Here is a 60,948-nt window from a genome sequence, read left to right as displayed (position 1 = left end):
GTAGACAAGCAGAGGAGCCAGCTGAGATTAAGGTGAGAGGAATCTGGAATAAAGTAAGGGAGAAGACCAGTATCATTTATGGTTCTGAGACCAATAGCAGCAATGGGATTAGTTCATTCAACTAACATTCCTCTGGAAATTCCCCCAGAAAAAGAGATCAACCAGAGTCCCAGAGAAGCCGTTTCCAGGTGAGGTAAGCAGATCTGAGGGGCTCAAGGGGGTGGATTGCAGTGGATGTTAAACCCACAGATCCTTTCCAAGACGAAGACCTTCACTCTCTCGCCTCCCAGGAGTGTTGCATGCTACCAGCCCCAGGACAAATCCCACCCAGGAAATGCCTTTGGCCAAAGAGAGCAGCTTCACTACTCCTGAGAATTAGCCAGAATGCATGATTGGTCCACATGAGGTACAACAGGCTGGTTCTTGGCCTCCATTCAAAACTGGACATTCTGAAAGGGTATCCAAGCTCCCAAACTCCCCCTGGGGTCAGTCTCACTGTGTGACTGCAAGGCCATTCAATTACTCTCTGCCCAATCTCCTCCTCTCCTCCTCTTACAGGAGTTATTCCTGAGATCACTATCCAATAAACTTCCTGTATCCAGCTCTCTAGGAGTCTGTTTCCCAGAAAAACTGACCTAAATCAGCCAAAAACTGAGAAAGATCAAGTAGTAGTAACATGAATGTATTTTTCAGAGCTACAGCAACAAAAGTCAAAATTAATCGCCTAAAAGAAAAGAATGTTGCCTCTGGCAAGGCAGGAAAATTATGATAATGGGGGAGCAGAATGTCATGTTTTGTAACAAGCTCCATGGAACAATTTATCTTTACACTGTATACAATTATTTTAAGCATTAAAAAAAAACCTAGATTGAAACAAACAAAAAAGGATTATGGGTAAAAAGTGTAATTATGAATATTTAACAAGATAGGCAATGCACAACTGTCAATATAGTTACCTCTGGGAGATGGGTTGGAGATAGTGAGAAGAAAAATTTTAGCTTTTAATTTATAACCCTAAAAATAGTACCTTTTCAAGGGAGAAACCTGGCAGAGATCTCCTTAACCACTTGGTCAAAGTTAACATCACAAACACTGGAACTGAGTTTAAGTACTTCCTTATATGATGCGCTAACAAGGAAACAATGTTCTTCTGCGGGATTCCTGCCAAAACACACAATCTAAATCAAATCATGAGGAAGTACCAGGCAAAGACAAACTGAGACACAATCTGAGAAACAACTGGCCTGTTTCTTCAAAGATGTCAAGATCAAGAAAGACAATAAAAGACTTCCCTGGTGGGACAGCGGATAAGAATCTACGTGCCAATGCAGGAAACATGGGTTCGATCCCTGGTCCGGGAAGACTCCACATGCCGTAGACCAGCTAAGCCTGTGCACCACAACTACTGAAGCCGGAGCCCTAAAGCCTGTACCCTGCAACAAGAGAAGCCACTGCAGATGAGAAGCCCTTGCGCCAAAATGAAGAGCAGCCCCTGCTTGCAGCAACTAGAGCATGCCTGCACGCAGCAATGAAGACTTAGCGCAAACAAAAATAAATAAATAAATCTTAAAAAACAAACAATAAATAATTGGGAACTGTTCCAAGTAAAACGACTTGCCCGCTAAATGCAATGTATGAACCTTTGTCAGGGAAGAAAAATTGTTAAAATTAGTATAAAGAACAATATTGGGATAAGGGATATTTGAATATGAACTGAAGGTTAGTTAACAGTGCTGTACTGATGTTAAATTTCCTGATTTTGATAGCTGTACTATGATTATATAAGTCTGTCTGTCTGACCTCTTTCGTGTGGATTAGGTCAATATATAGGTATGAATTCTCAGGACAAGCCCCAGGTTATCAAATAAGATAAGGCTTCTCTGGGTGGCTCAGATGATAAAGAATCTGCCTGCAATGCAGACCTTGGTTTGATTCCTGGAGAAGCAAATGGCAACCCACTCCCATATTCTTACCTGGAAAATCCCATAGACAGAGGAGCCTTGTGGGCTATAGTCCACGGGGTCGCAAAGAATCGAACAGGACTGAGCGACTACCACTGTCACTGTTTGCCCTTGGAGAACTGCCTACCCTGCAAGGAAGGAGCAGCCACAGCTGTGAGCACACACAGATCCCAGAGTCACACAGCCCTCATTCAAACCACAGCCCCGCCACCTGTGAGCTTCGTGACATCCACAAGTTATCTGACCTCACTGTGCGCTAGTTTTGTCACCTGACTTTGGGATAATAATAGTACTTATCTCAAAGGATTGCCAATAGGATTAAATACATGTAAAGCCATTAGTGCCTGGCATAGACTAAGCAAGATTTAAACTTTGCTAAGTAAAACTATGTCAAAACAATGCAGTAAATGCTAGCATAGAGGATTCCATGGAAGCCCAGAGGTCATGCAAACTCAGAAGGGGCTGTGAAAGGTGAGTGGGAATTAGCCAGATTACACTGGAAAGGTCCTTTTAGGCAAAGGAACTGCTTACACAGAAACACAAGAGATTTGAGAATTCCCTGGTGGTCCAGTGGTTAAGATTCCACACTTTCACTGCCAAGGGCAGTGGTTAAATCCCTGATCAGGGAACTGAGATCCTACGAGCTGTACAGTGTGGCCAAATTATAAACAACAACAACAACCCACATACAAGAGATTTGTAGGTAACTACAGACTTGTTTCCTAGAATATAAAATGGGGCTACAATGCGTAGAGATAAGCAGAGTCAGAACATGGAGCGTCCTTCTGTGCCTCTGATGGAGCCCAGACTCAATCCTCTAGAAGAGGGAGTCCTCAGAATGCTTGTGGAGAGCAATTATCCTCAGACCCATGCTTTAGAAAGCCCTACCTGGCTACTCAGATCAGGAGGAAGCAAGCCTGTGACAGAGAGACCAGTTAGGAAGCTACTAGCATTAATCACAGGACAGAAGATGGGGGCGAAACCAAGACAGTAGCAACAAACAGTAGGAACAAACAAGGAAGGAAAGATTCAGAGAAACTTAAAATAAGAAGAATATGGCAATGTATCCAGTATGAATTATAATAACTGAAACTTCTGGTTTGACCAGAAGACGGCAAAATTAGCTAAAATCTGGCACAGGGGAGTCCAGAGTGAAGGAAAGAGGAGGTGTACTTTGTTTATTTATCAGGACTGTGAAATATTCAGGCAGAAGCATGTGAAACTCGAGAGAGAGGTCAGGGCGAGGACTAGAGATAAAGAAATCACGAGAACACTGAGTGTTTGCAATAATCTCAGACAAGGAAGAAAAGCAGCGAAATACACAAGGACAGTGTGGAGAGAGGAGGTGAGGAAGGGAACTCAGAGCGACAGCACCGTGCAAAGCGTGGATACAGGAGGAGGTACCCCTGAATTATTCTGAGCAATCAGGGTCAGGATGTATGTTGAGAAGCAGAGGAAAGCGCTGAGGCAGGGGCAGCCCTGGACCTGGGGACAGGATCTTCCTGAAGTCAGGGCAGGAGTAGGAAGACAGGGAGCCTGGTGCCAAAGTGCTCAGTGAGGGAGAAGGGAAGATCGGGGTGACAGGTGCAGGTGGGTCCTTCCTCTTCTAGGACACCTCCTTGTTCAGCAGCCATCACAGACTGACCCCCAAGCCCACCTTAGGTACTTCTCACCCAGTGCCCTACAAGGACAAGACACCCACTTGTTCGATTCACCCAACACCACCCACATCAGAAGTGCCCTGGGTACAGAGCTCTCCAGGAACACAATCTCCCCTCCTGGGTTTCCAATTTGGGAGGCTCTGACCCTTCTATGTCTTTACTCTCTTAAGAGTCCATCCTAGAAAATGTTTTCAACCAGTCATCATCTGACCAAACTGAACAGAAAGAATCAAACATATGTTAAGAAACTCAAGCTATCAGCCAACTGCCCATTAGCCAGGCCCAGTTCATTGCTGCTTCGGTCAACACCACGTGGACTCACTATGTGGACCCACTGTGTCACTCTCACAGGGCACAGAGAAGGTGGTACCGCTTAGGAGCTCCTCAGGGTGATGAAAACTGTCACTGGGAAATGTCAGGCCTTCAAGTCCAGCTCTTAGCAGAGATGGGTGAGAATCAGGAGGAAGCCCCAGCCCCTGTCAAGGCTGGAAGGACACAGTCTATGTCCCGAAGCAAGACCTTCAAAGGAATGAGGCCTCGAGCTTTGCTGAGAATCTCAAACTCTTTATTTCCATGCAGGTACTGCATTCTCTTCTCTAATATGCACCGCTCTCTACTCAAGTAAATGTTACCACCACAGCAGAAGTAAGACAGGGATAAAAATGCAAAAGAGGCCACAGTTCAGGACATGACGGAGAATCTGTGGTTGCCCCAACATACCTGGTATGGAAGAGCCTTCCTTAACTCTCTCTGGTTTGGCCAATGTGACACGGATTGTCTGCCCAAAGAGTTCAGATTCATTCTGAAAAAAGTGCATTACAACTCAGCTGCTTAAACCTTGTTAGGTTGAAAGAAGAAGACCTGGCAGCCTTCCATTAACTTCTAAGTAGACCAAGACTCGCTTATCTTAAGTTAGGAGCCCATAACCCCCAGCGGCAAGCTAAGCACAGAGCTCGCCGCAGAAAGCCCCCGAGATATCATGCACCTCCTTTCTTTCACTACCACCAACAGAAAGGTCTGTGCTGGCATAATCTTTGGATCTGAGCTCAGGACTCTGAAATTAAAAGGGTAAGTGCAGTTTCCAAGTACCTGAGTCTGCCTTAAAAAGATAAGATCAGTACTGAACTGGAAAAAAACAGCCCTCCTGACTGTTGAGGGGCATGTTTGATTAAAGAATGACAGAGAACATAGAATGATGTTTAGGAATATTTCATTATCCAAGAATAACTGATACCAGGAAAAGGTAAGCAAATAGCTTTTTCAAAAAGGTTTATTTTGGGCCTTTTCATGAAAACTGAAAAAAAAAAAAAAGGAAAACAGGATCCCTTAATTTAATAAGAGACGGAGGGTAGGCTGCAGTCCATGGGGCGACTTCACTTTTCACTTTCATGTATTGGAGAAGGAAATGGCAACCCACTCCAGTGTTCTTGCCTGGAGAATCCCAGGGATGGAGGAACCTGCTGGGCTGCCGTCTATGGGGTTGCACAGAGTCGGACATGACTGAAGCGACTTAGCAGCAGCAGCAGCATACGATATTTATCCTTCTCTTTCTGACTTACTTCACTCTGTATAATAGGCTCTAGGTTCATCCACCTCATTAGAACTGACTCAAATGCATTCCTTTTCATGGCTAATATTCCATTGTGTATATGTACCACAACTTCTTTATCCATTCATCTGTCAATGGACATCTACATTGCTTCCATGTTCTAGCTATCATAAATAGTGCTACAATGAAAACTGGGATACATGTACCTTTTTCAATTTTGGTTTTCTCAAGGTATAGTTAGCACTCAAATAAAATCTCAATACCACAAGCACTGGAAAGAAAGATGCTCCTTTCCTTCCTACTTCTTAGATTGTATGTATTTAACAAAGAGCATGTACTAACTGTTTGTTAGAGCTGGTGGTATAAAGACATGTGCTTGGGTTATGGAGACAAGAATATGCATAGGAACTATGTAGAAGCTCGGGGCTCTGCAGGACCTTGTCTTTCACTTTCTGACTACACGAGGGGAAATTTGAGCCAGGCCTGGTGGGCTTTCCTTCAACCAGAACTTCCTGGCTCCTTGCAACTGTCATCACCAAGACACTGTAGGGGGTTGGATAGGTCCCCCAAAATTTCAGGTCTATCCAAACCTCAGGATGTAATCCTATTTAGAAACAGAGCCTTTGTAAATGTAATTAGTTGAGATCATACTGAATTAGGGTGGATCCTAATTCCAATAACTAGAGTCCTTACAAGAAGAGAAGATGCAGAGAGATGCATGCAGTGGAAAGGGCCATGCGGAGACAGGGGCAGAGACTGAAGTGATGCAGCTATAAGCCAAAAACTGCCAAGAACTCCTAAGAAGAGTCAAGGGAAAGATTATTCAGAAGGACATGGCCCTGCTAATACCTTGATTTCAGACTTCTAGCCTCCAAGCTATGAGAATAAATTTCTGGTTTTTAAGCCACAAAGTTTGTAGTAATTTGTATGGCAGGCCCAGAAAATGGAGAGAGGCACCTTTTGTAACCAATGACGACAGCAACACTAGTCAAATACTAATCAGGGAAAATTGCTTACCTCTGCCAACTCAGATTCAGCAAAAGCAAATCCTTGGTGCTTTTCTATAATAGCAAAACTGGGTGGTTAACCTGTGGGTAATGGGAAGAAACATGCCATTTCCAAATGCCATTCAAAAAGTGAAAATCTAATTTTTACATTTTTCTTGGTTTATTCAACAATGCTTCCAGAAATATTGAAGTCATTTTGTTTTAAATAAACATACTAAATAGTGAACTAAGTTTTTAAACTTTGCGCTATTCAATTTCACCACTAAAGAATTGAAGCCATAAGTAACTTCAAGTATTTGGTAATCTTTGTATATAAGACTTACGGAACATAGAAAAGTTGTTGATCTGTCAGTTATTCATTCTAACTGAGCATCAACTATGTACAGAGCTCCGACTTCACTACTGGGTTAGGTGACTATTAAGGCACAGTGCTGTCCTCAGGAAAAGTTATTTTAGTTGAGGAAGAGTAAGAACAATAGGACTTACTAATTTATAGAACTCAGAGGGAGGAGGACCAAAGAGTCGATCTTATCCTTTCATTTAAGCATTGAAGCAATGAAGGCTCAGAGCATATATGTGTCACACAAAGTTAGTGGCAGGGCTGGGTCTGAAACTCCTATCTTAGAAAATAACAGCCAAGGGTCAAATAGAAATGTGCATGTAACTGTGACACCGCCTGAAGGGAAACTCACCCAGGTGAGCAGAGGCCCAGGCGCTACCGTCAAGGCTTAGCCTGCCCACTGCCCTCTGCTATTTAAAGGCAAAGCTGGACTTCCCGGGTGGTCCAGTGGTTAAGAATCCACCTGCCAATGCAGGGGACACAGGTTCGATCCCTGATCCAAGAAGATTCCACATGCTGCAGAGCAACTAAGCCCAGGAACCACAATTAGAGAGCCCGTGCTCTAGCCTGCCAGCCACAACTTTACTGAGTGCAGGCACCCGAGAGCCTGTGGTCTGCAACAGGAGATGCCAGCACAGTGAGAAGCCCACATGCCACAACTTTAGACAGTAGCCCCCAGGCAGCAACAGAGAGCCAGCACAGCCAAAAATACATAAATACGATAACAACATAGCTGCTAAGAAGGGAGGTTTGGTCAACAGGTGTGGGGGGTGAAGCAACACCCAGACCTTCTAAGATTTTTCTAAGACTATCTTCCTACTGGTTCTTACTATACAGTTTATATATTAACAGATCAGAAATCAAAACCCCCAAATGATTCCAATGTAAAGAAAGCCTTTCCTCAAATCCAACAAACTGTCAACCTCTGGAAATTTCAGCCCATAACCACACCACCATTCTGCCCTTGATGTCCTCAGAACATTCCTTTTCATCATCCAAAATCACAGTCATCCTGCCCTAGAGAAATATCCTCCCGAACTTCAATGCATACCAACCATACACAGAATGTACACAACTTAAAGTTTTTTTCAATTTCTTTTCCTGGTATTAGGCAGCTGAACATGAGAGACACCAAAAAGACACACCTGTTTCATAATCCAGTGGAATCTGAATACCTGTGATATCTCCAAAAGGAATAAAAGCAGCATGAAGAAGTTTGTCATCCATCTCCTCTCCCAGCCCACCTACAGAGACACCAAGTGCCTTCTGGACCGATGTCCTCCACACTCGTGGTATGGCTTCTGCAACACCCTGCCAGCAAGACAGCCACAGGAGGGAAAGGCAGGGTCCCTACAGTCTTGTGGGTATACAAATGACTTTTGAGGGATGCCCCTCTCGCCATCCCTCTTCAAACCTACATCTATCCCCTGGTTATTTTGACAGCTTCCCAAATGGGCTGATTGCTTCCAGTTTCTCTCCTCTACACAGCCACTAGAATGATTCCAAGAAAGGGCAAGTCTAATTACATCACTGCCCTGCCAAATGTTCTCCAAAAGTTCACCACTGGCCACAGGACAGAGTCCAAACTCTTAGCATACCATGTAAGACCTAAACTTGAGCCCTGCCCACCTCTGTAGCCTCTTCTCTCCTTGCTTCCCCAACACAGACTACTTGCCCCCAAGTGCCAGACAACTTCACTGCTTTTGCTCTTGCGGCTCTCCATTTAAGAACAGCCTCTCCCATCTTAGCTACCCGCTTAACTCCTGACTTTTTTAAACCAGCTCTAGCCTCTGTGTCTCAGGAAGCTTGATCTCACCTCTTTAGACAGGTCATTTCTCAAAACCCTCAGCCCACTTCTTGTCACCACTGTCTGCCATACAGTAGCATCAAAGAGCTCACTAACCCCTGTAGCTCAGTTCAGCTGCTCAGTCATGTCTGACTTTTTGTGACCCCATGGACTGCAGCATGCCAGGCTTCCCTGTCCATCACCAATGCCCGGAGCTTGCTCAAACTCATGTCAATCCAGTCAGTGATGCCATCCAACCATCTCATCCACTGCCATCAACCTTTCACAGCATGAAGGTCTTTTCCAGTGAGTCAGTTCTTTGCATCAGGAAGCCAAAGTATTGGAACTTCAGCATCTGTCCTTCTCACAAATATTCAGGACTGATCTCCTTTAGGATGGACTGGTTGGATCGCCTTGCAGTCCAAGGGACTCTCAAGAGTCTTCTCCAACACCACAGTTCAAAAGCATCAGTTCTTCCACACTCAGCTTTCTTTGGAGAAGGCAATTGCAACCCATTCCAGTACTCTTGCCTGGGAAATCCCATGGACGGAGGAGCCTGGTAGGCTACAGTCCATGGGGTCCCAAAGAGTTGGACACGACTGAGCGACTTCACTTTCACTTTTCACTTTCATGCACTGGAGAAGGAAATGGCAGCCCACTCCAGTGTTCTTGCCTGGAGAATCCCAGGGAAGGGAGCCTGGTGGGCTGCTGTCTATCAGGTCCCACAGAGTCGGACACGACTGACGTGACTTAGCAGCAGCAGCAGCTTTCTTTATAGTCCAACTCTCACGTTCATACATTACTAGAAAAACCGTAACTTTGACTCTTTGGCTAGATGGAACTTTGTCAGCAAAGTAATGTCTCTGCTTTTTAATATGCTGTCTAGGTTTGTCATGCATTGGCAGCCAGGTTCTTTACGATTCCACTGCCTGGGAAGAGCTAGGAGCCAACAAAGTCATTAGCTCACAGGCACTGTTAACAAGTTAAAGGGGTAAAGCCCCACAAGAGACCCCGACCCAGGCCACCACATGCCGTGTGGGGCCCCGGGTCTGCACCCAGTCCACGCGTCCCCAAGCTGGACTCAGTCCGAGCAACTCCTTGCCCTTACTCCAGCTCACCCAAGTAGAGAAACATCCTGGAGGCAGCCATCTTGCTCCCCAACTCTTCCGCGGGAAACCAGCCCTCAAGCCCCGCCCATGGCCCCACCCCCTCATCAGTTTCACTTGGAGGCTCCCACACGGCTCGGGTACCAGGGAGGTAGGTTTGATGGGACAGTCTGATGTTAAATAGATGCAACACACTGTGGACATCATGAAAGAGGAAAACCTACTTTAGTTGGGCCTTTACATCAGTTATTAAAGGTGAAACCATACCTTGAGGAAAAGGGGGAATTTGCCAAGAGGCATGAACCAGAGAACAATCCAGGGAAAAGCGACTGCCTGAGTACACCTGGGTGTACAGCCTGCCAAATCTCAAGAAAGAGGGGGAAAAGTGTTGCTGGTGGGCAGGAGGGCAAGTAGAGTAGGTGACCTTGACCAGGTTAAGGTCATTCTGAGGACTGAAGGAACCACACACTTCAGCCACTCAGATCTCTGGAATATTTTCCCACTGTTAATGTAAATCTCAGCTGCAGAATCTGGACAAGTGGACCAGCTTGCAGGATAAACTGACAGTAGGCAATAAGGGGAGGGGACTTGCAAACCTCAAGCAACACAGTCCAATAAGGGAGAGGATAGGTAGGTGCTACATCTCTACATCATGTGTCCTTGGAAAGCATGTCATCACCACTCTGTACCCGATTTTCCCATGCCAGGTCCAAGGTCTGCTCTGATCATACTAGACTTGTTTCAGTTCAATTCAGTCGCTCAGTCATATCTCTTAGCTACCCCATGGACTGCAGCATGCCAGGCCTCCCTGTCCATCACCAACTCCCAGAGTCCACCCAAACTCATGTCCACTGAGTTGGTGATGCCATCCAACCATCTCATCCTCTGTCATCCCCTTCTCCCACCTTCAGTCTTTCCCAGCATCAGGGTCTTTTCAAATGAGTCAGTTCTTCACATCAGGTGGCCAAAGTATTGGAGTTTCAGTTTCAACATCAGTCCTTCCAATGAATACTCAGGACTGATTTCCTTTAGGATGGACTGGTTGGATCTTCTTGCAGTTCAAGGGACTCTCAAGAGTCTTCTCCAACACCACAGTTCAAAAACATCAATTCTTCAGCACTCAGCTTTCCTTATAGTCCAACTCTCACATTCATACATGACCACTGGAAAAACCATAGCCTTGACCAGACGGACCTTTGTTAGCAAAGTAATGTCTCTGCTTTTTACTATGCTGTGTAGGTTGGTCATAACTTTTCTTCCAAGGAGTGTCTTTTAATTTCATGGCTGCAGTCACCATCTGCAGTGATTTTGGAGCCCCCCAAAATAGTCAGCCACTGTTTCCCCATCTATTTGTCATGAAGTGATGGGACCGGATGCCATGATCTTAGTTTTCTGAATGTTGAGCTTTAAGTCAACTTTTTCACTCTCCTCTTTCACTTTCATCAAGAGGCTCTTTAGTTCTTCTTCACTTTCTGCCATAAGGGTGGTATTATCTCCATATCTGAGGTTATTGATATTTCTCCCGGCACTCTTGATTCCAGCTTGTGCTTCATCCAGTTCAGCGTTTCTCATGATGTACTCTGCACAGAAGTTAAATAAGCAGGGTGACAATATACAGCCTTGATGTACTCCTTTCCCTATTTGGAACCAGTCTGTTGTTCCATGTCCAGTTCTAACTGTTGCTTCCTGACCTGCATACAGATGTCTCAAGAGGCAGGTCAGGTGGCCTGGTATTCCCATCTCTTTCAGAATTTTCCAGTTTGTGGTGATCCACACAGTCAAAGGCTTTGGCATTGTCAATAAAGCAGAAATAGATGTTTTTCTGGAAATCTCTTGCTTTTTCGATGATCCAGTGGAGGTTGGCAATTTGATCTCTGGCTCCTCTGCCTCTTCTAAAACCAGCTTGAACATCTGGAAGTTGACGGTTCACGTACTGTTGAAGCCTGGCTTGGAGAATTTTGAGCATTACTTTACTACCATGAGATGAGTGCAATTGTGTGGTAGTTTGAGCATTCTTTGGCATTGCCTTTCTTTGGGAGCAGCTGTGAGGAGATACCCCACGTCCAATGTCAGGAGCGGGGGCTGCGCTTAGCTGGAGCGGCTGTAAGCAGATACACCACATCCAAGGTCAGGAGCTGCACTGGAGCAGTCATAAGGAGAAACCCCAGCAAGATGGTAGGAAGGGTGAATTCGTGTTTAGAACCAAACCTCTTTCCTGCTAGCGGTGCTCAGGGTGCTCAAACAAACCTCGTGCACACCAGGACCCAGGGACCCCCGAGACTGAGCAGAATTGTGTTTGGGCATCTCCTGTGGACGTACAGGTTAGCAGTGGACTGCCACAGGGACGGAGGCTCTGGGTGCAGCACACTTGGTTATGGCATAAGCCCTCTTGGAGGAGGTTGCCATTAACTGCACCACAGAGCTGCCCGAACTGCAACAGGACTGGGAAAGACTCATGGAGGGCACAAACAGAACCTTGTGTGCACCAGGACCCAGGAGAGAGGAGCAGTGACCCCAGAAGAGGCTGACCCCAACTTGCCTGCGAGTGTCCAAGAGTCTCTAGAGGCAGTGTGGGTCGGTGGTGGCCTGCTGCAGGGTTGGGGGCAGTGAGAGTATAGCAGTACATGCATGGGAGCTTCTGAAGGTCACCATTATCTTCATTACCTCTACCATAGTTTGGCCCCAGGTTAAGTAGCAGGGAGGGAACACAACTCTACCCATCAACAGAAAATTGGATTAAAGATTTACTGAGCATGGCCCCGCCCATCAGAACAAGATCCAGTTTCCCCCTCAGTCAGTCTCTCTCTCCCATCAGGAAGCTTCCATAAGCCTCTTATCCTTCTCCATCAGAGGGCAGAATGAAAACCACAATCACAGTAAACTAACCAATCTGATCACAAGAACCACATCTTTGTTTAACTCAATGAAACTATGAGCCATGCCGGGTAGGGCCACGCAAGACAGATGGGTCATGGTGGAGAGTTCTGACAAAATGTGGTCCACTGCAGTAGGGAATGGCAAACCACTTAAGTATTCTTGCCTTGAGAACACCATGAACAGTATGAAAAGGCAAAAGATAGGACACTGAAAGATGAACTCCCCAGTTCAGTAGGTACCCAAGATGCTACTGGAGATCAGTGAAGTAACTCCAGAAAGAATGACAAGATGGAGCCAAAGCAAATACAACACCCAGTTGTGGATGTGACTGGTGACAGAAGCAAGGTCTGATGCTGTAGAGTAATATTGCATAGGAACCTGGAAGGTTAGGTTTATGTTGAGTTCAGTTCAGTTCAGTCACTCAGTCGTGTCCGACTCTTTGTGACCCCATGAATCCCAGCACGCCAGGCCTCCTTGTCCATCACCAACTCCCAGAGTTTACTCAAACTCATGTCCATCCATAAATAAAGGCAAATTAGAAGTGGTCAAACAGGAGATGGCAAGAGTGAACATCAACATTTTAGGAATCCGTGAACTAAAATGCACTGGAATGGGTGAATTTAATACAGATTACCATTATATCTACTACTGTGGGCAAGAATCCCTTAGAAATGGAGCATCCGTCAGTCAACAAGAGTCCAAACAGCAGTATTTGGATGCAATCTTAAGAATGACAGAATGATCTGTTTCCAAGGGAAATCATTCAATATCATGGTAATCCAAGTCTATGCCCTGAGCAGCAATGCTGAAGAAGCTGAAGTTGAACCTATGAAGACCTACAAGACCTTCTAGAACTAACATCCAAAAAAGATGTCCTTTTCATTATAGGGGACTGGAATGCAAAAATGGAAGTCAAGAAACACCTGGAGGAACAGGCAAATTTGGCCTTGGAGTACAGAATGAAGCAGGGCACGGGCTAATTGAGTTTCTCCAAGAGAACACACTGGTTATAGCAAACACCCTCTTCCAACAACACAAAAGATCCTACACATGGATCCAGCTGGTCAATACCGAAAAGAGATAGATTATATTCTTTGCAGCCAAAGATGGAGAAGCTCTATACAGTCAGCAAAAACAAGATGGGGAGTTGACTGTGGCTCAGATCATGAACTCCTTATCGCCAAATTCAGACTTAAAAGTAGGGAAGAACCACTAGACCACTCAGGTATGACCTAAACCAAATCCCTTACAATTATACAGTAGAAGTGAGAAACAAGATTCAAGGGATTAGGTCTGATAGAGTGCCTGATGAACTATGGATGGAGGTTCGTGACATTGTTTAGGAGACAGGCATCAAGACCATCCTCAAGAAAAAGAAATGCAAAAAAGCAAAATGGCTGTCTGAGGCCTTACAAATAGCTGTGAAAAGAGAAGCGAAAAGCAAATGAGAAAAGAAAAGGTATACCCATTTGAATGCAGAGTTCCAAAGAACAGCAAGGAGAGATAAAAAAAAAGCCTTCCTCATTGATCAAAGAAATAGAGGAAAACAATAGAATGGGAAAGACTAGAGATCTCAAGAAAATTAGATATACCAAGGGAACATTTCATGCAAAGTTGGGCTCAATAAAGGACAGAAATGGTATGGACCTAACAGAAGCACAAGATATTAAGAGGGGGCAAGAATACACAGAACCACACAAAAAAGATTTTCATGACCCAGATAATCATGATGGTATGATCACTCACCTAGAGCCAGACATCATGGAATGTGAAGTCAAGTGGGCCTTAGGAAGCACCACTATGAACAAAGCTAGTGGAGGTGATGGAATTCCAGTTGAGCTATTCCAAATCCTAAAACATGCTGTCAAAATGTTGCACTCAATATGCCAGCAAATTTGGAGAACTCAGCAGTGACTAGAGGACTGGAAAAGGTCAGTTTTCATTCCAATCCCAAAGACTTCTGTTTACGTCCTCCCATGATAGAATGCAATGGGACAGTTCTACACACCTTGTTAACCCAAAACAATCTGCTTATAGAACTTCATTTATTGACCTTATTTACATCCAAAAGTTACTTTCAGCGGACACTCGAATTTACAGAAAACTGTGGTCAGAAAACCAGTCAGTTTTATGGAGATTTTTTTCTTTATTGAGAAACTTAAGACTTGGGTACATCAAATAAAACCAATTTCTGGGGGAAAAAAATCAAAACCCACAATAGAAAAAAAATGTTAACACTGTCTGGGCCATATCAGAGCCCAGAGAATATATTCTTTAAATTGAAAAATTCTAGGTGCTTCATAATTGACCTTTTGATACAAAATGACCTATTAAATTTGCAATTGCGGTTCTTGGTGTTGAGGTCCATAGGACAAGCTAGGAAGTCTTCAAACCTTGAGCTGAATTCCATGAGGGTTTATTTGGCTTTTGAATCCTGAAAAGAAAAGCACCAACACAATAAATACATAATCGAAAAACCTCAGAGACATCTCTTATAGAAGTACTGCAGAGCAGGGTTTCTTAGCCTTGGTGCCCACTGACATTCTGGCCCAGGTAATTCTGCTGGGGGTATTCCCGTGTATTTTAGGTTGTTCAGCAGCATCCCTGCCCTCTACTCAACTAGATACCAGCAACACATTCCCAGTTGTGACAACCAAAATGTCTCCAAATGTCCTCTGAGGAGGCACCCCTGGTTAAGAACCAGTGACTCTGCGGCTACTGCATGGTAAGCCCCACCCTCGACCTTTCCCGGGCATCCCTACTTCAACTCCAAATGACAGGGCTCAGGCCGTGAACACGGGGCTAGGTCAAGCCCTACCAACACTCCAGCCCTGGCCCTTACCATGTGCTCTCTTCCCCTGCCTCTGCCCACGTTTATCTTTCAGGGGGGTATTCAGGAGTTAAAATCACTGCAGAAAAGAAAAACAGCCAAACATACGGTTCGTCCTTGTCTAAGAGGTAGCAGCAGCGACAGCGCCCACCTTCTGAGCAGCTTCTTTCTTGGCATGATGAGCCTGAAGGACCGCCACAGCCTCATCCACCTGTGAGAAATGTCCAGGTGGTCAGCAACATCCGAGGAGAGCCCCTCCGCCCGTCCCTGGAGCCAGGCCCAGTGGGGCGTCTCCTGGTGCTGACCACCTTCCCAGATCCCCACAACCCAGCAGTCCTTAGGTCACAGGTGAGGCACAAGGAAGTGGTCATGGGGGTAGCAGACTCCTCTCTGCCACTCCTGGGTGTTCCAGGCCGCCCCTCGTCCTCCTGAACCCAGTGAGCAGAGGCCACAGGCTCTGAGAACCCGCCCACCTTGGAGCGGAGAGACTCGGGGGACTCCAGCATGTGCAGCAGCTCCGAGTTGTCAATCTCCAGCAGCATCCCAGTTATCTTCCCAGCCAGGTTCGAGTGCATCGTCTGGATGAGTGGGAACAGACGTTCACCTGTGGGAAGGTATTCCATGAAAAACCCAGTGGAATCCCAGTAGAGGATGGACGCTGGCGTCTAGGTCAGTAGTTCAGCGTCGACCCCCCCCCCCCGGCCGCCCCCCCCACTTCTGCAAGCACATGGCTCCCTCACCCAGCATCTGCTTCTGTTCCTGGGGGGGTGCTGCAGCCAGCATGGAGGCGGTCAGTGGCTCCTGCCCCTGCACGTGGACCGCAGGCTGGGGTGCCTGGGAACCAGGAGAGGCGGCAGGTTAACACATGGAAAGGACAGTGACAGTGGTCATGAGCCCCCCACTCAAGTCTACTGAGTCAAAGAGGAGATGGAAGCAGTTGTCCTTGCTGTCGGGGAACTGACTTCAGTCTTGGCGGACTGAGAGGGAGGTAGAGTGGTGTGAGGAAAAAAACCACAACCAATTGAAATGGCATGCTACTCGAAGGGAAGCGAAATGATTAAGAAAAACCTACAGTGCTAGGCAGTCATCTACCAAATGATTTTAATTGACTCAAGGCCAGTGATGGTAATTACCAAAAGCATCGAAGCCTTGATGATTAACAAGGTCCTGTGAACACTGGTATGTGCAGTTGTCTGCTGGAAGTTTTCCTTTAGGTGTGAGCTCCCAGTAGAAACTGGGGCAAAGGACAGAAATAGCAAAATGCTTATATTTGCATCCTGTATCCCCCTTACTGCACCACGTATTTATTACATCAAATGCTTGAGGACAGTCAACATGCAATGTCAATACCAGTCACAGTCATTTAAAAGAAGGGCCTTGTAGACAAAAAATATTTCACACAGGCCTTCTGGGAAATTTCCAACCTAGAGCATGGAGCAGGAGGGAACAAGTCCCAGCACCTCTCCCCCAGGCAAACTGCAGAGTTCCATTACAAGCTCCCTGTCTGTCCTGCCTGAGGGGCCCAGCTCTAGAGACAGCAGTTCTAGCTCAGAAAACCTGGGATCAGGGTCCAATTCCTCCAACCCAACCTAACCTAATACCTCTGAAGCCAAGCCTTTCATCTGTAAGATGTTCACCCCTATCTTGCAGAACAACTAAGGATCAACTCAGCCGCTGGATGTGAAAGTGAAATGGAAGCTCAGAGCTGCGAGAGCCCCTGCACATTGTGAGGAGGAGAGCAGGAAGCAGGCTTCTCCTCCCCGGGCCACTGCTGAGTCAACTCTCCTCAGGAAGAACACCTGCAAGCCCCTTCTCTCCCACTAGAGTCCCCCACTGGACACAGCCCCCTGACACAGAGCAGGCATTTAATACCTACGAAAGGAATCCAAGCAAGGCAGCTTTTATATCATGGGGAGACAGGGGAAACCCTTCTAGGGTTCTGCTTGGTGGACCTCACCTGCAGGGGCTGGATGGCAGGGTGAGGACTGCGGACGCTGGAGGCGTATTTGTAAGGTGCAACAGCCCGAGGAGCAGCGGCAGCAACAGCAGCCCGAGGCGCTAAGTTCTGCACAGCTGTGGGAACACCTTAGGAGAAGGACAAGTGAAATTAAAGCCCAACGGTCTGGGCAAAGACCCGTCAAATCCCATCTTTCCCCATTCTCTGTGCATCCAATACCACCTCCAGACTGGCAGCTGTCAGTCAGCCCTTGCTGGGCGGCACCAGCCCCACCAAAGTCCATAGCCAAGCGGTCCGGGCACTCAGACCCTACAACAGACCAGCAAATGCACATCAGTGTTGGCGGCAGACGTCCAACTGGCCACGTCCCACGGAAGGAGCAATTCCAAAGCATGTTCACACAGCACACAGCACACATGGGGCCACTAGCGCTACTTTCGAGGAAGAGCCAACAGATAACATACAACTCTTGCCACCTCCTGGTTGGAATATAGGACATAATCTGCAAAGAAGTGCCTGGAATCTCCCAACCCCACCCAAAGAACAGGCTGCCTCTGCAGCTGTCAGTCATTCAGCTAACACATTCCTACACTTAAACTTTTTCACACAGTCACCGATGAGGCAAAGAATCTTAAAAGGAACCAACACTCAGAACACAGGTTGTTTTCCTGCTGCTCAAGTACCTACCTAAGCACACAGCTAAGATTACAGAACCAGGACCGGACAACACGGTGAGCCCAACGAACGGACCAACCCTGGGCAGAGCCTAGTCGTCCTGACTCCCTCCTCCCCGGGCCACACTTCAAGGCCAGTTTGCTCACCGACTCTCTGAGCGGTAGTAGGGAGGCCGCGAGAGGCCGGAGCATTACCAGTTGGAGCCAGATGGCGAAGAGCTGGACGAGGCCCAGACTGGCGTATAGCACTTGGCATTCCTTGGAAGCCTGGTAAAGAGACAAAAATCGCACATCACTGGTGAACGACATGGACCAAACCTAGGCTGTACCCCAGAGCAGGCAGGGAGGGGAGGTGGGGGAGCCCAGGACAGGTACATCCTGGGGGATCAGATCACTGTTCCCCACCACCTACCTTGAGGTCTCCCACCTTGCTGCCAGCGTGGATTAGGCCTCATCTGTGCTAACTGGTTAGGTGTGTAATATGGAGGTCTTCCCTGAGCCTGGAAGAAAGAGCAACCAAGCCCTTTTATTTAAGGACCTGAAGCCACACTAGAGTAGTATCTCATCTCATCTCCGTATCAGGCTCTAGGCTGATTATTTGGGACAGAGGCCCTCTCTACTCAAGGGCGTGGGTGAGGAGGAGTCAGGTAACAGCAATTCTTCTACTCTACCCTTGCCACTGTGTGTGCATGCCCACGAGTAAGTCCTTCCTTGTTTTATTTGAAGGATCTTTACTCTGACATTCTAAAGCTCCAATATCCAAAAGTCCATCTCCCCCACCACTGTGGACGGTAGGAGCAGCTGTCAGCAGGCAGGTTCCAAAGAGGCACGAACGGACAGCAGACCCACCTGTGGAACTGCTGGCACGAAGTAGCCCCCAGCTGCAGGCTGGAACTGATTTAAGATGGCGTTGGCAGGCAGTGCCCTCATCCCGGCCACCCGCTGCATATACTGGTTGGTCAGGTGTGCCTTCCTCTCCTCCTTTCTCTGGGCCAGAGCGACATACAGTGGCTTGGAGCCCACGATGCGTCCATTCATCTCCGTGACTGCTTTGGTTGCCTCTTCAGGGGATGAGAAGCAGACAAAGCCAAATCCTTTGCTTCTCCCATCCTCTAGCATCACCTACAAAAACGAGACCAACCACTTAGGACAAAGGTGTCCATGTGTTGAAACCTGGGCTCCCCATGTGAGAGTTGCCAGGGCGAGTCAGGGCATCTCAGCCCAGTCCCATAATGGACCCCAGACCAACTGAGTCACCAGCTCTAAGGGAGAAACTAAGCGTTTTGCTCTTTTAGATCCCCAAGTGACTGAAGTTCCCAAATATTGTGAGATGCCTAAAGGCTGAAGCAGGAACCCAAAGATGTTTTCTGAAACCCAGAAGTATAGCTATCTCCAGGAACTCAGAGATCTGGACAGCAGCGTCAAGCAATTTATTTGCAGAACTCGTCTGCCCAACATCTTGGTGAACTGAACTTCAGGAGTTGTAGAATCAATGTGTGCCACCCTCAATTCAATGGGAATAAACACAGCAGAAGGACAACCAGCCAGGAGACAGGCAGCTGGATTCAAGCCCTGCTCTGTAATCTCTATGCTATACTGCTTAAAGAAGAAAGAAAAATAAAAAAGGCTTTTTCCTTGCCTGAGCAGCTCATTTCTTGCTTTTCCCAGCCTCTCCCCTCAGAAGCACTGGGAGCAATGTGACCATGTGGGCTTGGATCATTAGCTCACACCCTGGAGAATCTCCTAAAGAGAAGGCCTGGGGAGTAAAGACATGTAACCACCCAACAACTGCCTACCAACAAGGTGGACCAATAATGCATGTGAAAGTACTATGACATCTTCATCTTGGAAATGGCACCCAGGAAACTTCAAGATACGGTGCTTCTGCTCTCTTCTTGCAAATACCATCACGACTCCTGTGCTGGTCAGCTAGAAGAGACTATCTATCATTTGTTACACTGCTGGAGGCCCATCAAGAGGGTGATAAGAGGGAGGGGGCGAGGAACTGAGGAAATTCCTGAGGGTGGCCTCTGGCCAACACCCTGCTACCACTGATAATGCTCCTGGACTGCGAGTGACAAGCTAAGGGCCAGGGCAGGGTTGCCAAATCTTTACTGGCCCACTGGCCTCCCTTCTCGTCACCTGAAGGACTCTGTGATGTGGGCTGCACCTCTGTGAAGTGGCAACAGAGTCTGTAGGAGGCTCTGCCCCAAACTTTCAGACACCACCAGTTCCCACCACAAACCCAGAGCACTTAGGACATGTGGTGTGACATCTTCACCTAACCAGTATGCTCTTGCTCAAGGACTCAACTCCTTATTTTTATAAGGGGGTTTGCACTTACTGCCCCTGGCTAACTCAGTTGATGTAATTAACAAGGAAAATCAAGCAGATGCAAGACACAGAAAAACAAACTTTCCACTCTCCTCTCCTTATGAGACCCCATTCCAAAATCCTCAAAACACCTTCATTTGAAAAGTGTGGCAGAGTTGTAGAGACAGGCCCCAAGACAAATGGAAAACAGCCCGTCTGGATTTCCTCTGCTCATATTGTAGCACCATCTGTCCCCACACCAGCACGAAGCAGCAGAGAATGGGAAAGATTCAGGTGCTCTCGGGGGCAGGAAGAGAGGGACTGAGTCAGGTTCATCTCCACATCCCGGTGCCTGGCAGACAGTGCAACGTTAACCCAATGACTGCCCTTCTCCAGAGCATATACTCAGATGGTAAGTGAAGCCAGGAGAAATTCCTAGGCCAATGTGGTAGCTACTCTCAGAAATAAACAAAATTTAGATCCTATCCCCTCAATGAAATAAATGCAATAAACTTCTACAGGATTATAACTTGTTTTCAATCCCGGAATCTCACTATCGAATACCTTAGCACTGGTGATTGATCCAAAAGGAGAAAACTCTTTTCTTAACTTCTCGTCATCGATGGTGTCATCCAAGTTCTTAATGTAGAGATTCACCCCCTGAAGCAGAAAGATCTCTGTTACACATGCCCTAAAACCGTGGTTCTCAAAATTTGATCTCCAGACTCGTTAGAAATGCGCATTCTCAGGCAAGCACCTGCCACTAATGAGGCACAAGCTGTGCGCCCAGCTCTGTTTCCCCAAGCTCTGCAGGGGATTCTGATGCAGGATCAAAGCTGAGGAAGAACTGCCTGAAGACTGGACAGGACCATCAATGCAGTCCCAGCCTTCCTCGCAGCTGCTCAGGCTAACCACTGACCCCAGCAGGGCTCTCTCTGCCACCATTCCAGACAAATGGCTATCATTTAAGTAAACAGAACCTCAAGACTAAGAACAGACTGAGGATTCCAGAACAGAGTCCCTAAATAAATAATTTAAATCTTTGTCCCTGTACTGGAATTGCCACTGTATCTGGTAGGTATATCCTTTTAAACTTGATCTTGGGAGAAATCAGAAGAGCAAACGCATGGTCCCCAAAGAGAAAGCCTGCCAGTTAAAGGGTGCTTATCCCTGCTGGTAGGCTGGGCAGAGCCCACCTCTCACCTGATAGCGACTGATCCTCTCCTGCTTCAGCTGTTCAAACTTCCGCTTTAACTCAGCCTGCCGCTCCACTTTCTTCTGTGCACGGCCAACGAAAATGACCTTCCCGGTGATTTCTTTTCCATTCATCTCTTCCACAGCCTGAAGAGGAAATACATGACTTTAAACCAAGATGCAGAGGCAGGGGCCTTGCTCCGGAGGTCTGTTAAGTCCCACCAAATATTCTGAGAAAAAGAAATCTTCCCTATAGGGCTAAAAACTAATTTCCCTCTAAGTCACCTAGGCCAATCCAAACCTTCTCATCAGTAAAGTAGGGTTAATGTTTAAATGGGTCATTGGTCGAGATAATAGTGAAAAAATCGCACAGCTGCATAAATACAAACACAGCAGACATGAGCCTAGGCTGATAAAGTGGCTGTCACTCCATCTCTCAGGTTCTCTCGAGGATACTGAGTGTTGAGGGCCGAGCACAATGCTTTCCCCAGAAGTGGCTATTGCTCCCAGATTGGCAACTCTGGGCTCTTGGTTCCCTCACCTATAAGTGGGAACAAATCCCTGCCTTGTACTTTCAACCTACAGGCCTGCAGAGCTGAGATGATGGGCACATGCCAAATGCTTTGAAAAGTTATGTGAAATGCCTCAGGAAGGTAACTCCAGAGCACAGAGACTGCACATAACTACTAGATTCTCAGGGAATGCCAGCTCCACCCTATGTGATGGTAAGACCCTGCCCACACGCTGGGGCCACTCCCTACAAATTTTCCCCAACCCTCATGTCACTCTCACCTTATTGGCATCCTCGTGTTTTTCGTAACTCACAAAGCCAAAGCCTTTGGATTTCCCACTGGGATCTCTCATCACCTTGACACTTAGGGTCTTACCTATTGCCAAAGGACAGAACTATTAGTAACAGCATCTCTACCACAGCTCAAAGAGAGGCTTCTTTGGGAGCTCACTTGAAGCTCCTGCTGAGGCCAGACGGAGTGAAGAGGCACCATTCCTGGCCTTCTAATTCTGACCAAGCTGCTGAGATGGTCTTGGGAATGGGACAAAATAGGATGAAGCCAAGAGCTGAGGCCTGGGGTCTATTCCTATCTACCCTGTGGCCTTTGCCATATAAGGCATTTTACTTCTGGGTCTAGATGCCCACATCTCTTAAATAAGTAAAAAGATGAATTCCAGGTCTGGTGGGACACAGCGGGGCAAGGGACCCTGACTTACCAAACTGGCTAAATAGCTCTTTCAGATTTTCATCATCAACCTCTTCCCCAAAGTTTTTGATGTAAACATTGGTGAATTCCTTGGCTTTGGCTCCAAGTTCAGCTTCCCGCTCTTTTCGAGACTTGAATCTGCCCACAAACCTAAAAAGAAACCATGAAAAATACTGATTACTCAGAGGAACAAAACATGATTTCCAGGGGCCCAAAGGAATGCAGATTAAAGGCTGACAGGAGAGGTTAAAACATGAGTCCCCCTCCAACCACCAAGAGAGCAAGCTCAGAGATGCCCCAATTCCCCAGCAGAAAGAGAAAGAGGCGGGACTATCCTTCAAGGATCAGCCCCAGGGCTCCTGGCTCAGGCCAAGGCCCCTCCTACCACATCACACTGCCTTCGTGAAGAAACCTGATGACCATGTTTTTAAAACGTTCATTTCTGTACATCTATGTAAATGCATAGAAAAGGTCTGGAAGGATACAAACCAAACTGTTAACAGTGGTTAATCCTAGGAGTGAGATTGTTGGAGTGAACCAAAAGGCAGCCTTTGTTTTTCACTGTATTCATTTTGGTGCTGCTAACGCTTAACCGGAAAAGGTACCCTCACATTAAAAATCTTTTAGATTTCTTTCTAGTGATACCCTTAGAAGATTTGACCACTGGGCACAAACACATCATCAATGCAACCCATTCCCTAGTCTGTTCAGTAACACAAAGGACAGAAAAGACTTTTGCTTGTCATAACGAAGATTTACTGTATGGTCCCTTCTCTCTGTATGACTTAACTAAGAGCCCCATCTCTCCATTATAAGGTAACCACACCAAAGCAACATGGTCTATTATGAACATTCTTCTGCACTGGGATGAGATTTTTCACTGTAAAAGTACTACTGTGGAGCCAGCCTAGTATTTTGAAGGCCACTGAGTTATAAGTTAGCCAAGTGGAGGGGACAATTTGGCATCAACTCCTAGCGAGTGACCCCGTGGACAGACCTGAGTCATGGAAAGTCAAGGTCACGTGGCTAGTACACAGCTTCTGGTCAGTCCAGGGCCCTCTCCACTCTGCCGCTGGCCAAGACCCCTGCTCAGAGTGGGCTCAAGAGCTGCCTTCCAGCCCCTGTTGCCAATGCTCACAAAACCCACAGATGGATGCTTCTAAGGGAGAGGCGGCAGGCCGGCCACGGCTTGGGCTGGAAGCCCACCTTGGCGAGTCAAAAGGGCTGCCACAGCTCAGGCAGGGAGACTCACCAGCCCTGGAGTGGAGAGGTAGGAGCAGGCCACACTTGGGCCGAGAGAACCAGTAGCCGCCTTGTGTGTGCCAGTTAATACCGAGGTGGGGCCACGGCTGGCTCATGCGATGGCTGTCGCTCCGGACTGGGACACTCACACTTTGCGGTCATTGAGGAGCATGCCGTTCATCTTCTCGATGGCCTTGTCGGCAGCCTCCTGGGTCTCGAAGTGGACAAAGGCATAACCCTTAGAGCCGTTCTCATCACACACCACCTGTCAAAGATAAGGCGGGCCACTTCAGCACCACTGCCCAGCTCCAAGGACTAGAGAGCCAGGTGGGCTCCTGAGTCTGAGAGGCCTCTAGCCCATCCAAGGTCAAAAGGAAGGAGATTACAGCAGGTACCTAGTATGTTCCACTTACAAATGGTAGCCACCATAAGGCTGTGTTCTATTCCAAAAGTTTTATTTCATTAAAAAAATATTTTGAGATCTGGGTACGAAACCACAAGGTTACAGAAAGACAAACCATTTTCCAAGCCCACAACAGAATTTCAGTCTGGTGGGGAGTCAGCTATGCAAACCACCACCACACAAGTTGCGCAAAATGCCCCCACAGAAACAGGTGCATGGAGAAGGAAGAGGGTGAATTCATGCTTCTAAAATGACTAAGTACAGCTTCCTGGAGACCAGGCATTGCTCGGGTACTTGCCACCCTCCCCCCCAAGAGAACCTTTTGATGCCTTCCAAAGTTAGGAAACAGGAAGGATATTTCAGGCAGAAGGAAGAATAAACAAAGACAAGAAAGCACCTGCTGGTTTATGCTGGGCTGTGGCACTGAGATTATCTACAGGGAACTTTTAGACTTCTGAGCCATTTCCAGCATTTTGAAAATTATCATACCCGGCCGCCCAATTCCAAGGCAATTCCCCACTTAATATTTGTTTTTATGATTCAGTTAATTATTCTGCTGGAAATCATTTAATCAGTGTTTACCTTGCAGGACAGAATGTTCCCAAAAGCAGAAAAAGTATCATAAAGTGCCTTGTTATCTATAGATTTGTCCAGATTCTTGATGAAGACGTTTCCCACACCAGATTTTCTCAGAGACGGATCCCTCTGAGACCACATGATCCGGATCGGCTTTCCCTTAATTACATCAAAGTTCATGGTGTCCAAGGCCCGCTCAGCTGCAAAACAGAAACACATTCTCGTCGAGGATATAAAACATTACCTTGTGTACTTAAATGATTGTCACCATCCTAGGAACAGATAGCTCCAAGACTTTTCAAGGTAAGCACTCTGATACAGGGAACTCTATTAAAATTAAACGACGTCCGTTTCCTCTAGCCTGCAACACTACTGAGGATAGAAGTTCTAGCAGATCGTCTTCCTTCATGGCAGAGGTCTCAGTCCCTCTAGGGTAAGGCAGTTAGGCAAGATAATCTAAATGCATCAAATGATAACACCTTACATTTGATTAAGCTTTATATCATCTAGAGAGACTTTGCAGCCTGTGCGGCCTACTACCCACAGGGAGGGAGGTGAAACAGGTGAAATGATCCATCTTATCAAATGGACAAACTCATGATCAGGATGGCTAAACAGTATAACTAACTGCCGTTTAAGAAACCAATGGCAGACTTTCTGATTATTTTTCAGTGACATATTGCATCAGCTTTATCAACTAGCTGTCACTTAGTTTACAACTCGTCTATTGGACGAATGACTAAAAAAAATCCTGTGAACAATCAACTGGGGAAAATGTGCTATCTCTGAATTCAGCCCAGTGTCCTGTATTTTCAATTTCTGGGGAAATTCAGACAAAAAACCTTAATTATCAGAATGATGGTCACACATGGAAATGTTCTTTCTATTATCAGAATGAGAAGGATGAAACTGCAACACCTCGCTGCCTAAGTTGCCAGCACAGGCAGGCCCTGCACCTAGGGGTTTCTAGGCTGTCTGAAGCCTCCGTCTGAGTTCCAAGGAATTCCAGATGTCCCAGTGCCCAATCAAGTTCTCAACCCAGTGCTTTGGGATGCTCCTTCACTTCTCAACCAAATCCAGGTATACACCATCTGGCAGCAGAACACTTCTCTTTACTGGCAGTAAACAATTCAGACCCACTTTTCCTGACTTACACACTGACACCACCCAGAACCTCCCCCTCCAGGAAGGGATTGGGGTAGGGGGTATTACCCCTGCCTCAAGGCACCATCTCACTTAGAACAGAGACAAGATCCCTAACTCTGCCCCTCCACAAGCTCATCTGTCCAGTCAGCCAGCAGAGTAGCTCCTTTTCAGCACTTCCAACCCCCTTTCCCACTGTTCTCAGCTAGATTCGTTCAGTATGAGGGAAGATGGTCAGGCAAAGAGGAGACGGACGACAGGTCCAAGTCAGCAAGTGTCCAGGAAAGAAGTGCTCGCTTGTGAGGACTCTGATCCACAGCCTGTGACCCCAAACTGTTTCATGAATTAGCAAGGAAGAAGCCCATTTCAACACGGCTCCTGTCTATTTCCAGACAGCACTGCACACGGCAAGCCGGCTTAGTCTGACAAATCTGGCTGCACTTATTTATAGCAGGAGAGGTCCTGCAGAGGTATGTGCTGGCAGACACACTAACCAATGGCTTGCGCTACCATCTCTAAGTGACAGGACTTTTGTTCACAAGAGTCAAGGAGGCTGACAAGAGCCAAAGGGCCCACTGCTCCCCTCTAAAAAGGCCACACTCAGCTACCTCCCTGGGCCCGGTGGCCAGGAAAAAACCCAGACCCCACTGAACTGACCGGAGCAGTGCTGTGTCTCTCAACAAGTCCACTTCTCTGGTCTCAGCTGCATCCTGGGCAAGTGACATTCTGTAGGTTTCACGGACAGTGGACCAAGTGGGGGCAAAAACAGGGACCTGGAGATCCTCTGCCACAGGATGGCTTATTTCTCCCAGGAATGGTCTGTCTCTCTACAGTTGTTCCCTTCTGTTCTGGAGTCACGTGCAGCCCCCGATTAGGTTTCTTCTGGCCCCACTCAGGCCAGGCCTGCAGCATACCTCAACATGCTCCAGCCCCAGTTAGGGCTGGCAGAGCACTGCACCCACAGTCCCAGCTTAGCCTCCAACCTTTCGCAGTTCCTTTTCCTCTTCGGAAGTCCTATCTCTTTCAGATGAGATGAAGTGAAAGGGTTTTTGACAAGCGTAAAGCACTGTCCACAGGTGAGGTGATAATCCCCCACAGCCTAGCGGATTTCCAAGCGGTGCGTCCCCGACTACCTGCGCAACCTGCTCCAAAGCCCAGGGAGCTGGCCTGGCACCACATACTCTGGTGGTGCTAACACAGGCACCTGCTCAAGTTCAGTCCACAGAATTGTTCCCCGGCCTCCTACCTGCCCTGAAAGATCCACCAGCACAAAACCAGAGACTCTGAAGCTTAGGGTCAAGTGAGGGGAGGGGAGAGCAGTTCTGCCATGTGAAATGTTGGAAGAAATTGTGTTCCGATCACCCTGCCTTTTCCTCAGGCCTGTGAGGGGCCGAAGCCCCTGGCCAATAAAGGTTCTCTTAACAGAGCAGCCCCTCAACACACACACACACACACACACACACACACACACACACACACACATGGAATGACAGCAACTTCCTTCTGGTCCTCCTTGGGCTCCAACACCCCCTCCTCCCACCACTGATTAGCCCAAGGTCACCCAGTTAGCAAGTGGGGGAAGCAAGACTGAAACTCTGGTCATCTGATGCCAGGATTCCGGGGGCTCAACCCCCGCATGCCGTCCGCCACTAAGGCTTCTGTGCGCTGTGGCGATGCCCCCTCCCCGGGGGTGGGGACCCGCCTGGAGGACTCCCAGGGTCTCCTGGGAGCCCACAGGTTTGTGGCCACAGCTTGTACTCACCGTCAGCCGGCTGCTGGAAGTTGACGTAGGCATAACCCAGGGAGCGGCGGGTGATCATATCGCGGCAGACCCGGATGGACAGCACAGGCCCCGCAGGACTGAACTTTTCGTACAGCATGGCCTCGGTGACGTCCGAGTGCAGGTCACCCACGTACAGGGAGGCCATGGGGTAGCTGCTGGCCGCAGCGTTCATCTCCCCAGCCCCCACCACCCCGAGCCCCGCCAGGAGGACTTCTTAAGAGGGACCGCACAGGACAAAGGGGGCTCCGCTCGGAGCCGTGGCCCACGCCGCGGCTCACAGGTGGCAGTGAAGCTCGGAGAAGCTGGGAGTCGGCTCCGAGGGCCGGAGAGGAGTTCGGGGACGGCTCGGACGAGACTGCCAAACCGCAGACAAAAGGCTCTCAAAAACAATATGGCCCTCCCTGGGAGTTTGTAATTTTTTCAGCTGTCCTGGTCTGAAGCTCCCAATTTCAAAAAAAGGGAAAAAAATTAAAACGGGGACTCCCCTCCGAATGACAAAAAAATTTCCAGAGGCAACCCAGCGGTGCCCACGGCAGCCTCCGGGACGCGCGTTTCTCTATAAATATAGGCCTCGGGCTCCCGGCGGTTTAAGATTACAGCAGCCCGGGGAAGAGGGAAACCAAATATTTGTCGGTGCCGACTCGGCAAGCCCCGGGCGGCCCGAGCGCGCAGCCGCCTCCCACGCCGGGCCGGCGAAGGGCAGCGCGGACACGTGGTGCGGGGAGGCCGGCGCGCGGGGGGCGAGGGCGGCGGGCGCGGGGCTGCCACGCGGCGCAACCGGGCGGCGGCGCGTGGACGCGGGCGCGCGGGCGGCTCACCACCGGACCGACGGACGGGGACCGACAGACGCCCAGGTGCGGCGGCGGCGGGCAGGCCGGAAGCGTGCGAAAGTGACTTCCCCGCGGGTTCTCCGAAGAGGATTCGTTTTTTTCTTTTTCTTTCTCTCTTTTTTTTTTTAATTTTAAAGCGTTTTCGGGTTTTTTTTTTATCTTTTTCTTTTTTTTTTTTTTTGCTTCAGGCTCCTAGGCCCGAAAGTGGTGGAGGCTGCGGCGACCCGGGGCGGAGAGAGGCGGCCGGGGGAGCCACCGCTCCATTTATACCCGCCCGCCCCGGGCGCTGCTGGTCGAAGGGCGCCTCGCGACCTGGGCGCAGTCGTGCCCGCCCACTCGGCCCGGGGGCCCGAGGCGGGGCGGCCACACGAGAGCGTCCCGGCGCGGCCCCTCGGAGCTACAGCGACCCCTGGCGCTCGGAGGACCACTCCGCTGGGGCCTCGGCCGGACCCAAGCGCAGTTTTCCCTACGGAAGGCTGGAGTGTGAACCACCCGCTCGTCTGCGAACGCAAGGATAATGTCACCCGCTAGCGCGCATCACGTTTGTAATCAATGTCTTGCCAAAGTGTAAAATGAAGATGACATAAAGTAAATTATAGTTACATAATAGGTGCTCCATGTAAATTATTGGGCCCAAATAAAGGAGAAGACATTCAGATTTCAGATTACTGGGACCTAAAGATAGACGCATCGGGAACACGACAGCTACTCCTGAAGTAGTACTCGTGGGTGATGAGATGCTCTGGAAAGATGAACAAATTTTGGAAAAGCTTCAATAAAACAAGATATAATCATCCCTCTATTTACAAGGTTGTGGTCTTCCTGGAAATTTAGTTGATATTTAAGGACACAGAATCTGTTCTGTTCCCATGTAAAAGGGAGTCATAGTCTAAGATCTGATCGTTATAAAGAGTTTTCCTCTGCATGAGGATTCAGCAGGTCCTTTGAAAGTCATGCAGTACATGGGACAAATCTACCCCATGTGGGACTGTCCCTGTGGGCATGGTGTTGTAAGATATAATCCCTTCTTCCATAAATTCTAAGAACCACCCTCACCATCACTGTGATCACCGAAAACTGGACATTACTAAAAGGCACACAGATGCTCCCATTGAAAACCATTGATTTGATTAAACGAATGAGGAGATAATAGTATTTATATATTTACTCAAAGAAATGGGCTCACTCTATGTCAACACCAGATAAAGGTGCTAGGGGATACCATGGCAGACAAGGCAGATGAGTTCCCTCTCTCCCTCTTGACATTTATACTCTAGGTAGTGTATTAAATCAAGAGACATTTATGGAGCACTCCATCTATAGATAGATCCCCTCTTGAGGGAAGCCTTCCTAGACCACCAAGTCATTTAAAGTAGTCATTTAAAGTAGTACATCTCAGCACTCCATTCTGTCTTCTTATCTTCAAGGCTCATTATCTGAAATCATGTCATTCACATATGTGTTTGCCTGTTTGGTTCCTTTCCCGCTATAAGAATGCTTCATGAGAGCAGAAACATGGACCAGTGCCTACATGGCACATACTAAATAATAAATATCTGTTAAACAAATGAATACCAGAAGCAAAGCTTGCATAGACCCTAACCTTGTGTAGCAGTCTAGTGGGGAACTTACTACCTGTGTGACCTTGAGCAAACTAGCTTACATCTCTGACTCAGATTTCCAGTCTGTTAGTAAACTAATGGGCTTCCATGGTGCCTCAGATGGTAAAGAATCTGCCTGTAATGCAGGAGACCTGTGTTCAATCCCTAGGTTGGGAAGATCCCCTGGAGAAGGGAATGGCAACCCATTCCAGTATTCGTGCCTGGAGAATTCCATAGACAGAGGAGCCTGGTGGACTACACTCCACAGTCGCAGAGTCAGCTATGACTGAGCAATTTAGGGTGGGAACACAGCCCCACCTATCAGCAGAAAATTGGATTAAATATTTACTGAGCATGGCCTTGCCCATCAGAACAAGACCCAGTTTTCTGCACAGCCAGTTCCTCCCACCAGGAAGCTTGCACAAGCTTCTTATCTTCATCCATCAGAGGACAGACAGAATAAAAACCACAATCCCAAAAAACTAACCAAAATGATCACATGGATCACAGCTCTGTGTAGCTTAGTAAAACTATGAGCCATGCCATGAAGGGCCACCCAAGATGGACCGGTCATGGTGGAGAGTTCTGACAAAACATTCCCTGGAGAAGGGAATGGCAAACCACTTCAGCATTCTTGCCTAGAGAACCCCATGAACAGTATGAAAAAGCAAAAAGATATGACACTGAAAGATGAACCCCCAGGTCAGTAGATGTCCAATATGCTATTGGAGAAGAGCAGAGAAATAGCTCCAGAAGGAATGAAGAGGCTGATTAAAGCAGAAATGATCCCCAGTTGTGGATGTGTCTGGTGGTGAAAGTAAAGTCTGATGATATAGGAACACAGAATGTTAGGTCCATGAATCAAAGTAAATTGGAAGTGGTGAAACGAGATAGCAAGAGTGAACATTGACATTTTAGGAATCAGTGAACTAAAATGGACAGATATGGGTGAATTTAATTCAGATGACCATTATATTTACTATTCTGGGAAAGAATCCTTTAGAAGAAATGGAGTAGCCCTCACAGTCAACAGAAGAATCTGAAATATAGTACTTGGGTGCAATCTCAAAAACGAAAAGGCAAACCATCCAACATCACAGCAATCCAAGGCTATGCTCCCACCACTAATGCCAAAGAAACTGAAGCTGAACAGTTCTGTGAAGATCTATAAGACCTTCTAGAGCTAAAACCAAAAAACAAAAAAAAAGTCCTTTTCATCATAGGGGACTGGAATGCAAAAGTAGGAAGTCAAGAGTTACCTGGAGTAACAGACAAATTTGGCCTTGGAGTGCAAAGTGGAGCAGGGCAAAGGCTAACAGAGTTTTGCCAAGAGAACACACTGGTCATAGCAAACACCCTCTTCCAACAACAGAAGAGATGACTCTACACATGGACATTACCAAAATCAGAGTAATTATATCCTTTGCAGCTGAAGAAGGAAATACAGAGCTAAACAGTCAGCAAAAACAAGACTGGGAGCTGACTGTGGCTCAGATCATGAACTCCTTGCAAAATTCAGACTTAAATTGAAGAAAGTAGGGAAAACCACTATACTATTCAGGTATGACCTAAATCAAATCCCTTATGATTATATAGTGGAAGTGAGAAATAGATTCAAGGGATTAGATCTGATAGACAGAGTGCCTGATGAACTATGGATGAAGGTTTATAACATGGTACAAGAAGTAGTGATCAAAATCATACCCAAGAAAAATAAATGCAAAAAGACAAAACAGTTGTCTGAGAAGGCCATACAAATAGCTGAGAAAAGAAGAGAAGTGAAAAGCAAAGAAGAAAAGGAAAGATATGCCCATCTGAATGCAGAGTTCCAAAAAATAGCAAAGAGACATAAAGCCTCCTTAAGTGACCAATGAAGAGAAATAGAGGAAAACAATAGAATGGGAAAGACTAGAGGTCTCTTAAAGAAAATTAGAGATACCAAAGGAATATTTCATGCAAAGATGGGCACAATAAAGGACAGAAACAGCAAGGACCTAACAGAAGAAAAAGATATTAAGAAGAGGTGGCAAGAATACACAGAAGAACTATACAAAAAAATGTCTTAATGATAACCACGATGGTGTGATCACTCACCTAGAGCCAGACATCCTGGAGTGTGAAGTCAAGTGGGCCTTAGGAACAAAGCTAGTGGATGTGATGGAATTCCAGCTGGGCTATTTCAAATCCTAAAACATGATGCCGTGAAAGTGCTGCACTCAATATTCCAGCAAATTTGGAAAACTCAACAGTGGCCACAGGACTGGAAAAGGTCAGTTTTCATTCCAATCCCAAAGAAGAGCAATGTCAAAAAATGTTCAAATGACCACACAATTGCACTCATTTCATGAGCTAGCAAAGTATTGTTCAAAATCCTTCAAGCTAGGCTTCAACAGTGTGTGGACTGAGAACTTCCAGATGTACAAGTTGGATTTAGAAAAGGCAGAGGACCCAGAGATAAAATTTCCAGCATCCATTGGATCATAGGAAAAGCAGGGGATTTCCAGAAAAACATCTACTCCTGCTTTGTTGACCACGAGAAAGCCTTTGACTGTGTGGATCATGACAAACTGTGGAAAATTCTTAGATCTAGGAATATCAGACCTTCTTACCTGTCTCCTGAGAAACCTGTATGCAAGTCAAGAAGCAACAGTTAGAATCGGATATAGAACACTGGACTGGTTCAAAATTGGGAAAGGAATATGTCAAGACTGTATATTGTCACCCTACTTATTTAACTTACATGCAGAGTACATCATGAGAAATGCCAGGCTGGATGAAGTTCAAACTGGAATCAGGATTGCTGGAAGAAATATCAATAACCTCAGATGTGCAGATGACACCACCCTAGTGGCAGAAAGCAAAGAAGAACTAAAGAGCCTCTTGATGAAGGTGAGAGAGGAGAGTGAAAAGTCTGGCTTAAAATTTAACATTCAAAAAACTAAGATCATGGCATCAGTCCCATCACTTCATGGCAAATAGATGGGGAAACAGTGACAGAATTTATTTTCTCGGGCTCCAGAATCACTGCGGATGGTGACTGCAGCCTTGAAATTAAAAGACACTTGCTTCTTGAAAGAGAAGTGATGACCAACCTAGACAGCACATTAAAAAGCAGAGACTTCACTTTGCTGACAAAGGTCTGTCTATGCTTTGTCTGTAGTCAAAGCTTTGGTTTTTTTCAGTGGTCATGTATGGATGTGAGAGTTGGACCATGAAGAAGTCTGAACACCAAAGAATTGATGCTTTTGAACTGTTGTGCTGGAGAAGACTCTTGAGACTCCCTTGGACAGCAAGGAGATCAAACCAGTCAATCCTAAAGGAAATCATTTTTGAATGTTCTTTGGAAGGACTGATGCTGAAGCTGAAGCTCCAATACTTTGGCAACCTGATGTGAAAAGACCCTGATGCTGGGAAAGATTGCAGGCAGGAGGAGAAGGGGATGAGAGAGGATGAGATGGTTGGATGGCATCAGTGACTCACTAGACATGAGTTTGAGCAAACTCCAGGAGATAGTGAAGAATAAGCATAACTGGTGTGCTGTAGTCCATGGGGTTGCAAAGATTTGGACACGACTTAGCGACTGAACAGCAAAGCACACACTAAAGGTGCTTAGTTAGTAGCGTTTTCATGACAATACACATAAATACACATGAATCGCTTGTGTAAATGATAATTATTATTATCAAGCTACATTTGTACTGAGAAGAGAGGAGAGTTACCTAACTGAAGACAGGAAGAACAGCTTGTACAAAGGCCCTGAGTGAGAGAGGGCTGGAGTGGAGTCTGAAGGACAGACTGATGCTGTGAAAGGGGGAAAAGACAGCCTGCTCTAGGAGACTTGAACCAATTTGAAATTTATCCTGAGATCAAAGGGCAGAGCCAAAGGATTTTAAGAGAAAGCTGCCTTGGCTCAAATTACATTTCTTAAAAAACCTTTTGGGAACTTCCCTGGTGGTCCTGTGGTGAAGAATCCACCTTGCAATGCAGGGGATGAAAGTTGGATCCCCGATGGTGGAACTACGATCCCACATGCCATGGAGCAAATAAGCCTATGTGCCACAATCACAGAGTCTGTGTGCCGATAAGCAGTATCTTGCATGGTGCAATGAAGATCCCAAGTCTGCAGCTAAGACCTGATGCAGCCAAATAAAATAAATTAAAAAATAAAACCTTTTGGGCTACAGAGTATAAAAGGATTGGAGGGTGATTGGAAGGAAGAGACTTGGGAGGTAAGGGCCACTAAGGTGGCGGCCATGGCGATGGAGAAAGTGACTTGCTTAAAAGAAAATTTAGCCAGTCTTATCTGTGACTAGTCAGATGTGATAACTGAGAGAATAAGAGTCAAAGAAAATAAAAAAAATTCTGGGAAAATAGAAAAAAAATTTAGATTCCCCACATGTCAACATAAGGATATCACTTAATAATAGGTCTTAGAGGGAAGCAAGGCCACCAAAGGAGACTTTTGGATTCCAGTCCTGCAAAATCCAAACAGGACTGGGTCAGGGTCTGGTAGAAAGGGTAGAGGCTGCATAAATGACCAGACCGGTGATCGGGAAGGAGGCCTGAACACATCAGTGCAAATCAGTGCAAATCTTTGCCGGAATGGGAAGGGGCGTGATTTTTTTTTTTCACTGGGGCAGAACCTACTCTCAGCGGGTCTATGCTTGATAGATGGTATGATGTGTCAAGAGAAAGAATGAGTCCAGGGTGGGAAGAGAAAGGAAAAATAAAAACTTCATGGTGACGACATGGCTGCCAGGGAGGTCTCTGTAACTGAAGATTCTGTAGTATAGCAGAATGTCAGAGCTTTGCTTTCTGGAGTCATTCATTTGTCATTTAATCAAGGTCATGTGGCATTTCTAAGAGCCAGGCTTGCTCTGTTCCTGGTGCTGGGGACGACCTGTGAGCTAAACATTCACGGAATGTCCTGCCCAAATGAAGGAGAGAGATAAAAAAGCAACCAAATATGTGTGTGTATGGAACTTGTGAAAAGTGCTTTGAATCTAGAAACTTTTTGAGGGTAAGAGCAGGGGAAACCCAGCCCCATCCTCCCAGTAGGAGGTCATTCCACCTACAAAAGCTCCATTTCCTATAAGCAACAATGGCTCTGCCTCTCAGGAAGGAAGACCCTTCCTCATCCACAGACAGGGTCTCTGAGATCATGGAGGTTTGGTTCAGGCAAAAGACGAACTGCACAACTTAGGACCATTGTCCCATCTGCGGGCCTCCTCCATCATGTGATGGGCTCAGTCGGCCCTTGAAGGAAAAGGGCCCCAGAATTTTCCTCTAAAGGGAGGATGTTCTTTCCTTTCTGTCCTCCCAAGGAAAACTTCCTGGAGGAGGTAACAGTGGAGCTGAACCTTTAACAGAAGATGGTGTTTTGTAAGGTAGAAATGGAATGGAGGCCAGGAAATCATTCTACAGATAAAAGTCCAGCCATGGATAAAACATTTACTTGCTTAGTAATGAAGTTTGGGCCTCAGTTTCCTCATTGATAGAATAGAAATGATATGAGATAATATACGTAAACTCTACACAGAACCAGGCATACAAAGAGCATTTGGTAGACAGTGGATAATACAATAGTTTATTATTACAACATGACATTTTCAAGGTTGCTATGAGTGGCCCAGTGAGGGTAGAACTTAAGTGTGTGTGTGTGTGTGTGTGTGTGTGTGTGTGTGTGTGTGTAGTAGGGAAGGGAACTGCAAAATAAAGTTGAAATCTTTCAGAGGTTTTTGAATGCCATTCTAGAGTGTAGCATTTCCCAGGAGTAACTGATGCAATGAAGACTATTATTTGGAAATAATGACACAAAAGCTAATGCCTCTTGGTATTTTCTACACTCTAGGCACTATTCTACACTCTGTAGAGTAGCTGGCCAAGATCAAAAAACTGACAAGAGTGGGTTGAGGCTTAAGCTTTTTCTTACTCTAAATCCCATGCTGTCTAAAATAATACAGGCAGATCTCATTTTACTGCATTTTGCTTTCACAGACACTGTTTTTTACAAACTGAAGGTTCGTGGCAATCCTACATAAACAAGCCTATCAGTGCCATTTTCCCAACAGCCTTTGCTGGCTTCGTCTTCTCTGTCACACTTTGGCCATTCTCACAATATTTCACATTTTTTCATCATTATTGTATTTGTTATAGTGGTCTGTGATCAATGATCTTTGATGTCATTATGGCCAAAAGATTATATGATGTGCTGATGGTTAGCAATTTTTTAGCAATAAAGTACTTTTTTTCTTAGCAATAACGTACTTTTTAATTAAAGGTATGTATATTGTTCTTTTCTTTCTTTTTTTAAATTTTTGGCCACACTGTGGGGCTTGGTGGATCTCAGTTCCCCAACCAGGTATTGAACCTGGACCATGGCAGTGAACACCTGGCATCCTAACCACTAGGCCATCAGGGAACTTCCTGCATTGTTCTTTTAGACATAATGCTATTGCACATTAGACTACAGTATAGTGTAAATATAAATATTTTGTATGTACTGAGAAACCAAGAAAATTCACGTGACTGGCTTTATCATGAGACTTGCTTTATTGCAGTGGTCTGGAAAAGAACCCACCATTATCTCCAAAAATCTGCCTATACTAATCATGATAACTAAAATGTATTGAGGCTTACACACATTATTTCATTTCATGTTCACAATAGTCATAGAAAGTCAGTGCTATCATTCATCAATTTGCAGATGAGGGAACTGAGGCTTGGGAGAATGAGTGCCTTGTCCGTGACCTGATCACTGGTAGCTGGTGGGACACTGGGAGCCATGGAAATGTGCCAGCCTAACTCCTTCCAGGGAGCCTACTGTGGGGGTACACTTGATTGACAGCTGCTGTCCCCTTGGCTCCACCATGGTGTTCATGCAGGGGCCATAGCCAATGGCAAACATGGTGGAGGTGAGTGCTGGCCCATTGCTGCCTGGTGTGAGACTCTTCTACTGGATATCCTTGGCTTGAGGACTTAACCATCTAACTAGGCAAGATTCTCTCAAATCTGTAGTGTGAAGCCCTTCCTACCCAGTCCTTCCTTCCTGCTCTCCCAGCAGGTATCAGATCAAATCCTGGTATGAAGGCGCTCCCTGCTTGCTTCCACACCCATCTCCTTTACCTTTCATTGACATTTTCCTGATAAATCTCTTGCATACTTAACCCCAGTTTAGTGTCTGCTTCTTGAAGGACTAACAGACAGAACACATGTTATAGATTCTCAATAATCCTGTCTCTTGTGGATGACCCCTGAGGTTGACAAAGCAGTTCACACACACTAATTATTTTGTGTTGACAAGAAACATGTCCAGCAATGGGTTTCTCTGGTGGCTCAGTGGTAAAGAATCCACCTGCAATGCCAGAGACATGAGTTTGATCCCTGGATAGGGAAGATTCCCTGGAGGAGGGCATGGTAACCCACTCCAGTATTCTCGCCTGGAGAACCCCACAGACAGAGGAGCCTGGGAGTACAGTCCATGGGGTTGCTAAGAGTCGGACGTGACTGAGCAACTAAGGACACACGTACACGCTGACTCCTCATTTGATATCTCTGATTTTGGAAGGAACTCACCCACGCCACCACCCACCCACAAAAAGAGGTGATCTTGGTGGCTAACAGGATTAAAGGCTTGTGGATGTCTTGTATGAGAAAGAGCCCAATTTCCCTGCCCAATGGGTAAAAATCCTCTGTATCTCTCAATAACACCTGAGAGCTTCCTAGTAATGTAGCATCTCAGGCCCCACTCCCTGCCTACTGAACTAGAATCTGCATTTTATCAAGATCACTAATAAAATTTGAGAAGCTATGTACTGCTGTGCCTACCCACCACCACTCTGCTCTGCCCAGGGCCCAGGCCCTTGGGATATCCATACAATTCAATATTATTCAGCTAATAATTAAAAAAATAGTAATAATGTACTGTTACATGCTACAATATGAAATAACCTTGAAAACATCATGCTAAGTGAGAGTCAGTCACAAAAGATAGCATATTGCAGGATTTCATCTACATGAAGTGTCCAGAAGAAGCAAATCCATAGAGATAGAAAGTACATTGGTAATACCTAGGGCTAGGAGAGGGAGTAGGTTGGGAGGAAATGGGGAGTGACTGCTAAGGGATAAGGGGTTTCATTTTGGGGTGAGGAGAAATATTCTAGACTTGATTGTGATGATGGTTGCACAACTCTATACTCAAAACAATTAAATTGCACACTTTAAATGGGTGAATTGCATGAGTTGTGAATTATAGCTCATTGAAGTTGGCATATATGTATAGGGTTTGGCCTCAAAGAATTGTTATGAGAACTCAATAACACACTCATGTGTGTAGAGCTTTGGTTCTGCAAGGATAGCTACTATGGAGGAGACACAGACCCTATCTCTGAGTAGCTCATAGTCTAGTGAAAGAAATGACAAAGGCATAAGAAATAAAAAATCCAGAAATGAATGGACAATGATCTATAAATTAGGTACAGATACCATGTTGGGCAGATCATAAGCGAGAGAAGTAACTTGTCTATTCATCCTTCCACCCATCCATCCATGCATCCATCCACCCAGTAATTGTTTGACACCTATTATATGCTGGATATGGGGAACAGAGATGAATAGTATCAGAAATAGGCACACAAACATATACTTTGCATCACAGTATGGTAAATGCTTGGAGAAGAAATAGTGTAATTCCAAGATGGGTGTAATTGACTAACTAAAAAGACAGAAAAGTTCTCTCCAAAAGGGGACAGCTGGGGCCTTTTTTTGTTTGTTTCTGATATAACCTACTTATCATTTCAAACTAAAGAACAATGCTTGCTTATTGAAATAAGCCAAACTCTAAGGAAGAGAATAAAGATGAAGACAAATTTCCCTCTCCCCAGTGGAATCATGGCTTTGTGAATTCCTTCTAGACTTTCTCTCTGTCATCACACAAATGTGTATCTACTTAGCTCTGTGTCACATGTGACCTGTCATACACTCAGATCAACCCAGGTAGATCCAAATTATTGCTTGTCAATAAGAGTGAACCATAATTCCTCAAACATTCTCTATCCACAAACACACATTGTTTCCAGGTTGGAGCCATGATAAAATATTGCATGAACATCTTGACCTTAATTAGCAGGGGTTTTAATTTGACTGAACGGAGTTTCAAAAGGATTACAAGGGTCAACGAATACACGTATTTTAAATTTTAAGAGGCATTACCAGGGTTTTCCAAAAGCTTTCTATAATTCAGTCTCCCAAGAGAAATGTATGAAAAGGCCCAGCTCTCTACATCTTTGCCAGTTCTGAAAGTTATCAATTTAAAATATTTTCCTCAATCTAATAAGCAAAATGGTATCTCTTTGTTGTGCTGTTGATGCTACTAGGGTTATTGCCTTTTCATATGGTTACTGACATTTCCATGTCTTTATTTGTGAGATGACTGAGCCTGGCTTTGAACTAAGTAAATGGCATTTAGAAAGCAAATGTGACACTTAGCAGAAGATATTCCATGCAGAGAGTCTGTGCAGAGCTCAGAGGAGGAAATCTTTTGAGAGAATTATGAGTGGTTTAGTGTTGAAAACTTTGCAGGGTGATGAGAATGGCAGGATATGGGGTGATGAGAATGGCAGGATATAAAATGATGAAATGGCAGGCATTCCCTGGCAGTCCAGTGGTTAACACTTTGAGTTTCCACTGCAGGGAATGTGGGTTCGATCCCTGGTCAAGGAACTAAGATCCCACAGGGTGAACGGTATGGACAAAAAAGAAGAAAAAATTTGAGAGGAAATGAAAATGGACATACCTTAAAAAAACTGGATAGGGCTTCCCAGGTGGCTCAGTGGTAAAGAATCTGCCTGCCAAACAAGAGACTCAAGTTCCATCCCTGGGTTGGGAAGATCCTCCGGAGTAGGAAACGGCAATCCACTCTAGTATTCTTGCCTGGGAAATCCCATGGACAGAGGAGTCTGGCAGGCTACAGTTCATAGGGTTGCGAAGAATTGGACATGACTTATTGGCAAGACAACAGCAACAATAACAATCAATTTGGGTTTCCCTAGTGGCTCAGTGGTGAAGAATCCACCTGCCAATGAAGGAGACACAGGTTCGATCTCTGGTCCAGGAAGATCCCACATGCCACGTAGCAATGAAGACCCAGCACAGCCATGAATAAGACAGACAAACAAACAAAAGCTGGATATATGGATAGAGAGCCAGATCTATTTTTTTTTTTTTGCTGTGTTGGTTGCAGTTGCAGTACACAGGATCTTTTGAACTCTCTCTGGCTATAGTGCCATGGCTTAATAGTTGCAGTGTGTGGGTTTAGTTGCTCTACAGCATGTAGGATCTTGGTTCTCTGACCAGGGATCGAACTATATTTCCTGCATTGCAAGGCAGATTCTTAACCACTGAACCATCCAGGAAGTCCTAGAGAGGGCCAGATCTTAAAGTGACTTCATGCCATACCCAGCATCAAGGTCTTTTCCAGTGAGTCAGTTCTTCGCTTCAGGTGGCCAAAATGTTAGAGCTTCAGTTTCAGCATCAGTCCTTCCAATGAATATTCAGGATTGATTTCCTTAAAGATTGACTGGTTTGATCTCCTTGCTGTCAAGGGACTCTCAAGAGTCTTCTCCAGTACCACAATTCAAAAGCAACCATTCTTCTGTGCTCAGCCTTCTTTATAGTCCAACTCTCACATCCATACATGACTACTGGAAAAATCATAGCTTTGACCATACAGATCTTTGTTGGAAAGTGATATCTCTGCTTTTTAATACACTGTCTAGGTTTGTCATGGCTTTCCTTCCAAGGAGCAAACGTCTTTTAATTTCACCTTCCATTATAGTTTCAACCTTTTTGAAATCTTCAGCTCAGAACTTACTCCCTTCCCTTCTTCCTGTGGCTATACTGGAAAGGTCTCCTCCCCCACCGCCCAGGAACGCCAGGTTATCAGTCTTTCTGGTTTTTGGCAGAAGGTGTTATGGAGCATCCTCCTTCCCTGTGTATTACGCTCAGTTGTTCCAGTTGTGTACAACCCGTGTGACTCTCGGATGACCCCATGGACTGTGGCCTGCCAGGCTTCTCTGTCCACGGAATTTTTCAGGTAAGAATACTGGAGCGGGTTGTCATTTTCTACTCCAGGGGATCTTCCTGACTCGGGGATTGAACCTGAGTCTGCTGCATCTCCTGTGTTGCAGGTAGATGCTTTACCCACTGAGCCATTGGAGAAGCTCCTCCCTTCCCAATTAAATAGGTAACGAACTGGAGGCATGGAGGGCAATTTTGTTTTAAAGGAGACTTGAAGAGCCATGGTTTTTCAGCAGCAATGGGGAAGGGCCGCTTCTAGAAGGGGTGGGAGGATGAGCAGACAGTCCCTCAGGAAGGCAATGGCAGAAAGAGTCAAGTCTTCCAAAAGGTAGAAGGCTTTTGAATGAGGCAGCCAGGCAATGGAGGGTAGGTTATGAGGATGAATGAAGCAATGTGGTCCAGTGGTTAAGGGCAGGGCCTGAGTCATCAAGATATTGCTGCTATCCAGTTGCTAAGCTGTGTCCGACTCTTGTGACCCCGTGGATCACGCCAGGCTCCTCTGTCCTCCACTATCTCCTGGAGTTTGCTCAAACTCATGTCCATTGAGTTGGTGATGCCATCCAACCATCTCATCCTCTGTCTCCCTCTTCTCCTTTTGCCATCAAGACATAGGTGATAAAAACCATGGAACACACTTAGTTCCTGAACATGCAGAGTGATCAGTCTCTTGTTTTTGAACTGGAGACCATAGGGCCTGATTAGACATGACCCCAGAGTCCTAATTGTGATCAGCCTGAACCAGCCCAGGAAGCTGGGCTCTCATGAGCAAGTTGTCTGGAATCCTGGGGCTGATATGAAATGGGAGGATCACAGAAGAGTCTGGGAAAACCTTGAATCAGCAGAGTGAGATAAAAGAAAGGAGATTTTGGTTTGGGTGGAGGGTGAGGCTCATGTGGGTGCTGGGGGGAAGGGCCAGCTCCCTCTCCCCTCAAGCCCCCATGGCTCTTCCCTGGATGCCTGCCTACTCCTGTCTCCTTCAGGAGGCCCTGCCATACACCCTGCACTTGGCAACCAGAATTCGTTTTAAAAAATGTAAATAAGACCATGTTATTGGCCTCACCCAGTCACAACCCTGTTAAAATTTTCCCATGGCTCTTAAGATAGAGCTGGTAATAAAACGGTATTTTCCAAACTCAGATGGGAAGGGAGATGATTTTAGGTGGGACAGGGAGGAACATTTTTTTTTTATTTAATTTTTTACTGTGTATTAGGAAAAATACATGGTATGCCAAGCTTTCGATGTCATGAATATTTTTGCCTCGGTAAGGATAAAAGGGAACCAACTGAAAGAAAAAATGTAAGGCAGAGAGTATAGGCGGAGGCCCATGAAGGCCCCTCTCCAGCCTCATCTGGCCTCTCGTCCCTCCCTCCCTGGCTCTAGCTGGGCTGGCCTGCAGGTCCTTGAAGATGTCACCCACTTATCTACCAGGCCTGTGCCTCAATCCCACACCACTGCCCCCACCCCTCTTTGGCTAAGATAACATCCACTGTCAAGGGCAGGAGGAGAAGGGAGCGACAGAGGATGAGATGGTTGGATGGCATCACCGGCTCGATGGACATGAGTTTGAGCAAGCTGTGGGAGCTGGTGATGGACAGGAAGCCTGGCGTGCTGCAGTCCATGGAGTTGCAGAGTCAGACATACCAAAAACTGAACAACAACATAAGCAACGTCCTTCAGACCTCCACTCTGGAGTCATTCTCTTGTGGGGGGTACCTTGTGGTCAGGAGCCCGCAGTGATTATTTCTCAGGGTCCCCATTTGGCCTTCATGGCATTTCCCATTTTGCGTCTGGGATTAAATCTGAGGCTCCTGCTAGAAGGTAGGCTTCTTGAAGCTGAATGTGTCTTGCTCACCACAGTGAGCCCAGCGTCTAACACAGCGCCAAGCTCGTACTAAGCACTCATCTGAATGAAAGATGCAGGAGAGCATGAATGAACCCAGTGACTAGAGGCTCTTGTGTGCTGACATTGCCCAGCTGGGGATGCCTTTGTGGAGTTAGGAATTGCTCCTCACCAGCTCACCGGTCTTTTAACAAAGTATCCCACATTCCCGTTGTGCACTGGGCCTCATAATTAGCTGGTGCTGAGTTGAAAGTGAAAGTGTAAGTCGCTCAGTCGTGTCCGACTCTTTGTGACTCCATGGACTGTAGCCCGCCAAGCTCGAATGCCCATGGGATTCTCCCGGCAAGAACACTGGAGTGGGTAGCCATTCCCTTCTCCAGGGGATCTTTCCAACCCAGGGATCAAACCCAGGTCCCTTGCATGGCAGACAGATTCTTTAGCATCTGAGCCACCAGGGAAATCCCAGGTGGAAGCTTGAGGAATTTGGGGGACAATGGGGTGGGATTCCAGTATGGAGACTCCTTCCAGAATTGTGGCTGAGAAGGAAGGAAGAGAGGGCATCTCATCCTCTCTCTCCCGGGCCCTGGCTATGCCACCAGGGGTCTTAGAGACCAGATCTGAGCTCTTTCCCTGGGGGGCCCAGGAGAGACCTGCAGGAGGGGTGACGGGCTTCTGCCTCAGGCTTCTGTGGGCCTCCAGTCACCCCTTCCTGACCTTAGGCTGGGCTTCTTCCTCCTGGCCTCTCCCCACCCCTCAGTGTTTGCTTTTCCTGGCCTCCCCCACAGCCCCCTGATGCCAGAAGATCTTTTACTTTGAAACATTTAAGAATATTTCAGAAAAGCCCAGAGAATAATGTACTGAAAACCCCTGTGCTCATAACCAACTATTAACATTTTTGCTTCAGATAGATTTTTTTGTATAAAATAAGTAGAACATCACAGATAAAGCTGAAGGTCACTCTGTTCCCCTCCCCAGTGCAATTCGTCTCCCTCCCTTTCATTCCCAGGCACAGTTGTTATTATTAAGCTAATGTGTATCCTCCTAATCTGTTTCTGTGCACAAAACAGAATGTTTGTAGCAGGAGTATTCACAACAGTCCCAAAGTGGAAAACAACCCAAATGTCTATTAACTGATGAACAAATAAACTAATGTGTTATGTCCATATGATGGAATATTATTAAACAATAAGAAAAAAAAGCACTGCTACCATGCTAGTATGTACCAGCCTTGAAAACATCATCAGTGAAAGAGGACAGACACAAAAGGCCACATATTGTATGATTTCTTCAGTTCAGTTCAGTTCAGTCGCTCAGTCGTGTCTGACTCTTTGCGACCCCATGAATCGCAGCACGCCAGGCCTCCTTGTCCATCACCAACTCCTGGAGTTTACTCAAACTCATGTCCATTGAGTCGATGATGCCATCCAGCCATCTCATCCTCTGTCGTCCCCTTCTCCTCCTTATCTACAGGCAAATCCACAGATGTAGAAAAGAGATCAACTGTGGATCAAAACCAGTCAGTCCTAAAGGAAGTCAGTCCTGAATATTCATTGGAAGGACTAATGCTGAAGCTGAAGCTCCAGTACTTTGGCCACCTGATGCGAAGAGCTGACTCACTGGACAAGACTCTGATGCCTGGAAAGATTGAGGGCAGAAGGAGAAGGGGACGACAGAGGATGCGATGGTTAGATGGCCTCACTGACTCAATGGACATGAGTTTGAGCAAGCTGTGGGAGTTGGTGATGGACAGGGAAGTCTGATGTGCTGCAGTCCATGGGGTCGCAAAGAGTGACTGAACTGAACTGAACTGCGGCCAGAGACCGGGTGGGGAGGAAGGAGGAGGGACAAGTAACTTTTCAATGGGTATGGAGTTTCTTTTTGGGGTGATAAAAATGTTCTGGAAGTAGATGGTGATGATGGTTGCATAACTCTGTAAATAGAATAAAAATCACTGAATGTTCACTTCAAAATGGTTAATATGGTAAATTTTGTTGTGTGACTTTTATCTCAGTAAAAAAAAAAAAAAAGAAGAGGGATTTTCAAATATTTTCCTAAGTGCTTTCACACTGCAGGTGTATTTCTGCACCTTGTTTACTTGCTAAGCATGATATTGATACATATAGATCTGGTTCATTTATTTTTAGCTCCTCAGTTGTCTTTTATTGGAGGAACATACTATAATTTATTTTTCTACTGGTGGGCATTATTGGTGATAAAATGTTTCTCTTTTTTTCTCTCTCAAGAAGTGCTCCCAGGAACAGCCTTGACAGTTTCCTGGGGCCTATTTGGGGAGAATTTCTCTAGGGTATACATTTGCTGGGTTGTAGGAAATACAACTTTTCACAATATAATCAGTGGTATCAGTTATACTCCCATTGGCAGCTTGCGAATATTCCAAGCCCTTGTTATTTTCCAACTTTGATTTTTTACCTATCTGATGGCTGTGCCATTTTAATTTGCATTAAATTAATTTGCATTAAATAAATTTCCTTTATTTCTAGTTATTTTTTCTTTTGTTCCCCTCCTCCCCTTTATTCCTTCTTTCCTTTCCTTTTTGGTATTTTCTTGACTATTCTTAGATCTTTAACTTCCATATGGATTTGGAATGACTTTGTCTAGTTCCATGAAAAACCTTGTTAGATTTTTGACTGGAACAGATGTGAGATCATAGATTTACTTGCAAGTTACCTGGCATCTTTACTCTAGGAGCACATCCCATCCATGAACAAATAATATATATCCATTTATATAGATCTTCCTTTACTTTAAAAAATATTATTTATTTATTCGGCTGCACCAGGGCTGTGTGGCACGTGGGATCTTTGATCTTCATTGTGGCGTGCAGGACCTTTTTTTTTTTTTTTTCAGTTGCAGAACGTGGGACCTATTTCCCTGACCAGAGATGGAACCCTGGGCCCCCTGCATTGGGAGTCTTAGCCACTGGACTACCAGGGAAGTCCCTCCTTTTATGTTTTAAAATAGACTTTATTTTTTAAAAAGTAACAGGTTCACTGCAAAATTGAATGGAAAGTACAGAGAGTTCGCAAACATTCCTTGCCTCCCTACATGCACAGCTTCCTCCAGTATCAACATCCTGCCCATCTGCACATCCCCCACCAGAGTGATCCATTCGTTACAATCAGTGGACCTACACAGACACATTGCTATCATCTGAAATCTATAGTTAACACGAGGGTTCACTCCTTTTAAAAAACATGTTTATTTATTTATTTTTGATTGTGCTGCGTCTTCCTTGCTGTGAGGGCTTTTCTCTAGTTGCAGCAAGTGGGGGCTGCTCTCTAGTTACTGGGTTTAGGCTTCTCGCCGCGGTGACTTCTCTTGCTGTGCGGCACGGGCTCTAGGGCTGGAGGGCGTCAGTAGTTGTGACCCCGGGCTCTTAGCACAGGCTCAGCAGCTGCGGTGCATGGCCTCAGTTGCTCCATGGCCTGCGGGATCCTCCAGGATTAGTGACCGAACCCCTGCCTCCTGCACTGGCAGGCGGATTCTTGACCACTGAGCAATCAGGGAAGCCTAAGCGGTTCGTTCTTGACCTTGTACATTTTATGGACTTTGACAAATGCATGACATATAGCCACCATGATAGAATCACACAGAGCAGTTCAGTTACACTGTGCTAAAAATCCTCTGGTCTCTGTCTCTCCCTACCTGCTCCTCTGCTCGACACCTTACAACCACTGATTTTTACTGTCTTCATAGTTTTACCTTTTCCAGAAAGTCATACCATTTGTAGCCCTTTTCAAATTCACTTCTTCCACTTAGCAATGCTACACATTTAAGTTTTCTCCATGTCTTTTCATAACTTGAAAGAGTCTTTTCAACTCTTTTTAGAGCTGAATAATATTCTATTGGCTGGATGTACCACACTTTGTCCATTCACCTACTAAAGGACAAATTAGTTATTTGCAAGTTTTGGCAATTATGAATTAAGCTGCTATAAACACCTATGTGCAGGTTTTTGTATGGACGTCTTTTCAGCTCAGTTTAGTAAATATGCAGGAAAACAATTGTCAAATTATATGGTAAGAGTCCATTTAGTTTCATATTTCTTTACATTAAGAAAAGTTTTACAGTTTTCTGAAAAAAGAATCTAGAAATTCCTAGATGCCTTGTAATTTTTGTTGCTATTGGAAATGGTATCCTTTTAATTGCATTTTCTTGTTTCCTGTTGCTAATCCAGTAAGCATTCAATAAAATGTCATTGATTTATGTAGGATGCTCTAGTATTCAGCAATCCTGCTAAATACTCTTTTATTTGTTCTTATATTTTACATCCAGATTCCTTTATTTACTGGAAAGAGAATAAATTGTATGCATATAAGGATGGAGTTAATTCTTCCTTTCTATTTTCTAAACCTCTTCTTTTACTACATTTAGCTAGATGTGTCAGTAAAGTTGAGAATAAAGGGCATTCTTACCTCAGTTTTTTATCTTTATACTAGAACGCTAAAGTTTCACCCTTAAGTAAGATGTCTAGGCATTTGTTGAATATCTTATCAGGTTGACTTATTACCATACTAATCCTAATTTGCTAAGATATTTTTTAAATTAGTGATTTCATCAAATGATTTTTACACATTTATTAAAGTGATCACACACTTTTTCAATCATTTCAATCGCTCAGTCATGTCCAACTCTTTGCAACCCCATGGACTGCAGCATGCCAGGCTTCCCTGTATATCACCAACTCCCAGAGCTTGCACAAATTCATGTCCATTGAGTCAATGATGCCATCCAACCATCTCATCCTCTGTCATCCCCTTCTCCTCCTGTCTCCAATCTTTCCCAGTATCAGGGGCTTTTTCAATATGATTTTATACCTTAATATATTAAGGTTCAGAATATAGAAAGCTTTTTCTGGTGTTAAACTACCCTCACCTTTTTGGCTAAACCCTACTATATGTTTCTATATGTTTGTACAATATGGATTCTGCTTTCTGTTTTATGATATAGGATTTTTGCACCTTATAACTACAATTAGGTTTATTCTCTGGAGTTCTTGCCCCTACGTACCATTGCCTTGGTCTGATGTCAAGGTCATACTAACACTAGAAGATGAGTTAGGTAGTTTTCCTTTTATTCCATCTCTTAAAACAGTTTGTATAAAGTAATCAGGGTTCTCTAGAGAAAGAGAAATAGAGCTGATAGTATGTATGAGAGTGTGTGTGTCTATATCTAACTATCTATCTGCATCTATCTGTCTTTAAGGAGAGAAAGAGATTTGTTGTTAGTAATCGGCCCACATGACTATGGAGACTGAGAAGTCCTAAGACCTGCAGTTGGCAAGCAGGAGACCCAGGGGAGCTGCTGGTGGCTTCACTCTGAACCTGAAGGCCTGAGAACCAGAACAATCAATAGTATAAGTTCCAGTCTAAAAGGAGCAGGCTTGAGACCCAGAAAGATATGACATTTTAGTTTGACTCTGGAGGCTGAAAAAGGCCTGTGGCCCAGCCCCGCTGTCAGACAGGCCAAGTTCCCTCTTACTCAGACCTTTTGCTCAGGTCAGGTCTTCCTGATTGGATGAGGCCCATCTGTGTTATGCAGAGCAATTTGCTGACTGGATCTACCAACTCCAATGTTAATCTCATCCCAAAATACTCTCACAGACACACCCAAAGTAATATCTGACCAAATGCCTGAATATCCTGTGGCCCAGTCACGTTAACATAAAATTAACTGTCATCGGTGGAGGATATGTTCTTGGAAGGTCTGAGAAACTCAGCTGTAAAACCTGCTACCATTTTGTGTGCGTTTGTTTGGATGGGGCTTCCCAGGGGGTGCGGCGGTAAAGAATACGCCTGCCAAAGCAGGAGACACAGAGATGTGGGTTTGATCCCTGGGTGGGGAAGATTCCCTGGAATAGGAAGTGACAGCCCATTCAAATATTCGTGACTGGAAAATTCCATGGACCGAGGAGCCTGGCAGGCTGCAGTCCATGGGGTTGCAAAGAGTAGATTACAACTGAGCTACGGAGCACACACACACAAGCTTGGATGGAGAGGTTGGATAACTTATTTTATTTATCTATTTTAAAATACTTATTTTTATTAATTTGGCTGCACTGGGTCTTAGTTTGGAGATGGCAATGGCACCCCACTCCAGTACTCTTGCCTGGAAAATCCCATGGACGGAGGAGCCTGGTAAACTGCAGTCCATGGGGTTGATAAGAGTCGGACACGACTGAGCGACTTCACTTTCACTTTTTACTTTCACGCAGTGAATACGGAAATGGCAACCCACTCCAGTGTTCTTGCCTGGAGAATCCCAGGGACAAGGGAGCCTGCTGGGCTGCCGTCTATGGGGTCGCACAGAGTCGGACAAGATTGAAGCAAATTAGCAACAGCAGCAGCAGGGTCTTAGTTGCAGCCTGCAGGATCTTCCATCTTTGTTGTGGCATGCAGGATCTTTAGTTGTGGCATGTGGGATGTTTTAGTTTAGGATGCTAACTCTTAGTTGTGACAAGTAGGATCTAGTTCCCTGATCCGGGACTGAACTTGGGCCCCCTGCTTTGGGAGGTGGTGTCTTAGCTGCTGGACCACCAGGGAAGTCCCTGCTGCTACTGCTGCTGCTAAGTCACTTCAGTCATGTCCGACTCTGTGCGACCCCATAGACGGCAGCCCACCAGGCTCCCCCGTCCCTGGGATTCTCCAGGCAAGAACACTGGAGTGGGTTGCCATTTCCTTCTCCAATGCATGAAAGTGAAAAGTGAAAGTGAAGTCACTCAGTCGTGTCACGACCCCATGGACCACAGCCTACCAGTCTCCTCTGTCCATGGGATTTTCCAGGCAAAAGTACTGGAATGGGTTGCTATTGCCTTCTCCGAGGGAAGTCCCTAGGGTGACTTATTTTTCATGAGGATCATGTCCCTGGAGTCAATCTGCCATTCAGGGACCCACCTGGGCTAGTCCTTTCTGCTTCCCTTTGGGGAATCCTGATCCTCACTTAGCCCCTGAAGATTAATAGGATCTAGGACTTCACTTTCACTTTTCATTTTCATGCATTGGAGAAGGAAATGGGAACCCACTCCAGTGTTCTTGCCTGGAGAATCTCAGGGACGGGGGAGCCTGGTGGGCTGCCGTCCATGGGGTCGCACAGAGTCGGACACGACTGAAGCGACTTAGCAGCAGCAGCAGCAGCAGCAGGACACCAAAGGAATCAAGAACCCTGGACTATTTTATCTGCAGAAACTACTGGCTTTGGGTCTACACTATTTAGGCATTGTGTTTCACATGGACGGTGTGAGTTATTTTGACTGACCACTAGAGGGCAGTGATTGCCTGAAAACGGGCGGTGGTATTCCGTCTGGTGTCAGGACTCTTTCGGACCCTGTGGACTGTAGCATACCAGGCTCCTCTGTCCTCCACTGTTTCCTGGAGTTTGCTCAAATTCATGACCATTGGCTAGATGTGAAAAACGGTCCAGTATAATAAAACGGCTGAAACAGCAAATGCTTGGTAGATTTTCCCGTTTGGGCCCATAAGACCCTGAGATTTAGAGAAGATAAGAAACCTATCCAAATCTTGTATTCTAGTATGCAGAAAATCTGGAATTTTACCCTACTTCTGTCTGATTCTAAACTTCATTGTTTCTGCTGTGGTTGCAATAATAGCTCATTCATTTTTTCCATCTATTAATTAATTCATTTGAGAGCAATATAATGGAGTGGCTAAGAAGTCAATATCTGGAGTCAGCTATCTGGATTAAAATTCTGGCCTCCACACATACTAGCAAGCACCATAAGAGCTCTGTGCTTCAGTTTCCTTATCTGTCTATGGGGATATTAGGATTTGCTCATGAAACTATGGCAAAAATGGGTCGAGATGATATGTGAAAAGTATTTTTGAAACTGCGTCTGGCAGTTAGTAAGTACTTTAGCTATTGTTATTATTAACTCAGCAAATATTGATTGAATGACTCCTATGTTCTAATGCTATCACCATTGTAGGTACCAAGGGTGGAGCAACCACACATGTGCACACACAGACCTCCCTGCCTCCTGAAGCCTACATTCGAGGGAGGGAGATGAATAATAAACAAGAAAAAGTTTGTAATTGTCTTAGCGTAAGTAATGAAGATGGCCAAGAATAGAGCATGGAAGGGGGACAGAGCATGGGGCTGGAGGCAGACTTGCAGTTTAAAAGGGGGCTGTCAGGGATTTCCCCGGTGGTATAGTGGATAAGAATCCACCTGTCAATGCAGGGGACATGGGTTTGATGGTCCAGGAAGATCTCACATGTTGCAGAGCATCTAAGCCCATGCACCACAACTACTGAAGCCCATGCGCCTAGAGGCTGTGCTCGGCAACGAGAGAAGCCACCGTAATGAGAAGCTCATACGCCACAATGAAGAGTAGCCCCTGCTCACCACAACTAGAGAAAGCCCTTGCGAAGCAAAGAAGAAGACTCAGCACAACCAAAAAATGGTCCGCATCAAAAAAGTCTTTGATAGATAAATAAAATAGGACTGTCAGAGAAGGCTTCATCAAAGTAGCATCCAGCAAAAAACAGAGGAAGAGAGTGGGCCAACTTCTGGATGTCTAGGAGCCATGTGGATGTCTGGAAGTCAAGCATTTGGGCAGAGAGAATGTCTTCAAGGAGTGGCAAAGAGGCCAGGGTAGCAGAAGTTGGAGGGCGATGGGGCGAACACTATGACATGGGGCCAGAGGTGAGGCGGGAAAATAGGGAGACAATCTCGTAGGGCCTTGAAGCCTGGCGAGCCTTTGGACTTCACGTGGGCTGATAAGACATTGGCAGGTTCTGAGCAAGCGGGGGGCCTCATCTGATTTCTGTGTTCCAAGCCCCCTGCAGTTGCTGTTAGGGGAATAGACTGCAGGGCAGATGGAGGCAGGGAGCCTGGGAGGAGGCCACTGCAGAGATCCGGGGGAGAGATGGAGAGACACCGAGGGCTTGGACTGGAGGGTAAACATGCTGGAGGTGCTGGTGGTGGGATGTGGCCAGATTCTGGATCTGTTTTGAAGACAGTGCTGATAGGATTTGCTGACAGATATGATGTGGGCTGTGAGAGAAAGAGGCGTCAAGGACAACTCCAGGAACTTGAGCCTGAACAACTGGCAGGACAGAACTATCATATCCTGGGGCCTTGAGGATTCAGGGAGGACAGTGTCAGGGACGGGGGGCAGGGTGGGAATCCGGAGTTTGGTTTTGCGCCTGTCAGTTTGGATGCTTCTTAGACGCGTGGCTGTTGGGCATCTGATCTGGACTTTAAGGGCCTGGGCTGGGGGTGTGATTCTGGCGGCTTTGAGGGGGCTCCGCCCATGACCACCCAGGGAGGCCGGTGGAGCTCTGCCCGGGGCTGGGACCTGGGTTCTCCACTCAGAACTTCAAGCCTGGGTTGTGTCCCAGGGAGCCTGCTGCAGCCCCCCTACCTCCCAACAAGGGGTCTTCAACAGAAGCACCCACTCCATAGGAGTGGGTAACACCCAGGCCTCCTCCCCACTCTTCACTGCATGGGGTCATTGCACTGCAGGTCACAGTTGTTCACAGAAGACAGGAACAAGCCCCAAGCCCAGTTACCCGTTAACCCAGTCCTGAGTAAGAGCCCAGTGGACAGACCTCATTTTCTCATCGAAGTTGGTTAGTCCAGGGAAGGCACCTTATATGCTAACCTCAGTTTATTGGCCCAAGGTAGCACTGTCTTAACAAGGGGAAGGCATGTGGTGATTGATTAGCAATGTCTGCCACGGAGACAGGATGGGAGAGTGGCTGCTCATGTACCAGATATTTGTTATTCCTGATCTACCTGCAAATACTCACAGGTTTTTGCTTGAAAGGACATGTTGGACCACCATGTAGTGTGGTCAGCCAGCCAGCTTCTCAGGTTGAGTGAGACGCTTTCAGTCCTTCTTGAATCAAACAGAAAGAGGCCCCAAAGCCAATACCTGTCACTGTTTCACTCACCCCACCAGCTGTGTAATGAGCGGCTGTCCGCAGCTATTTCAACTGAATCAGAGATTCACCTTCACAAACAGACTTTGAGGCCCTGGTGAGGATGTGGCTGGAGACCACAGCCTCACAGCTGTCTTTCTTACTGCACCAGTGACCTCAATGGATGAGAGGGCCGTGGGTTTTTATTTTTTTTTCTTTTTCCTTAAGCAGAAACACATCTTTCAACCCTAGGAAGGTGAAGAATTAAGTTCTGCTACCTGGATGGAACTTCCTTTTTTAGAGAGTACCTGATGTGGGTGTACAACTTAGCTAAGGAAGATTTAGGATGTGTGTGTGCTAAGTCGTTTAGTCATGTCCGACTCTTTGCAACCCTGTGGACTGTAGCTCATCAGGCTTCTCTGTCCATTGGATTCTCCAAGCAAGAATATTGGAGTCGATTGTCATGCCCTTCTCCAGGGGATCTTCCTGACCCAGGGATTGAACCTGCATCTCTTAAGTCTCCTGCATTGGCAGGTAGGTTCTTTACCACAAGTGCCACCTGGGAAGCCCCTTAGGATTAAGTAAGTACAGCATGCTAAAGCAAGAATTAAAACTTGAGTATTATTAATAACATTTCTGTTTAAAAAAGAAATCTCCACACATTTGGCTTCATACATAAATATATTTTTAAGAGAACTTAAGGCTCATCATATTTATAAGTTGGATTTATTAGATTTATAACAATGAAACTTTAGGAAGGTTTTGTCTATATCAGGCAAATGAGATACTGAAAAAGGAAATCAAAGCTATTCATTTATAAATGTACTTCAAATGTTTGAAGAGGAAAGTTTGTAAGAAGTCCTTAATAACACTTGCTAAAATCTGCTAGATTCTCAAACATGATTTGTAGGCTGAGTTTTAAAGGTTAAGAAAGAACTAGTGTTTTGAATTAGTAACGTTAATGAGTAGAAACACATTGTGTACTCCCAAAATAAACTTCTAAATAATCTTTTTGTATTCTCAGAGAACAACCCAAATGATCATCAACAGATGAATGAATCAACAAACTGTGGTTCATACCTGCAGTGGAATACTACAACCCTAAAGAGGAGGGAACAGCTGATTGACAGAACCTGAATCTCTAAAGCATGATGCAAAGAGAAGGGAGTCAGACTCAGAAGGTTATACACTGTACGATTCCATTTATATGAAAATTAAAAGGCACAAATGTAGTGACGGAAAGTAGATCAGTGATGGCCAGGAAGCTAGAGTAGGAGGAGGTGATTGGCTTCATAGCAGTAAGCAGAAGGGAACTTTTTGGGTGACAGAAATGTTCTATATTGCAGTTGTGGTGATTACCTGCAGGTATACATTGTCAAGACCTACTGAACTGTACATTTTGAATTTTATCATATGTAAATTATACCTCCATACTGTTGACTTTAGAAAATAATATGATTCTCAAGGTCACCTAAAACCTCCATATTCAACGTGAGGGATGAAGCAGGACCATCATATCTTTTTGGGGTTCTTTTTGTTTTGTTTTGAGGGGATCATCTTCTGATGATGGTTCAGGTAGGGCAATGAGGTTGTGAGAAGAGAGACCAAGTAATACTGTAGTTATTTTGAAAAGCCTGGTGGAAGAGCTGATTATAAAACAAACTGAGGTTTCTGATTATGAAACAAATCAAACCAATGGCTGTTCTAGTCGGTTGAATGACTCTTTTTTTAGCAAGTGTAAGACAGGCAGGACGTTGGTTGTAACCAAGACTCAGGTTTTGCCTGCTGTGTTAATTATCTATTGTTGTGTAACAGTGACCACAAACTCAGTGCATGAATACACTTCTTCTTATCTCATGGTTCTCAATACACACTTCTTATCTCATGGTTCTCTAAGTGGGAAGTCCTGGCACGACTGAGCTGGGTCCTCTGCTCTATGTCTTAGGGAGCTGAAATCATGATGTTGGCCGGGCTCATCTGGAGGCCTCCTGGGGGAAAATGCACTTTCAACCTCATTCAGGTTGTTGGCAGAATTCATCCTGTGATGGATGATGGAGCCCTGGCTGTTTGCTGGCAGTCAGCTGAAGGCCACCCCAGAGGCCCTAGAGACCACTCACAGCTCCAAAGTGGCCACTTACTTCATCAAATCTGCGAGGAGAGCCTCTCTCTCCAGTCAGTTAAGACAGACCTCCCCCCACCTTTTTTTTCAATAAGTTGTATCTGAGCATGAGCATCACTTTACAGCTGGAAAGCCCTGCCGTAATCATCCAGTTCAAGCTCAAGGAAATTGAGGTCCACAAAAAACAGATTTAACCGTGGGTAGCAAAAATGAAACTAAAATTTAAACTAATTGATTCCTAGTCCAGGCATCTTTTTAACCAGACAAAGTTACTTCCTATATTTGCTTCATTGTTTAAATGAGAATGGCAGTCAATACACACTATTTATAATATTTGAACATAATATTCTCCTTAATGTTGATCAATATTCTCCCATTTTCTGGAATATCAGCCAACATAAGGAAAAAAATACCAGTAATAATAGTGAGTGCCTTCTACTTGCTGGGCCTATAGAATCTTCACTGACCTTCACATAAAACACAGATGAATAGATAGAGAAGATGTGGGGGGGTGTGTGTATGCATATATACACATATATTCCATTGTATATGTATCTATAATGGAATATTACTCAGCCACAAAAAAGAATGGAATTTGCAGCAACATGGGTGGACCTGGACATTATCATATTACTTTTTTTTTTTTGGCTGTGTCACACAGCATGCAGGATCTTAGTTTCCCAACCAGATACAGAACCCACACCCTCTGCATTGGAAGCTTGGAGTTTTAATCACTGGACCACCAGGGAGGAGATTATTATATTAAGTGAAGTAAGACAGAGAAAGACAAATTTCATACAATATCACTTAAATATGGAATCTAAAAAAAGATACAGATTAATTTATTTACAAAACAGAAACAACCTCACAGATAGAAAAATAAACTTATGGTTGCCAAAGAAGGAGGGGAAGGAGGGATAAATTAGGAGTTTGGGATTAGCAGATATAAACTACTATATATAAAATAAACAACAAGGTCCTGCTATATAGCACAGGGAACTATATTCAATATCCTGTAATAAATCATAATGGAAAACAATATAAAAAATATATAAAACTGAATCACTTTGCTATATACCAAAAACCAACACAACACTGTCAATCAATTATACTTCAGTTTTTAAAAAAAAAGTGAAAAAAAAAGACAGAGTTATATAAGGTAAGGTAATCATGGGAGTGACACCCACCACTTTTGCCATAGGATGTAGCTTAAACAAGGGGTGACAACTGTCACATTTGCCATATTCTATTGATTAGAAGCCCACTCTCAAGGGGAGGGGATTATGCAAGAGTCTGGACACCAGGAGACAAGGGTCATGGGGTCCACTCCACACCTGGTGACTGCAGCAGAGAAGAGGGATGAACAAGGAGTGAGGTAGTTCGAAGAGGGGATTTCAGACATGAGGGTCCTTGGGCCCTTAGCTAGGTAGGAAGTGAAGTCAAAGGAGGAAATGACCAAAGACTGGAGACGAGGTGGTGGGGTCAGTGATTTGAAGGCTGTTTTTCAAAGTTTTATTTATTTGTTTATTTTGGCCACACTGAGTGTGGGATCCTAGTTCCCTGAGCAGGACCAAACCTGGGCCCTTGGCAGTGAAAGCCCATGTCTTAACCCATGGACCGCCAGGGAATTCCCAAAGACCTTCTTAAATTTGAGAGTTTTCACCATGGGAAGGTTGAGCAGAGGGAGCTTGAGGAGAGATGCAGTGACTGGAGAAGGGTTTGTGTGAAGTCAGGATTTCCCAAAGGAGCCATTTTGGGGGGAGGGTGAGTTCTTGGGGAGCAGGCACTTAGGTAGTGTGAAGGAGGTCATGGAATTGGGGAGGTCCAGATGGCCTCCCTGCTCCTACCCTGGCCCCCTCTAAGTCTGTTCCTAACTGCAGTGACTCCTGATATGCTCGTCAGATCATGAGTTTTCTCTACACTTAACCCTGCCAGGCCTTCCTGCATCATTCAGAGTAAAATCTAACACTCTTCCGTGACCTGCCTCCCACCATCCTATATAAAACTGCACCTCTTCCCAATCATTCTCTGCCCCCTTACTTAGCCACCTTATCCCTCTTTCCTATCAAGCATTTCATGTATGTCTTCTTTTTTAGAAAGATATTTTTAGCTATTTATTTGCTGCCCTGGGTCTTAGTTGTGGCACATGAAACCTTTTATGTGGCATGCAGGATCTAGTTCCCCGACCAGGGATCGAACCCAGACCCCCTGCACTGGAAGCGCAGAGTCCCAGCCACTGGACCACCAGGGAAGTTCTGCATGCATGTCTTTGTCCAGGTGTTTATCATCTGTCTCCATTAAAGAATGTCAGCTCCAGGAATCTAGGGGTTTGTTTTACTCACTGCTGAATCCCAGAACCTAGATGGATGCCTGGTACATGGAGTGTTGTTATGAAGGCAGACAGAGCTGAGGGGTGTCCTGAGAGGTGGCTGAGTTGATACACATGGGTCTGAGGCCAAAGCGTTGAAGTGTAAACCAGGAGCTGTTTTGGAGGCCTGAGCACCACCTCTGATATCTTGAAGGGGTGAACACAGAAGATAGGGCACTTGATAGACTGTGGAACTTGGCAGTTAAGAGCTCTGTCACTTAATAGCTGTGTTTCCTGAGAAAGTTACTTAGTATCTCTGAGCCTTTGTTTCCTCATCTGTAAAATGGAGATAATGATAGAACCAAAGTCTAAATCATGGAGTTATGCAGATAAACACACACTCTGCATGGAAGGTACTTGGTTCAGGGCCTGCATATGGTACATACTTGGTAGTAACTGGATAATGTTATATTACTTCTCTGTGCCTGCTTACAATCTGAGACTTTCCTCTGCTGTCCAAACAAGCTTTGCCATTTACTATTATTTCAATCTGGGGCAGATCATTTTACCTGAAATGAGATTCAGTTTCTCGTTTGCATCATGGAGATAATAATTCCTGCCCTGACTCCCTTGACCAAACTGTTGAGCATTGTAAGTGAGGTGATGCGTAGGAAAGCACTTTGAAATGTTTTGTTGATGTGTGACGTAAACGATCATTGCTTTTCATACTTGCTGACTGGTTCCCTTCAGGCTTGCTGGAGTTGTAGGCAATGAGTGGTTGGTTAATTTTCAGAAGCTCCAACAGAATACCTAGGGGGCCTGGGACAGGGTGTTGCCACAGTGGACTTTCTTGAGCAGAGGAATGGGATCCAGATTTTACCCAAAGCCTGAATTTAAATGGCCCGTGTGTGTGTGTGTGTGTGTGTTAGTTGCTCAGTCGTGTCTGACTCTTTGTGACCCCATGGACTGGGGCTCACTAGGCTCCTCTGTCCATGGAATTCTCCAGGCAAGAATACCAGAGTGGGTTGCCATGCCCTTCTCTAAGGGATCTTCCTGACAGAAGAATCAAACCCAGGTCTTCTGCATTGTAGGCAGATTCCTTACCACCTGAGTTGTGCTTGGCAGGAAAGAACTTAAATGGCCCTTGGGCTTCCCAGACAGGAGCCAGTGGTAAAGAATCCACCTGCCAATAAAGGACACATAAGAGACGACTCAGATTTGATCCCTGGGTCGAGAAGATCCCCTGGAGGAGGCCATGGCAACCCACTCGAGTAGTCTTAGGGCTTCCCTGGTGGCTAGGATGGCAAAGAATCTGCTTACAATGTGGGAGACCCAGGTTCTATCCCTGAGTCGGGAAGAGCCCCTGGAGAAGGGAATGCTACCCACTCTAGTATTCTTGCCTGGCGAACTCCATGAACAGAGGAGCCTGGAGGGCTACAGTCCATGGGGTCTCAAGGAGTCGGACATGACTGAGGGACTAGCACTGCAGAAATAGAGAACAGACCTGTGGAGACAGCAGGGGAAGGAGAGGGTGGGACAAATCGAGCAGCATCGACATTTACACGTCACCATGTGTGAAACAGCTAGCGGGAAGCGGCCGTATGGAACAGGGAGCTCAGCTCAACGCCCGGTGACAACCTAGAGAGGTGGGGTGGGAGGGAGGCTCCAGAGGGAGGGGACGTGTGTATACTTATGACTGATTCATGTCGATGCACAGCGGAGACCAGCACAACATTGGAAAGCAACTGTCCTCCAATTTAAAAAAATGGCCCCTGGGCTGCGGGCAGCCAGCTTTCTGAGACTCGTGGACTGAACAACAGTCTACTTCTCTTAACTCATACACGCATGCTCAGTTGCTCAGTCGTGTCCTACTCTTTGTGACCCCACGGACTGTAGCCCACCAGGCTCCTCTATCCATGGAATTTTCCAGGCAAGGATATTGGAATGGGTTGCCATTTCCTACTCCAGGAGATCTTCCTGACCCAGGGATTGAACCTGCGTCTCTTGTGTCTCCTGCATTTTGGCAGGTGGATTCTTTCCCACTGAGCCACCTGGGAAGCCCTCTTTTAACTCATACATGAAGCAGAAAAGAAGAGTCCAGAGCCTGGATGTCTGTCTTTGGAGACTCAACACCTGGCCCCTTTTCACCTGCCACTGTCAAGTAACTAATGAAGGCATCTCAGAGGTTCTATTCATGAGAGGCTCAACTTAGATAAACAGAACCCACCGCCCTGTGAGACCCAGAGCCCCTGAGCTGGCGGTGTCCCTGGCAGGTGGGCAGACAAAAAAGCGTGACAGCCATCTAGGTCAGGGAAGGTATAAGCATTCGTCCATGCCTCCTCCCCAAGTGGGAGCCAGGATGCAGAAAGGCCCTTAGGGTTCCGCGTGTTACACAGTCCCTCCAGGTGCTGATCATCAGTCAGCTTGGCGCCCACTGGGCATCCTAGTTGAGCTATTTCAAATCCTGAAAGACGATGCTGTGAAAGTGCTGCACTCAACATGCCAGCAAATTTGGAAAACTCAGCAGGGGCCACAGGACTGGAAAAGGCCAGTTTTCATTCCAATCCCAAAGAAAGTCAATGCCAAAGGATGATCAAACTACCGCACGATTGCACTCATCTCACACGCTAGTAAAGTAATGCTCAAAATTCTCCAAGCCAGGTTTCAGCAATATGTGAACCGTGAACTTCCAGATGTTCAACCTGGTTTTAGAAAAGGCAGAGGAACCAGAGATCAAATTGCCAACATCCGTTGGATCATCGAAAAAGGAAGAGAGTTCCAGAAAGACGTTTATTTCTGCTTTATTGACTATGCCAAAGCCTTTGACTGTGTGGATCACAATAAACTGTGGAAAATTCTGAAAGAGATGGGCATACCAGACCACCTGACATGCCTCTTGAGAAACCTGTATGCAGATCAGGAAGTAACAGTTAGAACTGGACATGGAACAACAGACTGGTTCCAAATAGGGAAAGAAGTACGTCAAGGCTGTATGTTGTCACCCTGCTTATTTAACTTGTATGCAGAGTACATCATGAGAAACGCTGGGCTGGAGGAAGCACAAGCTGGAATCAAGATTGTCAGGAGAAATATCAATAACCTCAGATATGCAGATGACACCACCCTTATGACAGAAAGTGAAGAAGAACTAAAGAGCCTCTTGATGAAAGTGAAAGAGGAGAGTGAAGAAGTTGGCTTAAAGTTCAACATTCAGAAAACTAAGATCATGGCATCCGGTCCCATCACTTCATGGCAAATAGATGGGGAAACAGTGGAAACAGTGGCTGACTTAATTTTTCTGGGCTCTAAAATTACTGCAGATGGTGATTGCAACCATGAAATTAAAAGACGCTTACTCCTTGGAAGGAGAGTTATGACCAACCTAGATAGCATATTAAAAAGCAGAGACATTACTTTGCCAACAAAGGTCCGTTTAGTCAAGGCTATGGTTTTTCCAGTAGTCATGTATGGATGTGAGAGTTGGACTATAAAGAAAGCTGAGCACTGAAGAATTGATGCTTTTGAACTGTGGTGTTGGAGAAGACTCTTGAGAGTCCCTTGGACTGTAAGGAGATCCAACCAGTCCATCCTAAAGGAGATCAGTCCTGGGTGTTCATTGGAAGGACTGATGTTGAAGCTGAAACTCCAATAC

At 45.8% G+C, this 60,948-nt stretch overlaps 1 protein-coding gene and 1 non-coding gene across 7 annotated transcripts; both read right to left on the bottom strand.

The window, feature by feature from the left end:
- Positions 1-14,413: 14,413 nt before the first annotated feature.
- Positions 14,414-28,722, bottom strand: PABPC4 (poly(A) binding protein cytoplasmic 4). 6 transcript variants are annotated; one of them, XM_065915865.1, is made up of 16 exons: positions 27,599-28,722; positions 24,700-24,893; positions 23,864-23,979; positions 22,483-22,622; positions 22,048-22,142; positions 21,265-21,402; positions 20,626-20,721; positions 18,598-18,870; positions 18,176-18,248; positions 17,896-18,015; positions 17,297-17,383; positions 17,075-17,202; positions 15,858-15,951; positions 15,591-15,721; positions 15,226-15,328; positions 14,414-14,721 (listed from the first exon to the last, which is right to left on the bottom strand). In XM_065915865.1, the coding sequence occupies exons 1-15, from the start codon at positions 27,789-27,791 to the stop codon at positions 15,239-15,241; spliced, it is 1,968 nt and encodes a 655-aa protein (XP_065771937.1). In that variant the 5' UTR covers positions 27,792-28,722; the 3' UTR covers positions 14,414-14,721; positions 15,226-15,238. The 6 variants fall into 6 exon arrangements, with proteins under 6 accessions (XP_065771937.1, XP_065771951.1, XP_065771930.1 ...); XM_065915879.1 differs by having other exon boundaries at positions 17,944-18,015; XM_065915858.1 differs by having other exon boundaries at positions 18,161-18,248; positions 27,599-28,721.
- On the bottom strand, positions 20,225-20,359 carry LOC136156444 (small nucleolar RNA SNORA55). The gene has a single exon (XR_010660996.1). It is a non-coding gene; the product is annotated as a small nucleolar RNA SNORA55 (small nucleolar RNA).
- Positions 28,723-60,948: the final 32,226 nt, after the last annotated feature.

Source organism: Muntiacus reevesi, chromosome 1 (assembly GCF_963930625.1).
Source record: "Muntiacus reevesi chromosome 1, mMunRee1.1, whole genome shotgun sequence".
Classification (NCBI taxonomy): domain Eukaryota; kingdom Metazoa; phylum Chordata; class Mammalia; order Artiodactyla; family Cervidae; genus Muntiacus; species Muntiacus reevesi.
The sequence above is the reverse complement of the archived record's forward strand: the minus strand, read 5'-3'. Positions and strand labels throughout refer to the sequence as shown.

Coding starts and splice junctions, on each gene's coding strand:
- PABPC4 (XM_065915858.1), bottom strand. CDS start 27,791: ATGAACGCTGCGGCCAGCAGCTACCCCATGGCCTCCCTGTACGTGGGT. Junction 21,403..22,047: donor AACACGAGGATGCCAATAAG/GTGAGAGTGACA, acceptor TTTCCTCTTCAG/GCTGTGGAAGAGATGAATGG. Junction 18,016..18,160: donor GCAAGGTGGGAGACCTCAAG/GTAGGTGGTGGG, acceptor TCTCTTTACCAG/GCTTCCAAGGAATGCCAAGT.